This window comes from Ipomoea nil, unplaced genomic scaffold (assembly GCF_001879475.1).
Source record: "Ipomoea nil cultivar Tokyo-kokei standard unplaced genomic scaffold, Asagao_1.1 scaffold1043, whole genome shotgun sequence".
In the NCBI taxonomy this organism is placed as follows: Eukaryota; Viridiplantae; Streptophyta; class Magnoliopsida; order Solanales; family Convolvulaceae; genus Ipomoea; species Ipomoea nil.
In genome coordinates this window covers 13046396-13118484 of record NW_017617471.1, presented here as the reverse complement: position 1 = coordinate 13118484, position 72089 = coordinate 13046396, and the positions used below count along the sequence as shown (strand labels likewise).

General features: G+C 35.1%; 2 protein-coding genes and 1 long non-coding RNA gene across 3 annotated transcripts; 1 reads left to right on the top strand and 2 right to left on the bottom strand.

Moving 5' to 3' along the window:
• Window positions 1-26136: 26136 nt before the first annotated feature.
• LOC109180932 lies at window positions 26137-44576 on the bottom strand. The gene is made up of 4 exons (XR_002054137.1): window positions 44566-44576; window positions 40426-40634; window positions 36694-36702; window positions 26137-26147 (listed from the first exon to the last, which is right to left on the bottom strand). It is a non-coding gene; the product is annotated as an uncharacterized LOC109180932 (long non-coding RNA).
• LOC109180931 (acyl-CoA-binding domain-containing protein 5-like) lies at window positions 40289-44433 on the top strand. The gene is made up of 8 exons (XM_019330651.1): window positions 40289-40595; window positions 41561-42091; window positions 42179-42244; window positions 42374-42540; window positions 42639-42777; window positions 42941-43450; window positions 43715-43819; window positions 43908-44433. Exons 1-8 carry the CDS (start codon window positions 40455-40457, stop codon window positions 44208-44210), a joined length of 1962 nt encoding a protein of 653 aa, XP_019186196.1. The 5' UTR covers window positions 40289-40454; the 3' UTR covers window positions 44211-44433.
• Window positions 44577-66041: 21465 nt separating the features above from the next.
• On the bottom strand, window positions 66042-68724 carry LOC109182143 (pentatricopeptide repeat-containing protein At4g01990, mitochondrial-like). The gene is made up of 2 exons (XM_019332216.1): window positions 68312-68724; window positions 66042-67481 (listed from the first exon to the last, which is right to left on the bottom strand). The coding sequence occupies exons 1-2, from the start codon at window positions 68618-68620 to the stop codon at window positions 66333-66335; spliced, it is 1458 nt and encodes a 485-aa protein (XP_019187761.1). The 5' UTR covers window positions 68621-68724; the 3' UTR covers window positions 66042-66332.
• Window positions 68725-72089: the final 3365 nt, after the last annotated feature.

Sequence of the window (72089 nt, the reverse complement as noted above, 5' to 3'; positions counted from 1 at the left end):
TAGAAACTTACAATTTAAAGAATTATAACTAATACAAATTACAAACTAACCAGCTACAACAAAGTTCCAGTGCATTTAATTGTTTCCCGTGCGTGGTTGTACGGTTTTAACGTGCACTACTGTAAATTATTGAATTTCCGACCACCTGAAAGTGATCTTAAATCAAGTCGAAAGTAAAAAGTGGTATAAAGGTTTTCCTGATACCAAAAGTGGTCGGAACAAGACTTTCGACTTGATTTAAGATCACTTTCAGGTGGTCGGAAATTCCATAATTTCCAGCAGTGGTGCATCAGTTTTGTACTTCAAGTGCGTGAGTCTTGTGCTTAATGTGCGTGAGGTTTGTGCTTAATGTGAGTTGTTGTTGAAAACTTAAGTGAGTGAGTTTTGTGCTTAAGTGCGTGAGTTTTGTGTTTACGGTGCGTGAGTTTTATGCTTAACATGCTTGAGTTTTGTGCTTAACGTGCGTGGATTTATGCTTAATGTGAGTAGTTACGTTGTTGAAACTTAAAAGTTGTTTGAGTTCTGTGCTTATGGTGCGTGCGGCTTGTGCTTAACATGCTTGAGTTTTGTGCTTAACGTGCATGAATTTGTGTTCTGAAGGTGTTTTGTTTGTGTGCTTAATGTGCGTGTGTTGTGTACTTAAAGTGCGTCAGTTAATGCTTAATGTGTGCACAACCGCAAGGGAAGCCCCCTCCCGCACCTGATCCCTTCCATATATATATATATATATATATATATATATATATATATATATATATATATATATATATATATATATATATTCCATGGAGATGAATAATGTGGGAATAAAATGGTAATTTAAATTCCAATTTTTGATTTGTAGGAATAGAATTACTAGGAGTTTCAATTTCAATGTTTGGTATACATGAGATTTGAAATTCCCTCCAACCAAACGAAGAAATTTGCTTGCCTTCGGAATTATATGTGAATTAAGTGGGAATGAAATTTTAATTTCCTCTAACCAAACGCTCGGTGAGTGTGAGACTCTATAAAAGGTGTTGAGATTACCTTATATTTGAAAGAAATTTAAACTAATATATTCTTAGGTTACAACTTTAAATAGAAAGTAATAATAAAAAGATTTTTTTTTTAAGAGAGATATAAAAATAATGTGAGCTTGGCAGTGGTGGTGCTAATTTGAAGTGCAAATTTACAGAGATTTTTATTTGGATAATTTTTTTGAATGCTACTGACTCTATTACAATGTAGTGTCTGGCTGTCTGTTCATAACTACTTTCTCAATCTATTGAGGCACAAAAAGCCAATAACGCCTCCACTTTATTTGAATAATAGTGTTACTGTTGTTCAATTTCAAGTTGAAAAAGCAACGCCACTTACGCTTTGTTTCGGTTAGGTATTTTGACTCATATATACGTATTGTCTGTTGAATAAATGAGAGGGAAATTTTGGTAAATGATCACATTAACCTTATGTTCCTGGAGGTTTGATGGAATGGGGCGCTGGAATCTGGATGCCCAAATTGGTTAAAGAAATCATAGTTCAAAAAATTAATTAGACAATTTTAAAATAAGAGGACCAAATCAGTATAATCAATACAATCAAAGAATTATTTTAGTTATTTACGCAAATTAAAAATATTGAATAGTAAAAACATATTTATTGGTGAAAAGTATTTTCACGTCAGGTGATAAAAAAAAATACAGTAAAAAAATAGAGGGAATCTAGCCAGATTTTTTTTTTTGAACACAAGAAAGAACTTTTCATTACTGATTAAACAAGTGCGTAATACAAACTGGAGGACTACCAGTCCCAACCCCTGAGACAGACTTAGAAACGGTTGCCCGAGCAAGCTCATGAGCCACGTGATTCGCTGACCTCTTGACATGGGATACACTTACATTCCCAATGTCCATAGCAATCGATCGACATTGCTTTACCACTAACCCGACATACGAAAAATTAGAAAAACATGAATTAAAAGCAGTACAGAAATTTAAACAATCAGATTCTAAAATAATAGAAGAATACGGTTGTGTCTTGAGCCTTGTCAAGGCTTCTTTTGCCCCAAGCACCTCGGCCATAAATGGATCCTCTTCACTCATTAATTGCACGCTTTTCGCTGCAATAAACTGCCCCGTATGGTCTCGAAGCATCATCCCGTAGCCAGCAACACTTCCCGAAATAGCCGCATCAACATTGCATTTCAGCGTGTTCCTTGGTGGTGGAAGCCATTCGACTATAGCTGTAGCCAAATCAATTGTTCCACCAGTTCTCCCGTAGGCTTCCTCCCACGTGCAATGCAATCTCTTCATCTGTTCGATACCCGTAGCTTTTGACGGAACCTTATTGTGCCATACAACGTCGTTGCGTGTTAGCCAGATGGTCCATAATACTGCTGCCAATTTCAGCGCTATAGTCCCTGTAGGATTGTCGATACTATCTGACATTACCTGCGTAAAGGTTCGCCCCTGGCGTACATCTACATGATCCCACATACATTGTGCAAACTCACAATCACAAAAGAGATGTTCCATTGTTTCCGTGTGAAAACCACATAGTGGGCATCCTCCGCCAATCCACACCCTCCTTGTTTGTAGATTCTCACGAACAGGTAGAATGCCACGTGCACAACGCCATAGGAAGTTCTTTACCTTAGGCGGTATAGACAAAGCCCACAAAGCCTTCCATGCATGAAAATTACCTGAGTTACTTGCCGAAATCTGACTTTCCATAAGCAGCCTATAGCCATGTTTTACGGTGTAGCAGCCACGGATATCCCCTACCCAACGCCAGCAATCGCGGAGCTGATTGTTCACTGGAGTCGCAAGGATTTTAGGGATGTCCTCGGGTAGAAAAATATCATGGACAACATCTTCATCCCATCGCCCATCCATATTCAAAAGACCCTGCACCCGAGCCTCACGCAAGTATTCAACACACGGGGTAGTTAGCTGTATATTGGAGGGGCCGGCAAGCCAATTCCAACCCCAGATCTTTGTGTCTTTGCCATCCCCCACTCGCCGGGCAATGCCCAGTTGTAACACTTTTCTGCCAGCTAGGATGCTCCGCCAAATGAAACTAGGATTCCCTCCCAACTGCACCTCCATGAAGTCCGACATAGGAAAATATTTTGCTTTCAAAGTTCTACCCACTAAGGAGTCGGGCTGAATTAACAATCTCCACCCCTGTTTGGCTAATAACGCGATGTTAAACTCATGCAATTTTTTGAAGCCAAGTCCACCTTTCATCTTCGGTGAACACATTCTCTCCCAGCTCAGCCAATGTATCCCGCGATGACCTGTATTCCCACCACCCCACCAGAAGCGGTTGAACATTTTTTCTAAGGTGTCACAAACTCTCAGCGGTAACAAAAAAAACCGACATAGTAAAAATAGGTAGGGACTGTGCAATGCTCTTGAGAAGTACTTCTTTACCTGCACGGGATAGTAATTTGTTTTGCCAGGCTCCCATTCTGGTTCATACATTTTCCTCAATGTATTTAAAAACCGCCGTTTTACTCCGTCCCAGTGCCGACGGGAGTCCTAGATAGCGTCCCAAATCCAACGCCTCAGGGACCCCGATGAGATTAGACACCTGGTTCCTGACTGTAATACTCGTGTTGTGGCTACACACCGCAATTGACTTCTCATAATTGATTAACTGCCCCGAGGTCATACTATAGATATCTAAACAATCTTTGATTTTCACCGCCTCTCGCTCATTGGCCTTGAAAAATAGTAAGCTGTCATCAGCAAAAAACAGGAGGGTAATGGCCGGTGCTCCCCGCGCCACCCTCACCCCGTGAGTATCCCCCCGAGCCTCCGCCTGTTGCAAGAGGATAGATAATCCCTCAGCGCATATGATAAATAGGTATGGCGATAACAGGTCCCCTTGCCGGATACCCCGTGTAGGGCGAACCTGCCCCGCGATCTCTCCATTAACAAGAATGGAATAATTCACCGAAGTAACACATAGCATGAGCAAATCTACCCATTCTCTCTGAAAACCCAATGCCACCAACATTCCCTTCAAAAATGGCCACTCCATTTTATCGTACGCCTTAGCCATATCTAGCTTTAGCGCCGCCATTCCCTGACAACCCCCAATTTTTCTTCGTAGGCAGTGCCCAATCTCACCAGCAAGGATAATGTTATCCGTGAGAAGCCGGTTAGGGATGAAAGCACTCTGGAATTGGGAAACAACATCGTCTAGACAACCTTTGAGCCTGTTGGCAAGCATTTTGGCGAGTACTTTATACACAACCTTACACAACGCTATCGGACGTAAATCCGCCCCTCTTTCCGGGACAGGTTTCTTAGGGATAAGAACGATATTAGAATCATTCAACCCCATCGGGAACTGTTTCTATTCCACGCAACTGATGATGAACACTGACAAGTCGTGTCCAAGCACCGGCCAGAAATGCTGGAAAAATGCCGGTGACAAACCGTCCGGGCCAGGAGCCTTTTCCGGTTGCATGTCAAAAAGGGCCGCTTTAACATCAGCCCCCGTAAACGGTCGAGACAACGAGACTTGCATCTCTGCTGTCACCCGTCCACGAACTCGATTAAAAATATTAGCACTGCAGGTGCCGGAACAGAAAATTTGCTCAAAATACCTGATTATCGCTGTCTGCATAGCCATGCCCTCCGCCCAATCTCTGTTATGATCTTTTATACGAGAAAGGAGATTCTGTCTACGGCGGGCCGATGCCGACTTATGAAAGTATTTGGTGTTTGCATCCCCGTGCTTCAGCCAGAGCTGCTTTGATCTTTGCCTCCAAAACAATTCCTCGGCTTTCAGAGTTAATTCCAGGTCCCTCTCGGCTTTCAAAAATAAATCCACCGCAGCAGGTCTTCGATCTTCCTTTAACATGGCCAGTGTCCGACGAAGTTGATTACTTCGAGCTCCAAAATTTCGGTGATGTTCGCCGCCCCACTTTCCAAGCCGTTCACTACACACAACTAAACGATCCGGGAAGCTCAGCCCAACTGACATGCGCCAGGCTGCGTCGACCACTTGCGTACAAACTGCCTCCAACAGCCAGGCTGATTCGAACCGAAACGTTCGAATGGCCGCCCTTGTAGGTTCAGCATGAGTATCAACCAAGATTGCACAATGGTCGGAAGATAAAGTGTATATATGTCTGACCAAAACTCCCTCGTGCAAATCCCTCCAGCACATCGTTGCCACGGCCCTGTCCAACCTCTCCTCAACCCAATCATCAGTGCCTCGGCCCTTTACCCATGTGTACCGACCTCCCGTCATCCCCAGATCAATCAACTCGTAGTCATTCAATGCATCATTGAAACCTTCTATAAGGGCCGAAGGATGAGGATGCACCCCTCGTTTCTCCGATAGGCAGGCTATATCGTTGAAGTCTCCCACAACAACTCAAGGAAGATGTGAGGATTCCTTAAGCTGCCTTAAGAGATCCCAGGTGATATGTCGCCTACTCCTGTCGGATTCCCCGTAGAATCCCGTTAACCTCCACACCGGTTGATTCGGAAGCGTGATTTCCATATCGATGTGGTTGTTCGAGAAACTCTTTAGAGTCGCCACATTCTTGTCCCTCCACAGAAAAGCAAGTCCCCCTCCATAGCCAACCCGTTCTACACACAACTTTCCCTCGAAACCCAACTTCACCCGTACCTCCTCTAACTTAGTCTCCGTAGCTTTTGTCTCCATTAAGAAGACGAATTGGGGTCGCTGTCTGGACACGATGCCCAATAATTCACGAACTTTCCGGGTGCCACCCAACCCCCGGCAGTTCCAGCTTAGACAACTCATTGATCCCGGCGAGCTTGGTCCACCAGACTCGCCAAATCATTGTGATGTTCGCTGTCCACCATCCGCACATCGGACCTGTTCACATCGGCTGACTGTGCATAGTCTTCACGTCTGCGCTTCAGGTCACCCTGCACACCTTCGACATCCTCCAACACCACAATCTCTGCCGGGTAAGGGCCGAGCGAACAGATCGGCGACGTTGTTTCCTGAGGAGATGATGCCGACAACAGCCATTTCGCCCCGATCGGCTTAACCTGTCTTCTAGGACCTGCCCGAAGCCAAGCACCGAACAGAAACTCTTCTGGAAGGATGCCCTTCTCATACGCGGTTCTGCAATACTTGTCTGAGTGTCCAAGCAGACCGCAACAATAACAGAATGTGCTAAGTCTCTCATATTTGAAGATGATCCATTGTGTTGTACCATCACGCCGAATCAATTTCATACGCCTCTTGAGGGGGGACGAAACCTTCAGACCGACGCGAATCCGGTAGAAACTTTTCCAGGCCCCTCCGAAGTTATACGAGTCAGATGTAATAAAGGAGCCGATATAATCACCAATTTTGCTTATGAATTCCGGGGATGCGTACATAGCAGGTAGGCCGTGAATCTGAATCCAGAATGGAATCGTATCCAGAAGAACATCCTCTGGCCGACTCCCCACCGGTACTGATTCGCACACCAAGTGATGGTTCTCGAAGGACCAAGGCCCCTTCGTCAATTATTCGCTAGAGATCTCTCGGGTGGGGGAATTGGAAGCAGAATAAATCATCCGCCAACGAAAATGCAAACATACCCATGACCGGCCGCCGCACCTCCGCTAAAACGTGTTGCATGTGCTCAAAACGGATCGGACGATCAGTTAGGAGTCTCCAGACGATATTGTTCTGAATCGTCGCATCTGGGATTGCCTTCGCCTCCGATGCTTCCAGCCCTCCGCCATCTTCCTCGGCGATCGCAAGATCGGCACAACATTTCTCTAACTGATGAATATCCATGCGGAAATATCGTGATAGACGGGGATTCCAAAACAAAAGAATGATACAGATCGTAATTAGACCTCTCGCCATTGAAACAGATGAAATAGAGCCCTAGATGTCTAGGGAGATCACTCTCACAGACCACGATCAGGAGAGATGTCCACTTTCAGAACGATGATCGGAAACACGATCAGGAGAAGCAGTTATTGCGGAGCATTGTCACCCGGAGTAATAATAGGTAATCTAGCCGGATTTGTTTTTTAAAACCTAAATAAGGTTAAATTGGCAAATTATGCTCTGGAAACGTGTTCACCGTGAATGGTGAACACAAGGCCAAACGACGTCGTTTTTAGGCAAAAAAAAAAAAAAAAAAAAAAATTCGCGGATGTGGAGTTAACGGCGCGCGTTGATCAAATTATGAATTTTCTGTTATGAGATTATGTATTTTCATAAAATTCATAATCTCATAACAGAAAATTCATAATCGCATAACAGAAAATTCATAATCGCATAACAGAAAATTCATAATCGCATAACAGAAAATTCATAATCTCATAACAGAAAATTCATAATCTCATAACAGAAAATTCATAATCTTATAACTGAAAATTCATAATCTCATGGTTCCAAAGTGAATGTGTAGGCATGGTTCCAAAGTGAATGTGCAGGCATGGATTCATAATTTATGAATGTCCGTGATTTCGGACGGGAATGTGTAGGCATGGTTCCAAAGTGAATGTGCAGGCATGAATTCATAATTTATGAATGTCCGAAATCATTGTTCTCCTCAAATTAAAGTGAAACCGCAAAATGTGAAAATGAAGAAGAAAAGTCACGCAATTAATTAAGAAAAAAAAAAAAGATAACGGTGTACTAACACCGTTGAAACCGTGTTCACCATGAATGGTGAACACGGTTCCATGGCATAACGCTCCGGTTAAATTACTCCGTATTATTAATTTTACTAACAGGTAATATTTTCTATTAAAACTTTTATTTTTGCCTTGATAAAAATAAGTGGAAAACTTATTTTGCAAATTAAATAGTCACACAGTTGTGGCTATTCTAATAAAGAAATTATAATCACTTTGAAAAAATTACATTTTTGTCATTCAGTTATACCGATTTAGTCCATGTATTATATGCATGACCTTTAACCCTAAATTATGTGTAAAGGGATGATTTTAGTCTTTTTGGATCTATTTCTGTCACTAATATGTCACTTAATAAAGTGACGAATTTGGTCCTTCAGAGACTAAACTTGCCACTTTGTGCATAACTTAGAGATTAAATATAATCATAACGAATATAAATCAGGAATTAAGTTTGTATCACGGGTATATCTGGATGACCAAAAATACAATTTCCCCTTTCACATTTGGTGTCACAATTATTAAATCATTTCTCCATTTAGCCCATAAATAAATAAATAAATAAATAAATAAATAAATAAATAAATAAATATATATATATATATATATATATATATATATATATATTTGGTCGTATTTGGTCTACGATCTTCATCTTTTTGCCATATTTTCTCATTTTCGATAGAGAAAAAAGGTAAGAATATTGTGTTACATTTTTAATTCAAAACTATATGTTTTTACTATCTAAGAATGAATGCCTTCAAACTGATATGATTTTGAACAAGAAATGTGACTTATTTTGGGACTATTTAATTTTATATGAAAGATTTCGTCATACAAATTAAATGTGGTACACCAATAACCTTGCGGTCTAGTGGCATGAAGTGACTTTCCTTAATGGGAGGTCGTCATGAGTTCGATCACCAGTTGAGTATTGACTCTTTGTGTTTCAGTAGATTGAGAAGCAGTTATGAACATATATTACATTGTAACAGAGGCAGTAGTATTTAAAAAAAAAAATTAAATGTGGTAAAAAAATAAAAAAGTGTGCACTAAACATAACAAAAACAATGCTTAGGGATTAAATGTGAAAATTGTCTAATAGCCAAAGGATCAAAACTGAAAGAGAAAAATGTAAATAAATAATCAAACTGTTACTAAAAATTCAAAGAGAACATCGGATCCTAAGTATGTAGACATGAAGTTTGTACTAGTTTTAATTTGATCACAATTATGTGTAGATGTTGAGCTACCAACAAGCATTATAAGATATAGTAGGCATTACATCAATCTGTCTACATTGTTTCCCTCGATTGGATACATGTCTTTCAATTTTCTTTTCTCTTTTTTTCTTTTCACTTTATTTTCTGTCTGATTAAAAAGATATAATTAAGAAAAGAGGGGGAAATAGTGAGATTGGTAGAAAATCAATCACATCAAATGGCGAGATGCTTTGAATTTGAATTCAGATTTCAGGGTTTCAATCTTTCGTTTCAAATGCAGCATGCGATGCGATTATCACAACATGTTTTCAAGAAAATACTACATGTAGTTCCATTTCATACTCCCTATTTTTACTCCCACACTTAAAATATTGATATAGACATTTTTACAGGGGTCCACATGAAGAAAAATAACCTATCAGAGCCCGCCACTTCATGGAGTAAATTTGAGGGAGTAAGATTTGGGAGTACATGTAGTAGAACTTTGTTTTCAATCTAATTTTAATTGTGTATGTAGGGCCGGGTTTTTTTTTTGGCTCTGTTTTTATAAATAAATGAGGTCCTACCAAAAATATAAGTGCAATCTTTAAAATAAATACTGTAAAATATATAAATTTTTATATTTTAAATAAGTATGAACGGTGTAACACCAGCTGAATGCAAAAATCACAATTCCTACTGTAAAATATATGATTTTTATTTCGAATAAGTATGAATGATGTAAATATTATGCCATCTAAAAATTAAGATCCTGTATTGTTGCCCATCTTGCACGCCCCAAAATCCGGTCGTGTGTGTGTGTGTGTGTGTGTGTGTATATGTATATATATATATATATATATATATATATATATATATATATATATATATATATATATATATATATATATATGCTTATTATCCAGTGAGAACACACCAAAGGAGAAAAACTAAGAACCAATCTCAGTATTACATTTGTAAAAATCCAACGAATGAGATCAGATTAAAAAAATGTGATGGCATTTTCATAATTATCATCAACTCTAATTTGCAAACATGAACACGTAAATATGCATTTTGTTAATTTCAAAAACATATGCATTTTATTGTGTTAAAAAAAATGCATTTTGTAACAACTAAATATGCATTCCTAGATAATTTTTTTTTTTAAATCAATGAAAAAACTAAATTCTAAATCTAAATCATAAATCTTAAACCCTAAATAGTTAAAATGAACCTCTAAACCAAATAAAACAAAAAACTTAATCATAAATTCTAAAATCCAAACCCTAATAAGTGTAATGCACTTTCACATTTTTTGCAAGTGTAATATTTTAATACTAATTGTGCATTTTGTTAATATTAAATATGCATTTTGTAACAACTAAATGTGCATTGTTGAAAAATTCTGAGAAGTGCATATTTTAGTTTTCAAGTTTGCAATACCCTGTTTAGAAGATAAAACAATGGTTAAAATGGCAAGATGAATAAAAAGGATAAGGGAATCTAAGATTACCTAAGAGATGGAAGGTCATCACATTCCTTTCAAAATGGGTAAAAATATGATGTGGAGGTGAAGTTGTATTACCTTGTGAAAATGAGATAACTTGAACCAAACATGGAAATGTTATATAACTAAGCAAATATAACATTTATTGTCCTAAAAACTTGAACCAAATACCCCCTAAGGTTTAAAGTTATGCACATGATATAAACCTAAAGTTATGCACATGATATAAACCTAAAATTTCATTTAGGGTGTGTTTAGAAACCAGGAAAATGATTCCCAAAAAGAATTTTCATTTTCAGTGTTTGGTTTATTCCAAAAAATTATCCTGGTGTGTTTGATGTATTTTCTGAAAAATGAGCACAATTATATAATTAAACATTTTAATTGTTTTGTTTAGAAGATAACAACATTTATAATAATAATAATAATAATAATAATAATAATAATAATAATAATAATAATAATAATAATAATAATAATAATAATAATAAGTGGTGGTGGTAGTGATGGTATTATTAGTGGTGGTGGTGGTGGTGGTGGTGGTGATGGTGGTGATAGTAGTGCAGTGATGGTGGTTGTGGTTGTGGTGGTGGTAGCGATAGCGGTGGTGTGGTGGAACTTGAAAAATGACTTCCCCAAAAAGATCCCCAAAAAAGATGGAAAGTTATTTTCAAAGAAAATGAGAGTATTTTCCTTTGACCAAACACTCACTTTCCTTTGACTCACATTTTCCACTATTTACTAAACACGGGAAATCTGGAAAATGATTTTCATAAATTATTTTATAGGTTTCCAAACACACCCTTAAAATTTTTTTTTTTTTTAATTTTAAATTTCACTCAATGCTGATCAGCGTCGTAGAATTTACAAAGAAATGAATATTTGGATACAATTCAATCAATGAGCCACTATCTAAATGAATATAATGAACAATATGCACTCGAAGAGACAAACATATGCACTTGAAGAAAGAAAATAATGCACCATTTAGAGAAGCTAACAAAATAAATATGCACTAGAAGAATAAAAAATGTGCACTTGAAGAAGGAAAATAATACACCCAAAGACAAACACAGTTGAACTTACTTACACAAAATTATCATAATGACACCGCGAATTTTTTTGAAATTTTTTTCATTCTGGACTCGATTTGGACTAGATCAATGACTGAGATTTAACCCTTTTTTTTCCTAAGAGCTCCTTTGCATTTCATCTATTGTCTGTGTGTGTGTGTGTGTGTGTGAGAGAGAGAGAGAGAGATAGATTAATCATTCATCCAAAAGGTTGAACCCCAATCCTAGAAAGACACTAATCATAATAATGCAGGTGGTGTGTATATGATTGAGATTAATTAGGGATTTTTTTTGAAGGGGATTAATTAGGATTTATTCCTCCCAAAATTCATAATTGAGAAAATTTTGTTTTTTTGTAATAGTCTAGTATTTGTTATAGCAAAAATACATGTGCTGAGGACAGGGATGCAGTGGCACAAATTCTGAGAGTAGTCTAGGCCCCTAACTTTGAAAAATATCTGGGGTTACCAGCTTTTGTGGGGAGGAATAAAAAGGCGGCCTATGCTTACCTTTCCAATGAGTGTTTTTTTGTTGCCTATATCTGTTTGTGCAGCAATTGAACGAACAATGAACCGCTATTGGTGGGGATCAGGGACTGACCGTGGTATTCACTGGAAAGCATGGGATAAGTTATGTATTCCCTAAAAGTATGGAGGCCTGGGTTTTAAGAATCTGAGAGCATTTAATTTGGCAATGTTGGATAAGCAGGCATGTCGCTTACTTACTAACACTGACTCTTTGGTGTCTCGTGTATATAAGGCTAGGTACTATCCTAAACTTCCCTTTTCTTAATCATGTTTAGGAAGTAACTAGCTAGTGGCGTGAGACTGCGTATTGGGAATGGTAATACAACCCTAATATGGGAACACCCCTGGCTCCAGGATGACTTAGACCATATGATCCAAACAGAGATGCCACAACAACTATCTGGGGCTAAAGTCGCGGGATTAATAGATCAGACTACGGGCACATGGGATCCTCATATTTTATCAGATATTTTCCAGTCAAGTGACATACCTAGAATTTTAAAAATTCTGATCTCCTTGGGATATGAGGACATATGGTATTGGCCTGGTGACCTGATTGGATGCTACTCGGTCAAGAGTGGCTACAGACTCATGGTGGGAACTTATGAAACCGGTATTGATTTTGATAAGTGGCTCACCTTGTGGAAACTAAAAATCCCTCCAAAGTGGAAGATGCTTTATGGAGAGCAATAAGTGATATCCTCCCGACTACCAACAATTTGCTTATAAAGAGGGTGGATGTTGATCCGATGTATGTCATGTGTGGGATCATGTATGAGGATACTATGCACTCATTAGTGTTGTGTGATTATGCACAATCCATTTGGAATCAATCTAACCTTCCACTTCCCCACATTGTGACAAATGTTTCCCCGTATGGTTTAGAGCAATCTTAAATGTTCTAGACACTGATGGAATTTATATTATTTGCAGCTGCAATTTTATACAATATTTGGAGAGCCCGAAACGAAGCGGTCTGGGATGCATGCCTACTGATGCCAAAGAAAATAATCGCTACGGCCGTAACTACCATGAAGGCGTGGCTGCAAATCCACTATTCTGCCGGTTCACTGCTACTGACCACCCACAGTGCCAACGTGTTGCATCCGCCACCCATGCAACTGCTTCCTCCCATCGCCAACACTGCCGACGTGCTGCATCCGCCATCATCCACGCAACCACTTCCTCCCATAGCCGGAATAGCAGCAGCACAACCAAGACAATGCTACGTCGACGCTGGATACCGCCCGGAGTCGAAGACGGTCACGATTGGGGAAATTTTGTTCGAAGACCACGGTGGATACATATCGGCTTACAGTGCGCCACTGCAGGACTGCTTCTCACCACCTATGGCCGAGGCGCTTGTATGCAAAGAAGCTTTGTCGTGGCTCAAAGCACGTGGGGAACACTCAGTTAAGCTACACACGGACTATCAGACGCTCTAGGTCTACTTGTCTTCAACCACTGTCCAGGCTCGATCCTATCTTGGTTACACTCTTGATGATTGCAGAGATTATACGGCTATGTTTGATTACTGTATAGTTACTTTATTCCTATATCGCAGAATTATTTAGCGCATACGTTAGCATCAGCTGCTTTTAATTATACTATGGCTATATACTGGGACGCTGTCCCGCCTGACTCTATTTCAAGTCATTTATAAATGCAACCACACTGGTTCCTTTCAAAAAAGTATTAGAAATACTATATACATACAATAGATTTGATCGAGATAGTGTTGACAAGAAGAGTGTATAATTGGAGTTGAATTAAAACTTGTTTGTGTCGGTATCCAAGTTTACAATCTATTTGTTAGTTTATGACTAATTTGTGTGTAGTAGAGTTTTGGTTGAATCCGATTAGTTAAGTGTCATATAGGTCACTCAACTGCACACCAAACTGCAATTAGGTCATCGAACTAAAAAAAAAATGTAATTGGATCCCTAAACACTACAAACTCATACAATTAGACTCAAAATGACCTGTTTACCTGAAATTATGTTGACGTGGCGGTTACAATTTTAAAAATAATTAATTAAAATTATTTTAAAAAAATTAAAACTACCGGAGACGGGTTTTAGTTTTTTTTTTTTTTTTTTTTTTTTTTTTTTTTGTATATATAAATACTTTTAATTAATTATTTTATTTAAAATTATTTTAGAAAATTAGTTTTAAAATCGGTAACCGCCACGTCAGCATAATTTCAGGTAAACATGTCATTTTAGATCTAATTGCATGAGTTTGTGTTATTCAGAGACTTAATTATAACTTCTTTTTTTTTTTTTTTTTAGTTCAATGGTCTAATTATAGTTTGGTGTTCAATTAAGTGACTTATTTGACCCTTATTCCTAAAATAAAATATTTTGAACTTATAAATACAAGTAATAACTAGAATCCTACTTTCTTCTTTTTAAGGATCTACGTACTCACATAAGATTTTCTTTTACAAACTAAAATTTATTTATTCCTTCTACATTATTTTGTATTTGATTCGATTACCAATGTTTAACTGAATTTATTTATAATTCAATTTTTCATATCTCTTTTGACTTCTAAAACGAATTTCACCAATAGTGGTAGCAACATATACTGTTGGCTTCTAGTGATGTTGACATTCTTCCGTTTATCAACTTAATTTAAGGGTGGTTTGTAAAATAGGAAAATGACTTGTACAAAATGTTTTCTGAAAAATGAATCACTTTTCAGAAAATATTTTTCTTTTCCGTGATTGATTGCATTCTGGAAAACTATCTTAGTGTGTTTGGTTATTTTTTAAAAAATAAATAAAATTGTATAATTAAACATTTTAAGTATTTTATTTAGAATATAAAAATATTTATAATAATATTAATATAATTTTATTTATTAAAAATTATTAAAAAAAAAAAAAAACATCACTGGTTTCCGGCGGAATCTAGAGTTTCCGCCGAAAACCTTGTTGTGTGTTTGGCGAAAGTGATTTTCGCCAAAATGACCTTATTTTCATCGGTCAACGGAAAATGTTTTTCATTGACTGGATTTTCAATGTACATCCAATTACTGAACATCTGAAAAATGTTTTGCATAAATCATTTTCCAAGTTTCCAAACACACCATAAGTTTAGGAATATTCTATATTTTAGATAGTGTGTTATTGACTTGTTTGGCCATTAGCAGTTAACAGACTTGTCAACAATTATCTAAGTGTTAGTTGGTTTTACCAGCGAATAATATTAATTGTTTGTAGTATTTAATTACTTATTAGTGATTTAATATATTATTTTTATTTATTAATGTACTACTTTTCTCTTGTTTCATGTAACTTGATGGGTCTAAGAAGAGTTAATTACAGAAATTGTCATTTGACTATTGCGAAATTATTAATTTGGTTATTGACTAATTTTTTTTTCCTAATTAAGTCTCTTAATTTTAAAAATCTTAACTAATTTTGTCCTCCGTTTGTTTAGCCGTCAGACGTCCGTTTACTCGGAACCAAATACGTAATTTGACTAATTTTGCTATAGCCAAGGCCTCAAGGGACTATTTCAGTAATTCACTCTTCGATTTAATAAGAGAAGAAATTGTTCATGTGATGACCGAAATGGTCCCTTGACTAGAGTAAATTATCAATTTAGTCTCAAGTAAACGGATGTCTGATGACTAAACAGACGGAGATCAAATTGATTAAGGCCCTGTTTGATAAAAAATTGGCCTATAGGCCAATTTTGGCTTATTTGACGACTATTAATTATTTGATTTAGTTAAAATATCAATATAAATGTTTGGTTAATTAGTTTTTTGCAATTCCAAAAGGTTAAAATTCAAAAAGCTACTCCAAACAACTTTTTCAATTAACTTTTTGATAAAAGAAATTATACCAAACAGCTATTAGCTAGCAGCTAATTTACCAAACACTTTTCTAAAATCAGCTAATGTTATCAACTATTTATACCCTCTAATTAACACAATCAGCTAACAGCTAATAGCCATTTTACCAAACAGGGCCTAAGATTTTTAAAGTTAAGAAATTTAATTAGGTAAAATATAGTGAATAACCAAATTGATAATTTGGTTATAAGTCAAGAGACGATTCCGATAATTAACTTGTCTAAGAAATAATTATGCAGGGTTGGGTGATTAAAATTTAGGTTAATATAATGTGATGATGAGGGAAGACTGAAGAAGAAATGGAAAAAGAGAAAAGAAGGGTGAGTGAGTCAAATCAGTCAGTCATTCAGTCACGTGAAAGAATGCATGCAGGGGAGAAGATTAGGGTTTGGGTAAGTTCTCCCCCGTGTTTATCGCGTGCAATCCTTTCTCTGCTCTGCTGCTGACTGCTGTCTGTCTGTCACTCACCAGTCAACTTACCCTCTCTCTAATATATATTCTTTCTTTAATTAATACCGAGTATCTCTTTTTAATTATTATTTTGTCTCATTTTATTTGTTGGATTTAATTATTGAGGTTGGGATGAATTTAATTTACAATTTTTTTTTAATATTAAATTTAATATTCGTATATATAAAATTAATTCCGTCTTATTTTATGTGTTTAGTTCAGTTATTAAAAGTAATTATTAAACACAAAAAATTAAATTTTAAAATAATAAGAAAGCACTAAAGAAAATAATCAAAGAATAATGAATTGATTACACCAATTGATTACATGTGTGTGGGCATCTAGCTTACCTCCTCTAAACATATTCTTTACACATCTTATTTTATGTATATAATTCTAAATTTTGAATTTTGTGATATTAATTGATTTATTTATGTTTGTGTGTAAGATTTTTAAATGTATATACAGAGTATTATATTTCATATTACAAATTTTATTAAATATAAAATTTTACAATTTAAAAAGTAGAAAAACAACTTTATAAATAAGCGAGGAACCTTTCAAAAAAAAAAAAAAAAAAAAAGGAAAGAAGCGAGGAATGAAACACAAATTCAAATTATATTAAAATGGGATAAAAATAGATAAAATATTCTTATATAGATTTCTCATAAATAATTTTACACCATGGTCTTGTTTGGTAAATAATTTTTTGGCATACCTTTTACAGGGCGTTTGGTTGGAAGGAATTACAATTTCATTCCCACATAATTTCAAAGGCAAACAAATTTCTTCGTTTGGTTTGAGGAAATTTCAATTCTGCGAAATTGAAATTACCTCATTTTCATGTAATTAGAATATCATGCTCTCGTTAGTATTTCAATTACATGGATTTTAGGAAGGAAAAAAAAAATAACTTTGAGACAAAATTACCCTTCTTTTTTAAAACTTAAAATTATGTTTGATTTCTCTCTTCCGATTATAGTGTATCTTCTTCTTCTACTCTCAACACTGAACGTCAATCAATAGGCCAACCTCAATCAAATATGTTTTCACAAAACTTCCTTATCTATTTTATTGCTTTCGTTATGCAATTCTATAGTTTATTTACCACGTGTTACGTAAATTTTCAAAGCAAAATTTGAATTTGGTCATTTAAGATTTTTAATAATAATAATAATAATAATAATAATAATAATAATAATAATAATAATAATAAGAGTTAATCAACGATTTGGTCCCTCAATTATTAGCGAACGGTCAATGTAGTCCCTCAATCACTTATTCATCGATTTGATCTCCAAAAATAATTATTTTTAGTCGATTTAGTCCCTCAGGCCATCTTCCGTCGACGACCGGAGGGACTAAATCGACTAAAAAAAATTGTTTTCGGGGACCAAATCGATGAATAAGCGATTAAGGGACTACATTGACAGTTCGCTAATAATTGAGGGACCAAATCGTTGATTAACTCTAATAATAATAATAATAATAATAATAATAATAATAATAATAATAATGATGATGGTGGTGGTGGTGGTGGTGGTGGTGGTGGTGGTGGTGGTGGTGGTGGTGGTGGTGATTATTATTATTATTATTATTATTATTATTATTATTATTATTATTATTATTATTATTATTATTATTATTATGAACATTTTGAATTTTATACTACTTATTCTCTTTCAATTCTCATGTATACCAAATATTGTAATTGAAATTCTCAGTAATTTTATTTCTACAAACCAAACACTGGAATTTAATAACTACTTTATTCATCCACCATTGAATTTGCAATTCCTTTCCCACCTAATTCTCCTCTAACCAAACGCCCCGTTAAGGGGGTGTTTGGTTCAAATTATACAACATAACCAAGAGAATGTAACAGTCCAACGCTTACATTCCATTGTTTGGTTGATGTTATCTTACTTTCCCAAAGGAATATGACATTCCCTAAAGAATGCAAGATACCATCCACATAGGATTTTGAATGGAATGTGATTCCTCACAATTCTTATCTAAGATTGCTATGGATATTTACACCTTTTGTCATTTTAATTCTAATTATTATAAAATATATACTTTATATTAGCTTATTATATGTACTATATTTACTTGATTTTGTAGTTATATATTGTATTTTATTATTTTATTACGTCATGTAAGCTTATAAAATGATTTTGTTTTTGAAGTTCAGAATTTTAGTTAATTATTTTTAAATAAGGTAATTATATATGATACCATTATATATACATATATATATACATATATATATATATATATATATATATATATATATATATATATAGAGAGAGAGAGAGAGAGATAATTTCACTAGAGGTCCATTGTCTTTAGTGGCAATTTCAAATTTAGTATCAGACTATCGTTTTTGCCATTTTACATCTCAGATTATTATTTTTTGGACACTTTTTTCTTTTTATGACTTTTCCTATTTTTTAGTAAGGGCATTTTTGTCTCTTCATATTTTTCTTTTGTTATTTTTCCGGTTTCAACCAGTTTAATTGGTTTATAACTTTAGGTAACCTCTAATTTTTAGTAATCATATTTTTCAACCAATTTTTAGTAAAGTCCTAAACCAATTAAACCAGTTGAAACTGGGGAAAATAACAAAAGAAAAATATGAAGAGACAAAAATACCCCTACTAAAATTAGAAAAAGTCATAAGAAGGACTAAAGTGTCCAAAAAAAACGATAGTCTGGGATGTAAAGTGGCAAAAACGATAGTCTTGGACTAAATTTGGAATTGTCACCAAAGACACATGGGACCTTGGCTGGAATTAACTATATGTGTGTGTGCGCGCGCGCGTTACCTATGTTACAACACTAATAAATATACTATAATTTGATTGGAAATATATTTTCTACCTATAAATACAATGGATGCATGAGTTTGGAAATCATAATTTTTCATTTTGCATTGTTTCCCTCTTCTTCCCATCCTCTCTGTGGAATCATATCTTGGTGTTGCACTCATGAAAACGTAAGTATTTTTTTACACCTTTCAAGATTATTATTATTATTTTGCAATTGTCGCTTGAAGTGTTTTTAATGCCGCTGGATCCAACGGATTGGGCGTTGATGGAGACCCTGGTAACATTGGCTACAAAGCTGATTTTGTAATTTTCCGGCGGCAAGGAAGGGCTAGCGTTTTTCCTATCAGAAATCAAACTCCTCTTCTTCTCACATGCAACAAAGCGCTTTGCTGAACCGGAAAGTGATTCATTTTTAAATTTTTTTCTCTTTATTATTCCTCTGAGATAATTACAAGATGTATACGAAAACGAAACAAAATCCTAGTTTCAACACCAAAAACACAGAAGTTAAGGATAGAGATCAAGGACTAAGTCACAGATCTAAACTACCAAGTATTATTTATTTTTTTTTTTAAAAAATGTGAATCGATATAAAGTAGCCAGATTTGTTCAAAGATAAAAGAAATTTAAAGGTCAAAATAACCGAATAAGCTAACTACAATTAATACAAAATTATATAAACAAAAATCCGCATTCAGATCTAGAGAGATTTCATAGACAAAGTTGAAGATAAAAAGTAAAAAATCATCAATTTCACAGTGAAATTGATATTTTTGACATTTTATCTTCAACTTTGTCTTTGAAATTTCTATTGAAGTCTAGACTTCAACAAAAATTCACCAAAACCGAGCAAAATCGAATTTCAGATCGAAGCAGCTAAAGGCACGAACTCTATTTAAAATAGAAAAAAAAAAATAAACATATTGATTTTTGGGAAAAAAAAACCCAGAAAAAAAAATCAAACTTTAATTTAAAATTGAAAAACAAAATTGCCCCTAAATACCTAGAAAGTATTATAGTAATTTTATGTTAATCTCCATTTACATTCTGTCATGAAATTATTATGATAACGACGGTGATTTTGATAATTTTGTAGGATTTTCTGAAACTTAGAGTTAGTATGTTGACTTCGAGGTTTGTACATGCTATTCAAGTTTCTATGATTTTTCCATCATACTTTGCCTTTGTCTAGAGAGAGTAGGAATGTGACGGTGAGGAATTCAGAAATATAATATTTTTTCTGTGGATATATTTGTGGCAATTTTATTAAATTATACTCCCTCCGTCCGATTTTGTTTGTCTGGTTCGGTTAACGAGACTTGACTGAAGCTATTTTTACTTCAATTTTCATAATATTAAGTTTATTTTTAGTATATAAAATTTATATATTTAGAAACTACAATAAAAATACTACATAATATTAAACATAAAAAAATCAAATTTAAAAATAATTTAAAATTACTAAAGAAAATAAGCAATGAAGAAAGAGTTACCAATGAATAGTAAACCGGACAGCAAAATGGGACAGAGAGAGTAATTAATAAAATATGAAATATAATTAAGGAAATGAAATTATCAAATTAACAAAATATAAACATTTACAAATTTTTGTAAATACATACATATATACACTTATGCACTATACTAACCATACAAAATTTAAACGCTACTTTTTTAATTTCTAAATGTAATTTTTAAATTATAAATCTATCAATATAACTTATAATTAGTGAAATTATATTATAGAATTTTCCTATATACATATTAATAAATATTATGTGTATATACAATGTATTATATAATCTTATAAGGAAATGTGTCCGATTAGAGTTTAAATTTACCCATACAAAATTTAAAATTTGAATTTTTAAAATTAATTTCTAAGTATAATTCTCTTAGTTATTATTTATATTTTCAGAATTATAATATATATGAATTACAATTAGGAATATAATAAATCTACTTAATTATGTGAATTTTTTTTTTTATAAATTTATGTAAATATGTACGATATTATATTAAACATACAAAATTTAAATTTAAATATTGTACGTTATGAAAATAGATATTTGACCAAATATATAAACATCCAACTATATATATTATTATATTGTCTATTTTAATATTTTTTTCATTTTTTAAATTTAAATTCATAATAACAAAAAAAAAAATCATGAAACACACAGATACAACACTAAAAATTCTTATTATCATAACATAACATAGTCCGTGTATCGCACGGGGATTATACTAGTTAAAATTATATAAATATTATGTATTTAAGACGAAATTAACCACCATTATATCAAGAGAATAGATACCTTGTGGGCAAGAGAATAGATAGTTAGATACCTTGATCCATAATTGGAGCTAACATTGATTTAGCCGTTCACTCAAACGTACGTATAATTAATTTGAATTTAAAAAAAAATAATATTTACACTAAAATAAATGCATACATTTTTTGATATATATCTTCCTTTCTTTTGGCCATGTGTAAGATGTTATTAGACTAAAATATATTACATGCATCATATAATATGTGATAATAGGATCATACTAACCTCCAGCCATTAGTTTTTGTATTAAGCGATCCGGACTGCTGCAGAGTTTTGTCTTTCACTTCTACTCAGCTCTCTCTAGATGGTGTATGTGGTATGTAATGTGAGCAATGAGAGGACTAGTGACCTTATATAACCACTGGCCATCATTGTGTTTGTATGTCTTTAGGTCTCCTAAATCCTAACCAGACTCCTAATCATAATGTATGGTAGTCTAGCTATTAGGTTATTAGTGTTGCACCACATATCAAATACTGAATATTATCATAACTTATCCTAATGTTATAATAATAATGATAAGGGAAAACGTTATATTCTCTCACTTGGTGCAAACACCACCACTCAATAACATAAAAACACCAACCATAATGATATGTTCTCATTAGCGCGAGTAGTATCCATTATGATCAAATGCAATCTGTCATTGAGCACTTAATTAGGAAACAAAACCTAATGAAACAAACGCTATGTTTATTCCAAATCCATGAAGTACATTTTCTGATCAATATAAAGCAAATGAAGGTGTACACACTTAATTGAGAAAATGTCTGAATGCCAAAAATTTTTATTGAAAGTGAATGTATATACAAATCACAAAGTGGATGAAAGTCTCATTTTCTGAACCAGATTCTTGAATTTAACTGAAGGCATGCATTTAGTCAAGGGATCTGCTAACATCAACTCAGTATGAATGTGTTTAATGAATATAACTTTATTTTTAACACGCTCCCTAGCTAATTGCTAAGAACTTGATGTCGATGTGCTTAGTTCGACTTCCACTTTTGTCGTTCTTAGCTAGGGAGACTACAACTGAGTTGTCAAAATAGACTTTCAATGGCTTAGATATAGAATCCATAATTCTAAGCCCAGAGATAAAATTCTTTAGCCAAACACGCTGTGAAGTAGCCTCGAAACAGGAAACGAACTCGGCTTCCATGGTAGAAGTAGCTATTTAGGACTGTTTAACACTTTTCCATGAGATAGCCCAACCGGCCATAATAAAGACGCACCCTGAAGTTGATTTTCGAGAATCAACATAGCCAGCGAAGTCCGCGTCTGAATAACCGACAACATCTAAATTGTCCGTCTGCCTAAACCCAAGCTTGTAACCTCTGGTTCCTTTGAGATACCTTATAACCCTCTTTACAGCTCTCCAATGGTCTTGCCCCAGATTGTGCTGGTAACGACCGGGCATTCCAACCGCAAAAGCAATGTCTGGCCTTGTACAGATCTGAATATATCCAAGACATCCAACAAGGGATGTTATCCGTGGATTCTTTATCCAAGTCATTTTCCGGACATTGGTCCAAACTGAATTTATCCCCCTTAGCTATGGGAGCAACGTTAGGTTAACAATTTTGCATCTGAAATCTCTCTAAAACTTTGTTTATATAGATTTCTTGAGATAAACCCAGTATACCCCGCGACCTATCTCTATGAATTTTAAAGACAATCACATAAGAGGCATCACCCATATCATTCATATCAAAGTTCTTAGAAAGAAATTGTTTCACATCACGAAGCATCCTCTTATCATTGGAGGCAAGTAATATGTCATCCACATATAAAACAAGAAAGCAAATTTTACCCCTACTCACCTTCTGGTATATACAATTATCTGAGGGATTTTCAACAAAACCAAATGAAGAAATTACCCCATCGAACTTGATATACCATTAACGGGAGGCTTGTTTTAAATCGTATATGGATTTCTTAAGCTTACATACTAAATGCTCACCACCCCTAGAAGAGAAACCTTCAGGTTGTTTCATATAAACCTCCTCTTCTAGATCACCATTAAGGAAAGCGGTTTTCACATCCATTTGTTGCAACTCAAGATTAAAATGTGCAACTAATGCCAGAATGATCCGAAGTGAATCTTTCTTTGATATGAAGGTCTCCTTGTAATCGATTCCTTATTTTTGAGTAAATCCCTTTGACAACAAGCCGGACCTTAAATCTCTCAATGTTGCCTAATGAGTTTCTTTTAGTCTTAAAAACTCATTTACAGCCAATGGCCTTGGCCCCATTAGGCAACTCAACAAGATCCTAAACTCCATTATCCTTCATGGAATTCATTTCATCCTTCATGGCTTCCAACCATAAGTCAAACTGTGCACAATTTGTGGCTCGAGAGAATGTTTCAGGATCATTTTCGGCCCCTATGTCAGATTCAGATTCTTGTAGATACGAAACATAATAACTAGGAACTGCTGATCGCCTTATCCGAGTAGACCGTCTTAAGGTTGGACCCCCACCGTCTTGCACAGGCTGCGGGTCAACTACCTCTTCAGGAACTGGTGGCAGTTCTTGACTTGGTTCAGTCTACATCGGCTCAGAATTTTGCTGTATATCCTGAGTTGGTTCAACCATTGGTTCGAAATCTAGTTCAGGCGGTTGCTGTAAGTCCTGAACTGGTTCTTCCAAAGTCTGATCCTCAAAAGTTTGTGGAACCTCAACAGTAGGTGGTATATCTGAAGGCGGAACTAAAGGAGCACTGCGGATAAGTACAACCCCACCAGATGACGTAGAAGATTGAGAGTCAATATGATCGAAGGAAGGAACTAAGTCCTTAAACTGATCACTCCCACTAATCGAGTCATCTTCAAGAAATTTAACATTCCTTGATTCCATTATCCTAGTAGTATGAGATGGACAATAGAACCTATAAACCTTAGAAGATTGTGCATACCCCATAAAGAAAGCACTAATCGTCCTTGGGTCAAGTTTCTTCTCGTGTGGGTTATATATCCTCACCTCAGACGTACATCCCCAAACACGCATACGTTGCAAACTCGGTTTCCAACCTTTGAATAACTCAAACGGTGTCTTAGGGACAGCCTTGGTTGGAACACAATTTAATATATACGTTTCCGTCTTAAGTGCTTCATCCCACAACGACTTTGGAAGCTTAGAGTTGCTAAGCATACTCCGCACCATATCCAGAAGGGTCCGTTTTCTTCTTTCAGCTACACCTTTTTGGTCCGGAGAACCAGGCATGGTGTATTGGGCAACAATCCCATGCTCTTGAAGAAACTTAGCAAATGGACCAGGTGCTTGTCCATTCTCAGTATATCTACCATAGTATTCACCACCCCTATCAGACCTAACTATGTGTATTTTCTTGTTACATTGGTTTTCAACTTCAGCTTTAAATGATTTAAAGACATCCAATGCTTCATTTTTATGATGAAGTAAATACACATAGGAAAATGTTGAGAAGTCATCAATAAAGGTGATGAAATATTTCTGACCAGGTATTGTCATATCAGGACAACATATGTCAGTATGAATAATTTCCAACAACGTTAATTTCTATTGACACCTTTCTTTGACTTGTTTGTTTGCTTACCCTTAATGCAGTCAATGCAAGTCTCAAAGTCAGTATAGTCTAGAGTAGAAATTACTCCATCCTTTACCAACCTTTTAATACGCTCAAGGGAGATGTGACCTAATCTCCGATGCCACAACATTGAGGGATTGTCGTTAATACTGCACCGTTTGGTGCCATTTTGAACATGTAAAGAATTGTAAACTGAATCATTCTTTAATTTAAGACGGAAAAGACCATCAGACAATGTACCAGTACCAACACAAGTAGAATAACGCAATAACTTGAAATCATTGGTATTAAATTCAAATCTGAATGGTGGAAACGGAATGGATGTGAAAACCGCTTTCCTTAATGGTGATCTAGATGAGGAGGTTTATATGAAACAACCTGAAGGTTTCTCTTCTAGGGGTGGTGAGCATTTAGTATGTAAGCTTTGATACCAACTGTTAGACTAAAACATATCACATACATCATATAATATGTGAAAACAGGATCATACTAACCTCCATCCATTAGTTCTTGTATTAAGCGATCCAGACTACTGCAGAGTTTTGTCTCTCACTTCTACTCAGCTCTCTCTAGATGGTGTATGAGATATGTAATGTGAGTAGTGAGAGGACTAGTGACCTTATATAACCACTGGCCATCATTGTGGTTGTATGGCTTTAGGTCTCCTAAATCCTAACCAGACTCCTAATCATAATGTATGGTAGTCTAGCTATTAGGTTATTAGTGTTGCACCACATATCAAATACTGAATATTATCATAACTTACCCTAATGTTATAATAATAAAAATTAGGGAAAACGTTACATGAGAAGCTTTCATGTTTGCAAATATATGCATCCACTTACTTTAATTTATGGAAATGTTCACAATCGCTAGGTGAAGATATACTTTGAGATGCATTCACTTATGGTATATATTTAGCATTATTCAAATTTATAATTTCAAAACTTTCATATATACTTTGATTTAAGAAAATTTTCATATTCGCTACTTGGATGTGCGCTTTGGATAAAACTCATATTATGGCCCTCCCAAGAAAGAACCTCATGAGATAAATCAATCTAGATTGTTCATAGGTTATAGCTAACCATCTCAAATGAAGAAAGCCAATAAACAGCTTCACGAAAAGTCAATTTTGAAATCTTGTAATTACAAAGTCCACTAGCCACCAACTAGTCTAAGGTTGCACCAAATTTCATATATACTAACAAACCTATATATTACCACAATATCACCTTCATCCCAACCCTACCAAAAAAAAAAAAAAAAATGCTCGCATGCCGGGCCAGTTTTTGCCCCATGCATAATGCCCAACAGTATAGGGCCTCAATTTTAGAAAGCTCAATATTCATTTTTGACCTAGCTGCTTAATAAATTAAAAAAATAATAATAAGAAAAGAAAATATGCAATTAAGCCCATATTCTTTTACACGTCTTTCTATCTTGCCTAAAACTCATCAGTTTTTCTCCCGACGAATCATGCAACACCATTGAAAATGGCAAGATTCTTCCTTCGATTCCTCCATTAATTTTACAACTTACTCCAAATTTCTTTGATTACCAAAGTTGCAATTTAATTTTCACTTCTCTCTCCTAATTAATTGAGCATAATTATACTTTTGGGAATGCCTCATTTATTTATCAGAATGGGTCACAAAAATTCAAAAGATGTCCCTACCCGCATGGACTTAGTTTAATGGTTCAGTAGGCAGTATTTATGAGAATATAAAAAAAAAAACAAAAAAAAACAAAAAAAGAGTTAATTTCACCAGAGGTCCCTTGTCTTTGGTGGCAATTTCAAATTTAGTCCCAGACTATCGTTTTTGCCATTTAACATCCCAGACTATTGTTTTTTGGACACTTTTAGTTATTTTCATGACTTTTCCTATTTTTTGTAAGGACCTTTTTGTCTCTTCATATTTTTCTTTTGTTATTTTTTCGATTTCAACCGGTTTAATTGGTTTAGAACTTTAGGAAACCTCTGATTTTTAGTAATCATATTTTTCAATCGATTTTTAGTAAAGTCTTAAACCAATTAAATCGGTTGAAACTAGAAAAATAACAAAAAAAAAAATTATAAAAAGACAAAAATACCCTTACTAAAAATATGAAAAGTCATAAAAATGATTAAAAATGTTCAAAAACAATAATCTGAGATGTTAAATAACAAAAAAAGATAATCTAAAACTAAATTTAAAATTGCTACAGAAAAGAAGGGATCTCTAGTGAAATTAACTCAAACAAAAAATTATGCTGAATTGGTTTCATCTGCTCCCAATTTAATTATGTGATACAATTTACGAGAATCTTTTGCTTGGCAGGACAGTACTATTACCCCGTCAGTTACATGTCATATATTATTAATAAAAAAGTTGAGTTAACACCAAAAATAAAAATAAAAAAGTTGAGTTATCATAATTTACATCCTTTCAAATGCTCTGTTATGTCAGAATGTGGGGGTCCTTAAGGTTGAGTTCAACCTTTTGGAAGAATATTATTAATAAAAAAAAACGTTACTTTATTGGCAATTTAGGAGTAAATGTAGGGATGCATGTAAGACATTAATTAATTTATTATAAGTCAACAACCAAAAATACAATTCTCACTTTTAATTAAAGAAAAATAACAATTTTAATCTATTAATTATACTTATATTGTAGATTTAGTCCATGAATTATTACCATATACAAATTTTTCCTTTAATTATGTGTAAAGTGACAGTTTTAATCCACTACTAACAAATTATGTTAATATTAACAATGCATTTTAAATTTTCAAGTTATTAAACGACACATTTTTTATTTTTTAATATCATTTTGTATTAATTAATCGTGAGGTTGTCAGACTCATTTTTTTTTACCATTGGAGTGTAGCTAAAACCTCAAAATTGTTTTAGTTTGCAAGTTCACTAAACATTATTGATTGAAATAAATATTATGAATTTAATAATTTTTTACTTCCATATCAATAAGTTGAAGTGAGTATTCAATCCATAAGCACTTTCAATTCATATGCCATTTTTTTTTTTTTTTGAAAACCAATTCATATGCCATTTTAATTTTCTTAAAAACAAAAATAAAAAGAAAGAAAAGAACAATGGTACTACCATACTGCCAATTACATTTTCAATTTTCCATTTACAACAAGACATCAAAAAAGAAGAAGCATATTAGTATATCATATGACCAAAGGAGGATATTTTGAAAAAAAAAAAAAAAAAAGGACTAAAAGTGGACTGACACCTATAAATTTAGGGCCAAAAATATAATTAACTCGATAAATTTATATTTTAATCACCAAATTAATTACATTTAACCTAGAAGCTAAAAACAAGTAGATGCATATTTATAAAATTTTAAAAAATTAGTAATTCTTCATTACGAATGAAGAGAAAAGGTATATGTAAAGATTTAATGGAGGGAAGTTGAGAAAACTCTATAAGATGACCAATATGTCTTTCAATAATTTAAAAATTCATGTCTAATGTTAATTTTAAGGGTGAATCAACGATTTGGTCCCTCACTTATTCGCGACTTGTCAATGTTGCCCCTGAATCACGTATTCATCGATTTAGTCCCTGAAAATAATTGTTTTTCGTCAAATCAGTCCCTATGGCCATATTCCGTCAAGTCTCAGGCGAGAGCTCCGATTTGCCCTGGGCATTTTGGTCTTTTCACGCCTTCTTCTTCATTAAGACCAAGCTTCGCCGGAGGGAGCTCCATCTCTTCTCTACTCGTCGAAATGAGCTCATCCGCAGTAGTGATTCACCATTGAGAAGCTTCCATGTTCGTATTTTTCCTTGTTAGCGCCGGCTTCCTTCGTCCTTGCCGTTCAAACTCAACCGACGAGCTCACTGGGGAAATTTTCAAATTCTCAACGGGTCCGGGTCCGGGCCCACTACTTCCCCCGGACTTGCGGGTTTTCCGTTTGGCAGTACGGACGGCCTTGGTGCCTCCGCCATTGGAGTTCGCGACCTGGAAGCGGCAATGCGGCAAAGGCGACGCGAACGAGATGGAACGAGAGAAGCTATTGTTCCCGCCGAACGGAGTAACAGAAGCAAAGAAAGAAGAATGAAGGGAATCCCTCTGACGCCGCACCCTTATACCGAGGAAGCTCGATGTGCCGCCGCAGAACACGCACGATGCTTCCATTTCCCCAGTCTTTAGCGCACACCCGACCCCCCTCACCGGGTATTTAAGCTTTCTCCGGCCACAACTTTCAAAAAAAAAAAAAAAAAACTAGAGGAAGAAAAAGAAGAGTTGGAATACTGCGGATGAGCTCATCATTTCAACAAGCAGAGAAGAGATGGAGCTCCCTCCGGCGAGCTTGAGCTTCTCCGGCGAAGCTTGGTCTTAATGAAGAAGAAGGCGTGAAAAGACCAAAATGCCCAGGGCAAATCGGAGCTCTCGCCTGAGACTTGACGGAATACGGCCATAGGGACTGATTTGACGAAAAACAATTATTTTTGGGGACTAAATCGATGAATACGTGATTCAGGAGCAACATTAACAAGTCGCGAATAAGTGAGGGACCAAATCGTTGATTCACCCTAATTTTAATTGAATATTTAGCGGTGGATTAAAATTGCCACTTTACATATAATTAAAGGAAAAATTTTGTATAAGGTAATAATTAATTGGTTGAATCTACAATATCACAAAAATTAATGCACTAAAATTACCAATTTTCTCTTTAATTAATATTTTTTTAGTTTTTCCTTATAATAAATATTTAATATTTGTTATTTAAGGTATTATAATATATGTGTGGGGCAGGGGGTGATAATCTCATCCATTGATTTACGATGACTCTAAATTAAGAATAAAAATACGGTGTCATAATTATTGCAAACTTTGAATATACATTAATTAAAACTTGAAATTGCATTTGTTGAAATGTTAAAATGCATGCAACTAACTCGAGTGACTTTTATTCTTTCAAAAGGCTGAATTCCAACCCGGCCCTACAGAGCATTTGGGAGGATGTAAATCATGGTGACTCAATTGAACATGCTCACTGCGTACAAGGAGCCCCCCTCACTGCCGCTGGTGAGACTCGATCCCTGATCATTTTTCTACAATTTTACCTCTATAACCAGTTGAGCTACCCATACAGGCACTCGAGTGACTTTTATAGATCTTGAATGCATTGTCACACATTATTATCGGATGCATCTTAACATTTTTCTCAATGCATGTTTGAAGATGGTAATAACTAAGAAATTGCCTCAGCATTTTTCTCCAAACTTAAAGCCATTAATCATCTCAAATCGATAAATAATATTATTTTACAATTTTACGGAAAGCATTCTTCTCATTTAGAAGGATAGTTATGCTGTGCATCCGTATGCATCATGCATGGTGCATCCGGATGCAAAAGCGACGTCGTTTTGACGTCTAACTTTAAAAAAAAAAATCAGAATTGCATAACTACATATCCATAATTTCATCACATCCATAATTTCATAACTATACATCCAGAATTACATAAGTACACATCCATAATTTCATAACTATAAATCTAGAATTGCATAATTATAAATCCAGAATTGCATAACTACACATCCATAACTTCATAACTATACATCCAGAATTGCATAACTACACATCCATAACTTCATAACTATACATCCAGAATTGCATAACTACACATCCATAACTTCATAACTACACATCCAGAATTGCATAACTATACATCCAGAATTGCATAGCTATACATCCAGAATTTCATAACTAAAAATCCAAAATGAATGAACTAAAAAATGAATAACATAATGTTATTGCTGGGAATCAAAACTGTTTTTTTTTTTCTAAGTAAGACGCGCGTTTTGATGCAAAACAACGTCGTTTTTGCATTCGTATGCACCATGCATGGTGCATACGAATGCACAACATAATTTGCCCATTTAGACAAAACCTTATAATACATATATTAAATTCATTATAATTTAAGAACTAAAAATACAATTCTCCTTTTCAGTAATATATATATATTTTTTTTTTAACATTTTTTTAGTGCTACTAACTCTATTACGATAATCCATAATACATATACATATATACATCGAGGCTACAGAATAAAACATCATAGTGATGTTTAATAAAAGTAAAAGAATGATAATTAAATTCTCCTCGAATAAAAATTTTGATTTTTTCTTTCTTATAATATACTTTCAATTCTGTCATCCTCTGCACCTCATACAAATTAAATGCCATACTTTATCTTACGATGATTTTTTAAAATTTATTGTAAACCACAATAAAAATATACCCCTATTTTTTTTTCAGTTTTATAAAAACTTTGATTCTGATTCTTAATTGTACACATCTAAAGAACAATAGTAGTAATTCTTATTTTATTTTACCACTAAAAAGTCACTTTAATTCTACAAAAACTCATTTTAATTTTTAATCATTAAAAATCTATACTATATATAAAAACAAAATTCTGAAATTTTAACTTCCCGCCCAATTTCGAAAAAATCTCTCCTCCTAATAAAATATATTGATTTCTACATTCCCATTCGTACAATAATTCTGCATTAAAATTCTATTCTCATATTATTATAAAATACTGTAATACAATCTATACTATATATAAAAACAAAATCCTGAAATTTTAACTTCCCGCCCAATTTCTAAAAAATCTCTCCTCCTAATAAAATATATTGATTTCTACTTTCCCATTCGTACAATAATTCTGCGTTAAAATTCTATTCTCATATTATTATAAAATACTGTAATAGAATCTATACTATATATAAAAACAAAATCCTGAATTTTTAACTTCACGCCCAATTCCTAAAAAATCTCTCCTCCTAATAAAATAATATTAATTTCTACTTTCCCATTCGTACAATAGTTCTGCGTTAAAATTCTATTCTCATATTATTATAAAATACTGTAATACAATCTATTCTATATATAAAAACAAAATCCTGAAATTTTAACTTCCCGCCCAATTCCTAAAAAATCTCTCATCCTAATAAAATATATTGATTTCTACTTTCCCATTCGTACAATAATTCTGCGTTAAAATTCTATTCTGATATTATTATAAAATACTGTAATTCAATCTATACTATATATAAAAACAAAATCCTGAAATTTTAACTTCCCGCCCAATTTCTAAAAAATCTCTCCTCCTAATAAAATATATTGATTTCTACTTTCCCATTCGTACAATAATTCTGCTTTAAAATTATATTCTCATATTATTATAAAATACTGTAATATAATCTATACTATATATAAAAACAAAATCCTGAATTTTTAACTTCCCGCCAAATTCCTAAAAAATCTCTCCTCCTAATAAAATATATTGATTTCTACTTTCTCATTCGTATAATAATTCTGCGTTAAAATTCTATTCTCATATTATTATAAAATACTGTAATACAATCTATACTATATATAAAAACAAAATCCTGAAATTTTAACTTCTCGCCAAATTCCTAAAAAATCTCTCCTCCTAATAAAATATATTGATTTCTACTTTCTCATTCGTACAATAATTCTGCGTTAAAATTCTATTCTCATATTATTATAAAATACTGTAATACAATCTATACTATATATAAAAACAAAATCCTGAAATTTTAACTTCCAGCCGAATTCCTAAAAAAATCTCTCCTCCTAAAAACTTTTGACTTTTGACACTAAGTTGTAAAGTGTCAAAAGTTCGGCAAGGCATAACTTTTGACTCCGTTGTCCGTTTTAGACAAATGTTTTTTTGAAATCGCGTATTTTTTCGAGATCTATGCACCGCAAACTGCCGTAGGCGGTTTGGCCCACCAATTTCTAAAAAAAAAAAAATACTTTATTAAAGAGTTTCTAAGAAAAAACTATGAGAACCTTATGTTTTATTAATGAATTTTTAATATTTTTAATTAAACAATTGTCCCGTGCATTATTTAATAATCTTTCTTTATAATTGGTCAAATTATTTAATTATGGTAAATTTGGGAATAATTAATGATGGTAATAGAAATCCTAGAAGAATATAGAATTGAACAATATTTAATTATTGTTATATTATTATTGTGACTCACGGAATACAAGAGTTAATGTCATTTTTGGTCCTAGACTTATTGGGGCATTGACACTTTTCATCCTCCATAATAAAAATTGCCACTTAGTAGCCACTGTTATTGATCGTTGGACAGTGTTGATCCTCCGTCAATGACGCCGTTTGTTGACCGTGAATTAGAAGGGTTTTTCTGTCTTTTTATGTTCTAATCCTTGTATTTCTCCATCCATTGGTCACTACTACATCCATTTCTTCAAACTGAGGTTATCCGCTTCAGTCCTTTCTAACATTAAGAAACCATCTTCACCCAACTAACAATCACGAATTTTACATTTGACATCAATCTCAAGATAATAGAAACAAGTGCAGTTGGAATAAAAAGGCTGTTAGTCCATGCCTGTGGAAATTTTGTCGAGCATACTACATAACTAGCAAAGTCAGGAATATCACCCAACCCCTCCCTTAACCTTTCTGCATCAACTATAATAGGTATGCCCCTACTCTTTGCCTCCTGCACTACAATCAAAGCAGTCTCATGCAGCCTTCCATCTAAGTAGACAATATTTACTCCAAGCGCTGAAGACAATTTTGATTTGGGTATGTAGACCCTCAGATATCATGGGTGGATATCCTGGAGTGAAAATGCACGTGCGAGTTTTTTTTTTGGTTGTCAACAATGACATATGTGAATGGTGAGTTTCCTCCTTTGGAAACCACCATAAAAGATGTATCAACACCATCCCTTTCAAGCTCATCAAGTATTCTTTCGTCATGCGAGTCATCAGCAACCATAGATATGATCCTTGGATTAAGAACAAGACAAATTTTATCATCCGGGTTTTATCAAAACATTGTCAGTGTTACCACCTCCTTGAACCTCAAAGCTGGTGCTCCGAATTTTATCATCCGGGTTGGGAAATGAAGCTACAGCAGCCAGGAAGTCAACACCGGCCATTCCAACACCTCAGACAATGTGATTTTTTGGGAGCGGTGGATTCCACATTTTCAGCTTGAAACTTCAATGAATTTCAGGTAGAATAACAGTGTTTTTGAGGTTGTGCACCAAGTAGTTGTGGTCAGAGAGAGAGAGAGAGAGAGAGAGAGAGAGATGGGAAGGATATTTATGGTCAATATGGAAGGGAGGACTTACAGGTGCAAATTCTACATCACGCCATCTACAACTACAACTGCTATTTACCATAGGAGGGTTCGCCGACCTGCTGCCCTCTCTGCTTCGCCGGAACCAAAAACCACCGGTTAAGGCCCCAACCTCGCCGAATCTGTTGCTGCACCGTCAGATCTGCCTTACTGGTCCGTCGCCGGAAGGAGTTACTGCCTCGTATGCTCGTCGCCGTACCCACAACTCGCCGGAGAAGAACCTCGCTGCTACTCACTACCGACGGTTACTACTTAGCCGCCAAGTCTCGCCATCTCGCCTCACAAGAATATTTAATTATGGTTATATTATTATTGTGCCTCACGACCATTATATACTAACAGTACTTGAAAAGAAACTAATAATAATAATAATATAATAATAATAATATAAGTGGTAATAATAATATCTAAAAGTAATTAAGTGTTAATAATAATAGTAAGAATATTAACGTAAGAGTTGTAACATAGAATAAATCGTAATAATTAATAACTATAGTCTATGATTAAATTTGGAATTGTCAGGAAAGATAAACGACCTCTGGTGAAATTAACTCTTAAATAATTATATATCGATTTAAATATTCTTAATATATTACAACAATTCCATTCCGTGCATCGCACGGGTGAAAATACTAGTTAAATATTAAAAGCAAAGAGGCAGCCCCAAAGTATAGTATTAAGAGCATCTACATCAGAGGAGAAATAGGGGAGAATTCACTACTTTTGAGGCCAAAATGCCATGGTGGCAGAGAGAGAACCAAGAGAGAGAAGGGGTGGGGAGCATCTGCAAAGGTTGGGATATTACTCTGTCCAAGAAAAAGAATTAATCATGGAGAAGAGAGAACCAATAGAGAAATGACATTCTTATTTTTTATATATATTTTTTATAAAATCAGTTTTGATTTTTATTTTTCCTCCCCTCCCACATTATTCTCTTTCCTACTCACTCTTACATTCTCCCCCTAATATCCCCAACTGATAAGGATGCTCTAATAGAGTATAAAACAGTCCAAAGTCCAAGGGAAAAATAATTTAAGAGAATTGTTAATTTTAAGAAAAGTTGGAAACTTTTGTTTAAGGGAAACAGCGCCAATTCCAATTCCCAAAAACTGAAAGGAATTTGCGCAGCACAAAGACCCACACACTTGAAACAAAGACCTTGAGAACATACATTTCTTTCTTGAATCTTGATCCACTTCAATTCTTCACTTCACTTCACTATTTTGGTCTGCGGGCAAATTAAAAACCCTTCGCCCCATCAATCCCAACATATATATTATCTTCATTAAAACAAATCAAATTAAACTAACACACACTCAAATACCAATGCTTGCACTTGCATATATAAACATACACATGGGCGTTTAGTTCACGAAATGTTAGATTATCTCAAGGAATATTATATTACAGGGAATGTTAGATTTCTATATTTGGTTTAAAACTAAGATATGTAAATAAGATAACAGTAATAAGACAAATTGATTAAAATGTCCAAAGTCCAAAATTAGTAATAAAACAATAGAATGTGAGATTATCTAAGAAATTGAGCGTTTGGTTCAGGTTATATTTGCTTGGTAATATAAGATTCTCATGTTTGGTTCAGATTATATAACTTTCCCAGGGAATGTCAGATTACCTCCACATTAAGTTTTGAGTTATTGGAAGGGAATGTGAGATACCCTCCAATTTCTTAGGTAATCTCACATTCTCTTGTCTTATTACTAATGTAGGATTTTGGACGTTTTAATCAATTTATCTTATTATCGTTGACTTATTTACATATCTTAATTTTAAACCAAACACAGGAATCTAACATTCCTAATAATCTAACATTCCCTTCAATCTAACATATCCTAAGATAATCTAACATTCCGTGAACCAAACTCACCTGGGGGCGTTTGGTTTACGGAATCTTGGATTACCCAGGTAATAGGATTACCTCCAAGAAGGTAATGTGAGATTTTGGGAATGTAAGATTACCTGATGTGTTTGGTTTAGATTGTGTAATATAATATTACCTTATTTGGTTAAGACTTATTTTTTAGGTTATATGGATCAATTTACTATAATGTCCTTAATGATATATATATATATATATATATATATATATATATATATATATATATATATATATATATATATATATATATATATATTTATTTATTTATTTATTTATTTATTTATTATTATTATTATATAAGGATTAGTTAACAAGGGCAAAGTTGGAATAATTCAAGGTAATCTAAGATTACCTAAAAAAATGGGGGTAATCACATTACCTTGAAACATTACCGCCACATCAACTTTCAAGTAATCAATGTTGCAAAACACGCTAGGCGCCCCCTAGGCGCCGATTTTTTATTTTTTATTTTATTTATTTTTTTAATTAAAAATAAAATTAAAAATTAAAAATTTTTAAAATTTAGTAATACAACATAAGGTTTCCATAGTTATTTCTTAGAAATTATTTACGAAAGTGGTTGTAAAAGTGTTCAAAATATTGTTTAAACCATCTAAATACAAAAAAAAACTAAAATTAAGAGCTAAAGAAGCATTTTTTTGAGAAATAGTGGACCAAATCGCCTTCGGCTGTTTGCGGTGTATAAATCTCGAAAAAATACGCGATTTGAAAAAAAAATTGTCCAAATCGGACAACCGAGGCAAAAGTTATGCCTTCCGAAAGTTTTTCGACATTTTCAAAAAAAAAATTAATAATAAAAAAATTAAAAGCGCTGGTTCAGGCGCTGGTTCAGCCGGCTAGGCGGCCGGCCGCGGAGATGGCCGATTTCGGCCTTCTTCGCGGCGGCGCAATGGCGCCGATTAATCGGCGCCTAGGCGCGATTTTTGCAACATTGCAAGTAATATAACATTACCAGGTAATCTTATAACTTGAATCAAACAAGGTAATATAACATTACCAGACTCAGATTACCTAGGTAATCTAAGATGACCCGAACCAAACGCCCCCTTGGTATCTTACATTCCCTTCCAATATCTAAAAACTTAATGTGGAAGTTATTTTACATTCCCAGGAAAAATTACATAACTTGAACCAAACATAGGAATCTTATATTCTCAAACAAATATAACCTTAGGTAGTTATCTCATATAACTTGAACCAAACCCCCTATTTCATTTAGGTTTGTTTTGAAATCTGAAAAGTTTTCCAGAAAATTATTTTTAAAAATAATTTATTTATTTTTAAATATTTTAATACTTTAATGTTTAGTTGAAGGTCAAAAGTGTTTTTTTGTCTGAAAGTTAAAAATTGTATTTTTTTTCTATTTGGTTCATTTTTTTATAAAATGAACACATTATTTGTTATATAATAATAATAATAATAATAATAATAATAATAATAATAATAAGTGGTGTTGGTGTTGGTGTTAGGGTTGGTGGCGTGGTGTCCTTGTGATGGTAGTGATGGTGTTAGTAGTGGCGATGGTGGTTGTGGTGTTAGTATTAGTGGTGGTGGTAGTGTAGTGATGGTGATGGTGGTGTTAGCAGTGGTGGTGGTATTGGTTTTAGTGGTGGTGGTGATAGTGGTGTGGTGGTGATAATAATAATTTGAAAACTATCTTGCAAGAAATGATTGAAAAGAGAGTGACGAAAAAATAAATTACCTAAAAATACCTTATGACTAAAAATTTAGGAAGTCATTTTCCTCTAAAATTTCTTTTATATAATAATGATTCTATGTAATTGACTACACCACCTTTGATAAAATTACTAAAATGTTTCACCAAGAATAATATATACGCATGGATCTAAAATTTTAAAAAATTTATATTTGGTTAAACTAAACAATAAATATATACCCATTTTGTTCAAATGAAAACCAGTCATTCATTCATTCACTGTAACAGTATTTGCTCTATACTTTTTTTAAACATATTTCAGCCAAAGAATCTAGGTCTCACTATCGAGATTCAAACATATGACTACTTATATGGAATAGTAACTAAGATTTCATCACACTACATGGTATTATTAAGATTTATGTATTTAAAAACTAAAATAAAAGTACCATTAAATACAAAATTTTGAATATAAAAATTAAAATAAAAAGAAAATAAAAAATTCAATGAAAAAGAAAGAATTAGTTTAACAAATACTACGTAAATAATAAACAAGATACAGATGGAGTAAATAAAATGGTTAAAATAATGGACTGACTTGTGTTTTCCCCGAAAGAGCCTCCCTTCATTTTGCACAAACCAATATAATGCTAGCTCCTATGACTGACATGAGTTAGTAAAAGTGAGCAGATCGAGTGGAACAAAACAGCAATTAGACATAGGCCCTGTTTGGTAAAATGACTGTTAGTCAATAGCTGTTTGTTGTTAACTGATTGTGTTAATTAAAGGGTATAAATAGTTGATAACATTAGATAATTGTAGAAAAGTGTTTGGTAAATTAGCTGTTAGCTGATAGTTGTTTGGTATAATTTCTTTTCTCAAAAAGTTAATTGAAAAAGTTGCTTGGAGTAGCTTTTTGAATTTTAGCCTTTTGGAGTTGTAAAAAGCTAATTAACCAAACATTTCTATTGATATTTTAACTAAATCAAACAATTAATAGTGATCAAATAAGCTAAAATTAGCCTATAGACCAATTTTTTACCAAACACGGCCATAGACACCGATAAATTAAAATAGTATTTTACTGCCTAGCTAATTATTCATTTTCATTGCTCATCATGGGACATGGGCTACGTGTTTGGTCATGATTGGAAGATGCAGTGTAGGAGTTCGAATCTTATTAGAATTCATATATGAGAAAAAGATACAAGGAAGTTTGAGAGATCTGCATTAAATTCCTTGCACATGAAGACTTGGATCTGACCAATGAATTGATAGTGCGATTTGCGATTTACCTCTGCAATAATTTTAGGGGCGAGGTCTTTGGAGATTTAGGATTAATCCAGCAAAACTGATATATATATATATATATATATATATATATATATATAAAAGTTCAAATGCGGCGAGACCCTCCCGTGCGATAGTTTTCATAATACACCAACAGTGTTAACAATATGCACCAATAGTGTAAGAGAAACACACAACACAGTGTTAACAATATGCACCAATAGTGTAAGAGAAACACACAACAATGAAATGTAAAAATACACCAAAAAATACACAATACACCCAAAAAAATACACCATAGACCTTCCTACAGTGTATTTTCGAACATTGTAGGGTGCTTTTAGTCCTACCTAATGGTATGTTGTTAGTGATGCGTACCTAATTTGAATTGTGTGTGTTTTTGTAGTGCATTTCATAACATTGATGGTGTATATTTTGCTTAACTATTGATGTATTCTGAAAACCGCCGCACAACCGCCCTGGAGGGTTTCGTCGCACCGGAACTCGCTGCTCCATTCTCTCTTTCAGGTAACGCCGGCGACGGGTTGTTGCTGCTCATCAAGCTCCATTCGACGACGAAAGAGTCACGACGCTGCAGTTAAGATCAACGATGGCGGGCTTTGGTGTTTGGCGCTGCAACGAGGCAAATTGGAGGCATAGGCGTCGCGGTGAGGACGGCTGCAAAGTTGGCTCTGTGAAATTTTGACTATTAAAATTTTTCGGTAAAATTTTGACAGCAATTTGGCTGAAGTGACCAAAATTAATAAAAATTGCATAGTCAAGGTACTAAATTAACACTTTTGAAAGTCGATGGATTGACAGGATCCCTATAATCACCGGAGCAAAATTGAAATTTACTAAAAAAAAAAAAACATAATATTGTGGTTGATTGTTTGTAGAGATGATGAAAGAAGAATACTAGTCTACTCCGAATAGTAAGGGAGTGAATACTAGTAGTGAAGTGGCAGCAGCCAGTAAGGAAAAGGAAAGGGAAATAGCATACAGCGCAGCAGTGCAGTGGTAGTGTTGTTTTCACCAATCTAAGCTGATGGGGGCTTCTCACTTCTCACTTGTTGGTGTCACAGTGATTTAGACTTGAAAGCGCCCATCTTTTCATGTCCATTTGACACTGATCTTTGATATGTCACTTGCCTTCTTCACTTCCACCCTCCTCTTTTCTATCTTTTCTACCCCTCCCCCTACCCCCCTCCCCCACTTATTTTCTTTTCTTTTTTAAATCATCATTTTCAGTTTTCAACTCTTCTCTATTATATTATTCCTTCATGTCCGCCTGTCAAGCATTCTGCACTTAACTTTGATTATATTAACCTTTAAGCCCCCCTCAACACTACATTATATTACATACACTCCCTCATAGAAGAAACTCAGAAACTAAAAGAAAACAAAAACCAAAATGGGTTCTTTGGGTGGTGGTGAAATTGCAAATAGCAATAAGAAGGCTTTGTGGGTATATCCAAAAGTGATGGGTGCTAATCCTTCTGAAAGATGGGGACATTCTGCTTGTTATTGTAATGGTTTAGTGTATATCTTTGGGGTAAGTAATTCAATTCCAATCTTTTCTTAATCTTTCTTTCTTTTAGATGTGTAAATTATATATATATTTTTCTGTTCATTTTTATTTTTGGGAAGGAGCAAGCTGCACTTTCTGCCATAGTCATTGTGTATTCCTCTTTTTGGTTATATTCTTAATTCTTGCCAGCCCTCTCATGGTAGGTGGAGATATATATTATATATGCTAGTCTTTCCATCCCCACCTTTAGAGGGAAACTATATATATATATATATCATGCTGTAATAAATAAGATGCATGATATTCACAACAATTTGAGACAAAAATGAGCATGGTTTTGAACATGGATGTACAATATATCACTTTTTACCATGCATAGTATTATTATGGTTGATGGAACTGAAATGGTGTTCATTTGGCACCTAGCATATCATATTATATGTATATGTATATGGTTTGGCATTTTATATTTTTCTGTGTGCATTTTTATTTATTTATTTTTTTTGTATTTTTTGCTATCAATGCTGCTACAAGAACATGATTGATTAAAGGGAAATTTAAAGCAGTCTTATTTTATTTTAATTTTTTCCTTATTTTTCTTTCACTTTTATCTTTGTTTTGCTTTTTCTACCTCATTTTTTGCCTTTTCTTGAATACCCCAAAAAAAAAAGAGAGTAAGAAATTCCTGAAGTAAGTTTATGCTTCAATCTAAAGTGTTAAGAGTACACATTGAAAATATAAAGAGAATATATGAGTTTATAAGTTCATTAGTTAGTTTAAGTAATAATCAGATTCAATCTTTTAGGGCATGTTTGGTAAATGACGGATCTGTCTCCCATAACGGCTAACTAGTCCGCTAACTGCTGATTGTCAAACAAGACTTTAGTGTGGTTTGACTCATTTGTATTATAGCCCAATCTTAGATTATAACATAAGCAACTGAACTGTGAAGTATGTTTAAGGTTGACATTGTGGTGTTTCGTGTTTAGGGATGTCGTGGGGGTTTGCATTTTAGTGATGTTCTGGTGCTAAATCTGGAGACAATGGGTTGGAACATACTGGTGACGACAGGGCAGGGTCCCGGGCCACGCGACAGCCACGGGGCTGTTGTGGTTGGGCATAAGATGATAGTGTTTGGAGGCACAAATGGTTGTAAGAAGGTGAATGATCTCCATGTCTTAGATCTTAGGACACTGGAATGGACTCAACCCGAATGCCAAGGGATCCCGCCTTTGCCCCGCGAAAGTCACACTGCAACGCTTGTTGGGGACAGCAGGGTTGTGGTGTTTGGGGGCAGTGGACAAGGAGAGGCCAATTATCTTAACGATTTGCACGTCTTGGACCTTAAAACCATGAGGTGGACATCCCCGGAAGTCCGAGGTAGTTATATGCCTGCCCCGAGGGACAGCCATAGCGCTGTTGCTTTGGAAAACAAGCTGTTCGTGTATGGTGGAGACTGCGGTGATAGGTATCAGGGTGAAGTCGATGTGCTCGATATCGATACTTTCACTTGGTCAAGGGTACCCTTTCTTTCTATTCATACATATTTTCCCAAAATCTCTGAGTGAAAGAACATAGGAACTAATAGTCTTTAGTTGTCTTGACAGCTTGATGTTCATGGACCTTTGCCCGGTGTTCGAGCAGGTCATGCTTCCGTGAATTTTGGTTCTAAGGTAAGTAATTTATCTGTCTAGATTCCTTAAATGTGAAATATTTAGTGTGTAAGTCGAACCGACTCTTAGTAATTAAGCACGAATTCTGGTGTCTTAGCTTGTTGGTTCTGCAATTTTCGTGCTTTGCAGATTTATGTGATCGGAGGGGTGGGGGATAAGCAATACTACAATGATGTTTGGGTCCTCGACGTGGTTTCGTGTACATGGACTCAAATCGAAGTGTGTGGGCAAAAGCCACAAGGCCGGTTTTCTCACACAGCCATAGTCTCTCACTCGGATATTGCAATCTATGGAGGGTGAGGGCTACTTTCACTTGCTTTAATTAACGTTGTTTTACTGCTCGAATGACATTTTTGTTCTTTTCTCTTTGTCGGCTAACTCGGTGGTATTGCAGATGTGGAGAGGACGAGCGGCCTCTCAACGAGCTGCTCATCTTGCAGCTCGGGGCAGAACATGCCAATGGGAATAGTAGCCTGTCTGTGTCTAGGGCTTCCGAAAACTTGCTCGATTATGAATTGAAAAGGTTTCGAAAGGTAAGAAAAAATAGTTTGGTCTTTCCTAGCTACAAATTGCATTGCTGGATTTGGCCCTTTACTGGCCTCTGCCCGACAATTCCCGATTTTTAAAATCTTAAATCTTTCTAATACATTTAATATGCAAGACGAGAAAATGATGATTGAATTCTGCTATTTGTAGCTGGAAGATCTATTTAAGAGCAGCAAGGAGAATATGTCTGCAACAGATGCTCAAGGACTCGACTTAGAATCGAAGTCCTCTCTTTGTAACGGTTCAGAAACATTGCACCGGAAGAGGAGAAGAATGTGTAACACACAGACCTACGAGATTGACTTGGAGGCGGATGATCATTCTCTGTCTCTTTCTCAACGCTCGTCTTCATCCCAATCGGACCAAGAACTGAGCACCGTTAGGCTTGGCCCTAGTTCTGCCACTGCTGTAGAACAGTTCCCGTTGTTGAGAAAACAAAGCTTCTCACCTAACACTAGCCAGTCTAACCTTGTCCCGAGAGTCGAGACGAATCCCAAAACCATCGTTCCTATAGCTGCAAAGGATTTGCATTTGTTCGGTGGAGAGCATCATAGTAAGCTACCCTCAGAACAGCATGTTCACCGGCCTCATTCATTTAGCCGCGTGTTGTGCCCTGTAACAGAGAGCAAGCCCTTCGAGACGGGGCAATACCAAAACATGGTAAGATACAAATTAGATATGTCCTTTCTTGTTGCATTGTGTTGGGCGGAGGCCAGTAATGGGCCAAGTCCAGCAATTGGTGGTTAGAGGATTGTTGAGCAGAGACCAGTAAAAGGTCAAGTCCAATACCCTGTCTCTCGAAAATAAAGTTGCTCCTTTAATTTGGCGCAACTATCTATAGCTTTTGGCGTAGTGGTAAACTCTTGATCCTGACACATTGTCACCGTCATTAAGCTAATCCATTTCTACATGCTAACACTACAGATTGGAGCTGAGATTCACGGCAAGGTTGATGGGGCCTTTGATTCGGGCTATCTAATGACTGCGATGGTGAATGGGAAGGTTTTCAGAGGTGTTCTTTTCGCTCCGGTAAGCCTCTATGAGCCATCTCATTTTGCTAGCTCTTGTAAACTTCAAGCAAGCTTGATGAACTAATATGCAAGTGCAATTGAATTAGGGACCCGATCTCATGGCCCGGGGATCCATTCTTGCTCAAAATCCTTCACAACATCACACCCAAATCAATGTAAACAGCAGCACACAACATGTGAAAAACACAAATTGCAGAAGGCAACCTCAGCAGGCTGCAGGACAAGAAATTTATCAGAGGTTTCGGACAGTTCCAGGTAGAAGACTGAGCACACATGTTAAATCATCACCTCCATTGGCATTGCCAAAAGATCATCACAGCCATAGGAGTAGTGACATTCAAGGTGTTGTTCTTACACTGGGAGGTCCAGGATGTGGCCATGCTAAATAATTCATTATTTTTCCTTGATTTGTACATCTCACATAGCCTAAAGCTTTCTCTTTAGTTTTGCCTTTTCTTTTTTTCTCTTCTTCTTTTGCTGATTGAGGTAGGTTAGGTAAGTTGGTTTTGCATGCAACCTTTGACTTAGCAACAACATTATTATATTCTTGGTTTGTAGTATCTCTCTAAGAATGTGACAACCAAAAAAAAAGGTTTGTTAGCTACTTCACAATTTTACTTAGCCGGGCTAAGGACTAATGCTTGCCATCTAAATAGAAATAACCAATGTTTCTTTGTGTAAATAGTAGTGAAACTAATTGCAGTCTATTGCTAGCCTTTCACGAAATCCATATAAATATGATACTAAATTTTTAAAATTTGTTTTGTTGTTTTTTTTTTTTTTTTTTTAAATTTAATTTATGAAATATGTTGAGAATTATTCATTTTAACCCGCACGATGGTTAGCTCAGTTGATTTAAGATCGAGTTCTAATAATTGTAGTGTAGTAATTACATATAATTTGTTGGGGTATTGGGGAGCTTTTTTGTAGGCACTAGGTTCTTTCATTTCTAATGGATTGTTGAATTATTGTGATTTGTCATATTCACAAATCTTGTTGGGTAAGAATATGGATTGTTGAATTATTGTGATTTGTCATATTCACAAATCTTGTTGGGTAAGAATATGAGATTCTGGGGACAAGAAAATTTATTTTTTGTGGGCAAGAGTGATTCATTTTTAATTTATTGTGTGATATAAAAAAAAATTATACCATTAAAGTTCATATAAAGTATTAACATTATTTATAAATAATTTTATCAAATTTATTTTTATTCATTAATTATACATATAGACACATTTACTTTATTTTGGACATTAATTTTTGCACAGCACACCATATTTTTTAATCGGTGTTAAAAAAGAGAGGATATTTTTCTTTTTAGTACTGCTGATTTGATTACAATGTAATATCAGTACATAACTACTTTATCAACCTACTGATCCTTATTGAAACTCAAAATCCATGATCTCCTATTTGAGAGGGTCATTTCATGCCACTGGATCACCAAGTCATTGCGAAATGTTATTTTACTTGTTAACATAAACCATTATAAATAATTTTATAATTCTTTCACTATCATTGTTCTATTTAATAAAAAAAAATATTAAAATTAAGAAACAAAACAGGAAATTACACTTTTAAAAATTATTGTTGAATCTAAGATTTGATTAAAGGGAGCAGGAGATGATGACGTGTGGAAAGAAGGAAAGACAAGACAAGTGAGTGATTGAGTGAGTGAAATGGAAAAGGAAATGGTACATCAACAGATCAAATCAAATCTGAGTTGGGAAAAGGTTGACAGATCGGACGGCTGACAATGGCCCCTCTTCTTCAAAGGACAACACCCCGCGGGGGGCACGGGGGCTTTTCCTTTTCTTTTCCACCCAAACCCCAACGTAACGTCGTCATTCACTCCACTCTCTGTCTCCACCAGTCCCATCAATCATCATGCTATACTATCCATCATCTCTTTTTGACTCCAATCCTATCCTCTAACCTCATCAGACCATTCCCAGTTTTATTATTATTATTCATTAATCTTTTAGAAATCATTTAATTCGGAATGTAAAATTATTGAGTTAATATTATTCCTCAAAAAATAACCAGAATACTATCTTGTGTGTTTATTTTTATTGTGAGGATGTAACATTAATATATTTAGTTGATATTATATTTTAGGTGAAATGGATTTCGGTGCGATTGGCTATCTGAGGTGAGGTTATGGGGTGAGATGAGAGTCATTGATCTTGTCAAGATCAATGTTTAGGTTCCGGTGCGGTTGGGTATTCCAGTTCCACCCGCGGGGTACACCAGTGAGATTATGGCGGGGGTTGTTTTTCCGTGGTTCCACTCTTTGGTTTGTGATATTTTGGCATCTCTTTGTTGGATTGTTGAGCTTTTGGGTGTCTCCTTGATGTTTCGTATGTCTAGAACGATGTTATAAGTATCTATGTTAGGATTTGGTGTCTTGAATTGTGCTTATGGTCCACTTTGTGATTCGTTGGATTAATGTGAGTCTTTGAGATTCGTTGGAGCCGTTTTGGTTTACTCGTTTGATGAACATGCTAGATATGATGTCGTTGATGCTAGTATGCGTTGTTTGTCCATTCCTTTGAGGATTGGCAACTTGTGTTGCCAATCATGTTGAAATTGGATTGAAGTCCATTGTTGTTGTTGAGTATTGTTGCATGTCTATCATTGAAACCTCTTGATTGATTTCTATGATGTGATCTTGTACATTTGTTGTACCCGTTATTGATACTTGATTGGGCTATTGATGAGCCTCAATCCTCTTGGTGATGACTATGTGTAACTATGAATGAGATTGGTGGTATTGTTACTGAGCTTTGCTCATGAGATCGGCGGTATGTTACTATGATAATTAATGGTACCCTCGTGTACTGAGAGTTCGGTGGTATAATGTTTGGCGGCAGTTTGGCAGGGGACGACGGTCCTAGGCGAAATAAGATTGGACTCAGAAGTACCAGGTGACACTCGGAGGTAGAGGTTGGAACTGAAATAAGGCCGGGGGTAGCCATAAGGTTGGAACTTACAACTTGATATTTGTCATTGTGTGATTTGTTGTATTCATTGCTTATGAACCTGTCTATTGGGAACTCTAGCTTGATTATGGTAGGTTGCGTCTATTGTTGAGTATGTTGCTTGTTGTCCTTATTGACTTGTTGATTGTTGTTGATTGTTGGTCTTTGTTGAGAGTGTTATGTTGAGTCTATTGATGTTCCCTCTCTTGATTTTAAAATGATATATACTATATTCCTCTGTCTCAAATGATTTTATAATATCTATATATTATGTACTTAACGCGTATTGGTGGGTTACCAGCATCTTTCGCTGACGGGTGTTATCCCTATGTTTTTACAGGTTTTGAGTAGCTTATGGAGAGCGCGCTAGTGGACCTTAGATAGTGTAGCTCTTAATGTTTCCCTTGTTTAGACTTATGGCCTGTGTACCTTATCTCATATGACTTTGCTTTTGAGATTTTGGTTTAGACTTAGCCTGTGCACCTATGTTGAGATAGGTGTGGCATAGCACCTCCGTATTTATACTTTGCTTCCACCTATTTTGAATGAATGATTAGCTTGCTTTTCCCTTTAATTAAGCTTTTAAATTTTGGTAAAAATCGGGGGTGTTACACGGGCAGCCGGCGGGTAGTGGCCTGCCCGCCGGGCACCCGCTGGAACCAAGGTTGCCCACTGGCGGGTAGCCGGCGGGTGGTCCACCACCCACCGCCCACACGCTGGAAATTATTGGTGTCGCGGGTTATATTTCCCCGTTTGTTGTTTTCCCGTGTCCCGTTGTACCCCGTTTGATGTTTATGAGTCTCGTATGATGTTTTGAGTACTGTTCTAGGAATCTGTGTGTAGTGTGTGTGTCGTTTGTTAATGTGTCTTGATTGTTATTGTTGATTACATGATTGATTGATTGAATGATGATGGGTATCGTGGTCATTGCGCAATGATCGGTGTGACTGATGATGATGAGATTGTGATTGGTGGAGATGAATTATTGGCGAAAAACACGAGTGCTCGGTTATCGTGCTAAAGGCACAGACCACCCCTTAGACTTGCTGGCTAAAGGCTTGGGTCAGGGTATAAGCGTCGCGGTGTCATGTTAGTGCTATATGCGCCGACCCCTTGGTATTGGTGCTAGAGACACGGGTCATGCGAATGACACTTCGGTGCTACCATGTTGGTGGACTTGTTGGTGGTTACGGAGTACTGGGGCATGTAGTTGCTCCGGAGGAATAAGGTAGGAGGTATAAGGGTGGCCTGGAGGTACAGGTTGGAACTGATATAAGGATGGAGAGGAGTAAAAAGGTTGGAACTTGGTATAAGGTTGGAGGATGGATTGTGTGTTTGATGATTACTTGCTGATTGATTGTCTTTGAATCCCATTGTTGCCTCTATTTGTTATATATGAGCTTACTTGTCTATTATGCCTTGCCTTGTGTTCTTAAGGTGCATACTAGTCTTTATGATTGTTCTATAGTGTCAAGTCTGTTGTTGTTTCTTGAGTATTGATCTTGGTTTAAAAGCTTGAGTTTCTTAGGTCATATATGTATTCCGGTTTCAAAATGATTTTCTTATATCTATCTATATAGTACTTAACGCGTTGGAGTGGGTTACCAGCATTATTCGCTGACGGTTGTTACATCGTTTGTTTTTCAGGTGCAGATCAGTAGCTTCGGAGCGCGTTAGACGATGAACTCGTGGATTTAGCTTAGTATTAGTTAGATGGCCTGTGAGTCGTGTATTGTATTGTGAATAGTAGTTATGATTTATGCCTTGTTCAGTTAGTTTAGCCTGTGCATCTAGGTTCTCAAACCTAGATGTGGCATAACACCCCGACTCTTACGGATTATTTATGCGCTGTTTGGGATAATTAATGGTAGTTTGCATTATTTATATAAGCTTTAAATTGTTTAAAAATTAGGGGTGTTACATAAAATCTCCAACTAAGACTAAATATCTCTATCGTTTTCCTTTATGCCGGAAGCATAGGAAATTTATCGCTTTTAAGAATTTGCAAAAACTAGATCTAGTATAGAAATCTCGTCACTCCTGAAAAATAAATTTTTTTATCCTGAAGACATTTCGCCCGGAAGGCAAAAACCCTCAGTAAAATTATAGGTGCACCGAATAAATCAAAATGCTGGGGAAGCGAAACAACCAAATTCAAATACCTTTGGGAAATGACATATATTTGGTTGATAGGAAAATTGCCATGAGTATGGAAGATATTTATAAATAATGTTGTTGATAACATATTTGCGTCTATTGCCCACAATATTTAAATCTAGATCCAGAAAATTAAAACAGCAGTATAACGTCCGAAACATGCTAACTATTTTGATAGCAATTGAGGCATACGAATTCAAACTCGCTAAAGAAATATATACACCAGAAGATGTCATGAAAAGAGAGTTGAGAAAGATAAAAGAGGTTTTACGCAGAGACCCAATAGTGGTCTTAATAAAAGGATATCCTTCCATGACATTATGTAACACTATTTAATAAACTAGCAGTAAATAATATAAGTTAGATATGTAACTAATAGACGTAGTTACCGCATGTTTATATGGGTAACTGTCTAGCTGATTACTTATTCATATTTTAAAAATCACTGATAGATTTTTTTTTTTTTTCAAAATGTGATGAACGAATATCACAAAGTGTAAAATCACTGACTATGATTCTTCTTATAACTTAACATAGTCAATAACCTGACTATGTGTTTCCTTCCCGAAGAAGAAAGTGTGGATAATGAAAGTGTATTATCGTAATCTATGTTCATATTAGAACATGTATAAAAGTTGCCTAGAAGTGGTATGTGTGATTACTCAAGTATTATTTCCTCCTATAAGCCTACCTGAAAATGTCTTGAATATATTGTATATCCTTCAGTATATTAATTGTTGTACAATATCTCGAAGTAGATAAGGACTTATTTAAACCTAAAAAATGTAATTTAGGACTAGAAGTCCATTGCTTCAAAACATCATTTTGAACACCTTTCTGGAACCAAAAATTCTTCAATCGCATTATGTCTTATACTATATTCGCGATGAGTTGACTAGCAATATTTGTTGATTCTCGTATAAAATGACGTTAACTATATCCATTAGTATCCTTAAGGTAGGCGTATTTTTATATGACATTTAGTAAGCTATTTGAATTGGTTGGCATTGCTTTACTGTCTATAGTACTCTCGCTTCGGTATAGTGACTAATAAGTTGGGAATGAGATGAGAAAAGTAGCAGTAGCAAGCCAAGGTAAATTTTTTTGCAAATATTGTCATTGATGCTTCTTTTGTGCCAATTGAATGGACAAAAGTGATCATACTTGGTACAATTCAAAATGAATATAATTTTTTTACCCACATAAACTCCAGAAGAGTGGTAAAATATCTATTCAGAAGATTCGCACCACTGACAAAATTAGCAAAATGTTCACTAAGTCCCTACCTACGAGAAATATACCCATAAGATTGATATGCGTAGGTTAGGAAAATTATTGTTGTTTTCAGGGGGAGCAACTAAAACTAAGTGCAAAAGTATAAATGATTTATTGGTCCAGATGATCATGAGAAATGTTATAAATCCTACTCTTATAAATCTTGAAAGATTGAACCCGGAAGGTTCACGGTTGTACTCTGTTTCCCTTAACTAAGTTTTTCCCACAAGGTTTTCTTAGTAAGGTTTTTAATGAGGCAACCAATGTAACATATGATCTCATAAATATCATGTACTCTTTTCATCAGCTAGATTTTTTTTCTCACATGGTTTTCCTAGTGAGATTTTTAACTAGGCATGAATATTTTTTTTTTTTAAATATAATACCCATATACCTTGTATTTTTCTTGTCTAGGTTTTTTCCCCATACGGTTTTCCTAGCAAGAATATTTGTAACGTTTGTAATAGACGCATTTACTCATCATTATGTATATCATTTATTATACCCTTTGTATTGTATTATTTGTATATATATGTATGTACCCTTAAATAATGGTGGAGAGATGAATAAGATCATGCTCTTGCTTTGCCTCTTACTTTCGCTTTCTGCAATTGTTCTTTGATCTATTGTATACAAGCTAATGTGCGTTCTTATTACAACACAAACCTTATTGATTTACATTAAAGCTTAATATTTATTGAAATTGGCACATTCATATTTCATACTATATTATACTACAATCTACTGCCAAAGGAAAACCGGCACTATTCACATTTGACACTCTTGACTTCCCTACAGTTGATCACATTGATTTGGTGTGTCATCATTTGCAACCAATAATGGGATATTTTACATGTCCCCTATGACCTACTGCTTCTTGAAATTAGAATAATAGCCAAAGAGGAGCAAATTTACAATTAGTCCTGAAACTCGTCAATTTGTTTTCCAAATCCCTTTTTTTTCATAATTAACTTAGCATGCCGCATGGAAATACCGTTTTGTTTCTCCAATGACACAGACGATGTCTCAAGCTCTGAATATGTAGAGATAACTTGAAATTTGTACCATTCACCAGTTCATCACCAACACCGCCTGAGAAATTGATCCTTCCCCCTAACAGATCGTTCTAGTTGCATTCCAAACAATAGCGGAAGTCCAACAGGTAGCCACTAGCCATGTAGTTTCAAGATTTAAAAAAAAAAAAAAATATTATGTTTAGTAGGATTCTTATGGTTTAGTTTTAAAAATTGCGCTTATACTTTTGGTAGTGCCTCATTTATTTACGAAAATGGGGCCACAAAAATCAGCCGAGCTACTCAATGATAGTATAGGTTGAGAATCTATTGTTCTAAGGCTTGAACCTATCACCTCCCACTTAGTAGGGGAATAACCGGATACCATTGGACCACATGATCCATGGTCTCATTTCTCTACTATTTATATCTTCTTTACTGCATCTTAATGTTGCAATCATATTGGAAATTGGTATGATTAGTTTTATGAATTAATTATGATTAGCTTTCAAAAAAATTATGATTATATTAATTTCAATTTATCTCAGAATTAACTTACTAATTTCATATTTATTCTGATTACTTCTACTACAGGCCATCTCTAACCCATTACACTAAATTCTGCACCAAATTTTACACCAAAAGTAATATTTTCAGCATATTCTTACATCAAATTTTATTCATCTCCAACACATTACACCAAATTCTATTTCTACACTAAAATAATTTGTTTTCTCATAAATTAAAACTTTAATTTTTTAATATAAATTTAATTGTAATGCAAATAATATTTTTATTCCACAATAATATAACATATAACAACTATTACATTTAATTTTCAAAATTATCATATCGTTCCCACAGATGCTCAATGCATTACAATTATGTTTTGTTTAATTTCGGATGTATTCAGTTTAATTTTATGAAAATTATGTTTTATGTACTTTAATTTTTAATTAATCTATATATAATATTAGGCTTGTTTTAATCGTCTTGATGAGATCTTTCAAATGATATAATTTATTTTTAATTATTCAAATTTTATGTTTATGTATTTAACAAAATATAAAAATTCATAAAAATAAAATAAGGATACAAAATGAATTTAAAAAAAAAAAAAAAAAAAAAAAAAAAAAAAAAAAAGACAAAGGGCAAACTTGACATTTAGGCTTTACACCATTTTGCCGTTTCATCTACAGTGCAGCGCCAAATATTGCGCTGCACTGTAGACCAACGCCAAAATGGCGGAGGTTTTGGCGCCTTCCTTTGTGACACCCTGCAAATCCAAACTCTAATCAATGATTAATTAGAGAATTAATCCTAGTCTCCTTGTTAATTTATTCTTAAAAATCCTGAAAATTCAATAGTCGGAGGACTAGAATTTGACTAGTCATTCAAGGTCAAAGGGTTGTACCTTATGCTTTTTGGGTTGTTCCCTTGTTTCCTTATTCTTCCAACTTTAGTAAAGGTAGAGATGTCTTTCTACCTAAGTTTTGAGGTTCAAGCTAACCTAGCATCATCCCTTCATTTCATTCACCTACAATCTAAACACAAAATCTAACTTCTCTCTAAAAAGATGTAGCTTCTTCTCCAAGCTAAAATTTGGGCATCCTAAATCTTGCAAGTTGTCTTCCAAGATTCCTACTTTCCTTATCTTGAGCATATGGGAGGGTAAGATCCTTGTTCTTTTGGTGTTTTAACCTCTTTTTTAGATGTCTTTTTCTAAAAATAGAATCTTTGTTGTCTTTTGGTTTGTTTGTGAAGTTGGTGTGGAAGAAGAGCTTTAGGAGAGGCTTTATAAGGGTGAGAAAGAGAAGTTTTAGGCTACAAAGGTAACCCATGCTTTACAAAACCCATTTTCTTACTTATATGATGATTTCTTAGCTTCTACTTGTGATTCTTGTATTGAAATGTGAGATTTGATGCATTGACTTGGGGTAATGCATGTTTAGAGCTTGTTCTTAGGGTTCTTGTATGCCATTGCTTGGCTATTTCTTGGATTCAAGTCATATTGTTGTTTTGTGTGAGATTTTGGGTGTTTTGGACTTGAATTTGGACTTGTTGTTGAAAATCCCTGAAGAGATTATTTTGGAGTACACGTGTACCTGCGGGCGGAACGGCGGGCAGAGGCCTACCCGCCGCCCCACCCGTGGGGAACGAAGCCTCGTGGGTTGTTGTACCCGCAGGCGGAATCGCGGGTGGTTTTCCACCCGTGGTCCCACCCGCGGGGAACACTTGTGATGTCGGACGGGGATTTGTTCCCCGTGATTTTGACTCGGTATTGATGTTTTGACATCCCGATGTTGTTTTATTGGGCTATTTGTGAGTCTTCTTGATGTTTCGTATGTCTAGAACGGTATGTTAGGAATCCATGTAGGATTTGGTGTCTTGAATCGTGCTAAGGGTCCGACTTTGTGATTCGTTGGGCTATTATGAGTCTTGAATGTTCTATGGAACTACTTTTGGTTTACCCGTTTGATAAGCATGCTAGTTTGATGTTGAAATTCTAGTATGTGTGGTTTGTTCTTTCTTGTTGGGATTGGCAACTTGTATTGAGCATCGTTTGGTGTCGGATTGTGATCCTTCGTTGTTGAGTATGGTTTCATGTCCTTGTTGTGATCCATTGATTGATTCCTATGATGTGAACGTATGTAATCGTTGTACCCTTTGATTGATACTTGATTAAGGTTATTGTGGAACCTTAGTCTTCTTGGTAATGATGAGGTCCTCGTGTGGCCATGATTGAGATTGGTGGTTTGTTACTTGAGCTTTGCTCACGAGATTGGCGGTTTTGTGATATGATATTTAATGGTACCCTCGTGTATTGAGAGATCGGTGGAAATGTTGGCGGTGTAGGCGCGGGGGGGGGGGGGGGGGGGGTGGCGTTGGAGGCAAAAGGTTGGACTCAGAAGTACAGGGTGGCACTAGGAGGTAAATGTTGGAACCGAAATAAGGCCGGGGGTAGCCATAAGGTTGGAATTTGGAACTGTGATTCTTGTGACATGTAGTTGTCACGGTGGCATGTAGTTGCCAATGTGTGATTGTGTACTCTTTGCTATTGAGCACGTCTTGATGTATTCTACTTTGTGATCAGTAGAATACATCTTGAGTTGTTTTGTCTTTCATGATGCTTGTCTTGTTAATGTCGTAAGGATGTTGATTTCCTTTCCTTTTGAGAGTGTAAATGAGCCCTTGAAGTTGACTTCTCTCTATGGCTTTTGAAATGATATATACTGTATTCCGTTTCGAAAATGGTTTTAACTTATACTTATCTATATATGTTATTTAACGCGTATTGATGTGTTACCAGCAATATTCGCTGACCGGGTGTCATCCCCATGTTATGTTTTCCTTGTTCTACAGGTTTTGAGTAGGGACCCGAGAGCGCTAGACTTGGAGCGTTAGATAGCTTTGTCCTTTGTCTAGACGTTGTGTTTTTGGATGGCTGAGCGGCCTGTGTGCCTTGACTCTTTATACTTTTTTAATGGTTTAGTTTTCCCGATGTGCATCTTTAGTATGTAAGATGTGGCATAAAGCTCCCGTATAAACTTGCTTCCGCTTAATGATTATGGTTGATTAGACTGTTTATCTCTTGCATTTAAGTTTTAAAAATATGATAAAATCGGGGGTGTTACATCCTTAGTTAAGGATCTACGCCAAATTCTCCGCCAAAATAGTGTTTGGCATCTTCCTTGGAGAAGGCCTGATGGGAGTTATAACTTATAAGTTTGAATTTTAAATTAAAAATTTAAATATCATGAATGTTAATGAATTTCTAATCCTCTATAAATCCTTGTGTTGGGCAGATGTTAAAACCTTTGACACCTAAAATCTTCTAATTTTCTTTCCTACCGAACTCTCTATTATGAATTATTTATATTAGATTTTGATGATACTAAATGTATCAGGAATTTAGGTCACAAACTCTTTTACAATTTTTAAGCTTAGGAATTTTTCGTTGTAACATCCGCAAAGTCATACGTAGGGGCGAACTATACCACCAAGAAAGTAAAACTACTAGATAGGATATTAGTTTAATCCATGAAGTAGAGTAGTAGACTAACAGGATAGTTGTAAGTGCGAATAGTCAACTTTATAAATATAACAATAATATTATTAAAATTAGAGAAAAGGGTCAAACAGACTTCTAAACATTTCGTGAAAAGTCAATTAGCCGTACGAACTTTTAAAAAGATCAATTGAACACATGAACACTCGATTTTTAGTCAGTTGACCCCATTAACCGGTAACTTCTCCGGTAAAAGCCGGTAATTGCCTCCATGGCGCGCCACATAAGCATTGGAATGGGTACTTGGCTGCCATATAAGCATAAATAAAAAAAATAAAATTAAAGAAATAAAAAAAAATTAAAATCACGGTTCAACCTGCGTCTTCTTCCTCTGATCTGCGTCTTCTTCACTGTCTCTTCTTCTTCTTCTTCTTCTTCTTCTTCTTCTTTGTACTCCATATGGGTCATCATAATCATCTGAAATTCCAGACGACCATCCCACCTATGTTCAGATAAATTCTATTTTATTTCATAATTACAGCATCCCTAAAAAATAAATACAATGAGTATAGACATCAACCATCACCCAGCATACCATAACCCACTCCTCTTTGGGTGTTAGTCTGCTGTCTACACAGCTACACAACAAAGGTAGAAGCTGTGGTAGTGGGTGGATGGATGGAACAAATAATGGCAAGAAAAGCATACTCGCAGATTGGTAACAGGCCATGAATACATATTTATTAATAAGGCTGAAAAGTGTACCTCATACTTAAGAGCTAGTGAATTAGATAAATAATATTTCAAATAGGCAAGAAGAGGCAGTGAAGAAGAAGAAGAAGAAGAAGAAGAAGAAGAAGAAGAAGCAATTAAGAAGACGCAGAACAGAGGAAGAAGACGCAGGTTGAACCGTGATTTTAATTTTTTTTATTTCTTTAATTTAATTTTTTTTTTATTTATGCTTATGTGACAGCCATGTATCCACTCCAACGCTTATGTGGCGCGCCATGGAGGCATTTACCGACTTTTACCGGAGAAGTTATCGGTTAAAGGGGTCAAGTGACTAAAAATCATATGTTTAGATGTTCAATTGACCTTTTTAAAAGTTCGTGGGACTAATTGACTTTTCGCGAAATGTTTAGGGGCCTATTTGATCCTTTTCTCTTAAAATTATATACCACATAAAATTTTATGTGATACCACATAAATAATTAGAATATTTTTTATTACACAAAAAAAATCACATATTATAAAATAATATATTAGAATTATATATAAGATAAAACGTTTCTAATTAATTATTTATGCGACATCATATAAAAAATTAATTTATGTGACATATAATTCCATTTATATTGTTTTTATGTTTGCAATTTTGGTAGTATATGATTTAATTTTTGTATAATTAATTAATGAAATTAATTTATGATGTTTACTTTCTTATATTAATATTTTAATAAATATTTCAAATGTGTTAATAACCAAAATCGTTCTTCTAGAATTGAATAATTCAAAAATTAGTTATCGACTATCAATTTTTTTCAAAAAAGATCTCAATTATTAAACTCTTATTCATAAAGTCTTCCAATAATTACTTTATTGGGTAAGAATTGAATAGTTAAAGAGCTTATTAAGTAGGAGCAAACCACTTGGCCAGTCCCCTACCACTTCGTGTGCTGACCGTTAGGACGGAGGATTAATCTTCTGGCTATCGGCTGGTGGGATACCTTTGGGCAACCAAAAAAAAAAAGGGAGCTTATTAAGTAAGAATTAGATAGTTGAAGATTTAATTTGATAAATTAATAGTCAAAGACTTATTTGTATAAACAAAATTAATGCTAAAAAATCATATTGAGATCTTTTAAATGCCGTAATTTATGATGATATTTAATGGGTGCATAATTAGAAATGAGCTTACTTTCTACTTGAGCCTTAGTTGTTTACTAATAGGCTTTGCAGCATTGTATTGTGAAACTGAATCTGTTGCGAAGCGGTAGTCCGGAGTGAAGCTACGAGCTGTCGAGGGAACTTCGGATCAGTCCAGTTGGTGTCTGCGTAGTTACGGTAGTTTCAACGAAAGAAACAGGCGGTTGACAAGTTGGTTTGTTGCAGGTTTAGGGAGCGTTGGTTTGATATTAAGGTGTTCTGGTTTTTGGATTTTGGTGTATAGCGGTTTGCCACGTGCGGCTGTAGAACGATAAAAATCGGGGATGATGCCACAAGGCTGGTATTTTCCTTGATAAGTCGAAGAGCTCACATAGGATCCAGTGAGAGAAAACTTGCGTTATGAGGCGCAAGACTTTGATTTCTAATCTTATACATTGTCTGCCTTCAAAGCAAAATAAAGAGGCTATTTATACTATTCTGACAACCTTATTTTCAGCCAGAGAAGAAATAACTAAAATCTGGGCTAAAGATTAGCTATTATCTCAAGAGACTAGGGAGCAATTTGTTAAGCTAGAAAAATTTAATTTTGAATTCAATTTTTATTTGTAAGTCTCATTCCCATTATTTGGCCAGCTTCTTTGAAACTCAATCCTGGACCGCAACCAAATTGACATATGTTGCTTCACTTCCCTCGCTAAGTTCCCATAGCTCGGTCTTCTTGTTGTTTAACTTATTTATGAGACCATTTAAAGCTTCTTGCAACCTCTTTGCCCTTACCTGTGACATAGGACCGTCCATGACTCGCAACGGGTCTTGCATATCATTAGTTTGTCCTCCGTTGTCCTCAACATCTTCCCCCTCCGTAGTAGTATTCGTCCCCGAATCAACTTCGTCCGCATTAAAACGAGTTAAGTTAGCAACATTGAAGGTGGCACTAATATTATACTCCCTTGGTAACTCCAAGGTATAGGCATTATCATTAACTCGTGCCAACACTTTAAAAGGTCCATCCCCACGAGGAAGCAGTTTGGATTTCCTTTGAGTTGGAAATCTTCCCTTGCGCATGTGTACCCAAACTAAGTCCCCGAGCTTGAAGATCACTTGCTTTCGACCTTTATTGACTTGCTTGGCCACTTGCTCGTTCCTTTTAGCAATTTGCTGGTTGACCTTCGCATGCATTGATTTAACCATCTCAGCTTTCTTAGCGCCATCTGTGTTCAAATACTCTTTTACAGGTAATGGCAACAAATCAAGCGGAGTTAAAGGGTTAAAACCATATACTACTTCAAAAGGGAAAAAACTTGTAGTACTATGCACATGCCTATTGTATGCAAACTCGGCAATTGGAATGAAATCTCCCCATGTTCTCACATTTTTTTTTTACTAACACTCTTAACAATGTGCCCAAAGTTCGGTTTACCACTTCTGTCTGTCCATCCGTTTGAGGATGACAAGTAGTTGAAAACAACAGTTTGGTGCCTAATATACCCCAGAGTGTTTTCCAAAAGTAACTCAAAAACTTGACATCCCTATCAGACACAATGGTCTTAGGCATGCCGTGCAACCTTACTATCTCCTTGAAGAATAAGTTTGTTACGTTACTTGCGTCATCTGTTTTATGGCAGGGAATGAAGTGTGCCATTTTAGAAAAACGGTCAACTACAACAAATATAGAATCATGCCCTTGCTTAGTTCTAGGCAATCCCAGAACAAAGTCCATCGAGATGTCGAGCCAAAGGTGCTCAGCCACGGGTAAAGGAAGATATAATCCATAAGGCATGCTTGTAGACTTAGCTTGCCTACAAATAATGCAACGCTCACAAACTCTACCAACATCCCTTTTCATTTTGGGCCAATAAAAATGTTCACACAAAATGTCATAAGTCTTGTGTATCCCATAATGTCCCATTAAGCTCCCTCCGTGGGCTTCTTTGACTAGAATTTCTCGCAATGAATAATGCGGAATGCATAATCTATCAGCCTTGTACAAGGACCCCTCATGCAAATAAAATTTCCCATGTGACCCCCTCTGACATGCAGCAAAAACACTACTAAAATCACTAGCATGCACATATAATCCTTTTAAGTGCTCAAAACCCAGAAATCATGCATGCAATGCAGTCAGCAAAGTATACCTACGAGACAACGCATCAGCTACAACATTCTCATTACCATGCTTATATTGGATCACATATGGAAATGATTCAATGTACTCCACCCATTTTGCATGGCGTTTATTGAGTTTTCCGTATCCTCGTAAATATTTTAGGGACTCATGATCTGTATGAATCACAAATTCTTTAGGCCTTAAGTAGTGCTCCCAATGTTCTAGTGCCCTAACAAGAGCATAGAACTCTTTATCATAGGTTGGATAGTTCAGACTTTCCCCATTTAATTTTTCACTGAAGTAAGCAACTGGCTTACCTCCTTGCATTAGGACATCACCTATACCCACCCTGAAAGCATCGCAATCTAACTCAAAGGCTGCTTCAAAATTAGGCAAAGCAAGTACGAGAACAGTGCTTAATTTTTCTTTTAGAAGGTTGAATGCACGTTCTTGCTTTTTCCCCCACTGAAATCCCACATTTTTTTAATCACCTCAGTTAGTGGAGCAGCAATAGTACTAAAGTCTTTCACAAATCGACCATAGAAACTAGCTAAACCGTGAAAACTCCGTACTTCACTAACATTTCTTGGTGTGGGCCATTCTTGGATAGCCTTGACTTTGGCACTATCCACTTCAATTCCATTGGCATTCACAATATAGCCAAGAAAATGAACGGAATTTGTGCAAAATTCACACTTCTTAAGGTTAACATATAATTGATGTTTCCTCAAGAGTGTAAATACTTTTCGTAGGTGCCCAATATGTTCTTCGAGACTTTTGCTATAGATTAGTATATCATCAAAATATACCACTACGATTTTCCCTATGAAGTCTCGGAGCACATGATTCATAAGTCTCATGAATGTACTAGCTAGGTGCATTAGTGAGTCCGAATAGCATAACAAGCCATTCGTATAGACCTTGTTTGGTCTTGAATGCCGTTTTCCATTCGTCCCCCTCACGTATTCTAATTTGGTGATAACCAGATCTTAGATCAATCTTAAAAAACATACATGCACCATGCAATTCATCTAACATATCATCTAGACGGGGAATGGGAAAATGGTATCTAACAGTTATTTTGTTGATTGCACGGCAATCAACACACATTCTCCACGATCCATCTTTTTTGGGCACAAGTAACACTGGTACTGCACAAGGACTGAGACTTTCCCTCACATTTCCTTTAGACAATAACTCCTCGACCTGTTTTTGTATTTCTTTAGTTTCATCAGGACTGCATCTATAGGCGGGATGATTGGGAATTGGTGCCCTGGCACCAAGTCTATTTGGTGTTCAATCCCCCTTATTGGCGGTAGTCCAGTGGGCATCTTCGTGGGAAAGATGTCCTCAAAGTCCTGTATCAAAGAAGACACTGCCTCAGGCAAGTGCTTGAGGTTAGTAGTCTCGGGACTAAGTCCGTTATATAACATTATTAAAATTGACCTCCTAGCTTTTATAGCCTGTTCAACCTCTCTTTTTTTGCAAAAGAAATTTTTTTTACTACCCTCATCATCTTGTGTACTCAATTCATTTTTTTCTTTTTGTTTTTCTCTCTTGTTTTTTCTCTCTATTTCTTTTTCATTCAATTTCTTTTCATCTTCATAAATTTGTTGTGGCGACAAAGGTACAAGCGTGATTTTCTATAATTCTGTCCATTGTGTATAAAAGAGTACCTATTAGTCTATTACTATGTCCTTCATGAATAGTTTTTTTGTCAAATTGCCAAGGCCTTCCCAGAAGTATATGCGCAGCTTGCATCGGCACTATGTCGCATAAAACTTCATCTATATATTTCCCTATAGAAAATGGTACCAAAACCTGTTTATTCACTTTGATTTCACCTACTTTGTTGAGCCATTGTAATGAATAGAGCGTAGGATGTTCCCTTACGGTTAATCTCAATTTCGTAACTAGCTCGATACTAGCAACATTTGCACAACTCCCTCCGTCAATTATCACCTTACACACCTTGCCATGAATATGGCATCGAGTATGAAAAATGTTTTCTCTTTGTTCTTCATCGGTTCTTGCTTGCAAATTAAGTAATCTCCTTACCATTAATGTTTCTCCTTCCACTAGATGCTCAATAACGTTATCATCTTCACTTATCGCAGCATTCTCCCCTCTCAAATCATCTTGTTCATTGCCATGTTCAGAGTCTGTTTCTATTTCCCCAGTTGGACGCATTATCATGGCCTTATTGTTTGGACATTCTCTTGCAATGTGTCCCCTTCCCATGCATTTGAAGCATTTAATTCCACTTGGTCTGCTTGTAGAAGCTTTCGTCTTCCCTTTGTCATTACCCTCCTCGACTTCCTTTCCTTTATTAGTTTCAACTCTAGGCTTGCGTTCACTTTTTTCCTCATTTTCCTCTTTGCCTACTTTCCAGTTAGAAGTATGTGCACGTCTTTTTTTCCTTTTGAGCTTCTTTTCAATTTGTATTGCCTTTTGTACTAGCTCCTCATAATCAACAAAATCATACATCTCAATCTAGTCCTGAATATCCCAATTTAATCCCTTGATGAACCTGGATATCGTTGTTTCAGGATCTTCCTCAAGCCCTATTTTGGTCATAATCTTTTCAGTTTCATGATCATATTCAGCCACCGTCATTCTACATTGGATAAGATCTTGTAGTTGTTGGTGTGATTCTTGGTGGAACCAATTGTGCACGAACTTTTTCCTCATTACTATCTTCATCTCCCTCCAAGTTTCGATCGATCTGTCCCCACTTCTTCTTCTGCTGAGAACTACCTTATCCCACCATAATATCGCATAGTCGGTGAATTCTAGAGCTGCTAAGTTTACTTTCTTCCTCTTAGAGTAATTATGACAAGCAAACACTCTCTACTTTCTTCTCCCATTCTAGGTAAGCATCAGGGTCACTCTTTCCCGAAAACGATGGCATAGACATCTTAACATTTCCCAATTCATCATCTAACCTCCTCCTATCTCTATACTCCCTTCTATATTCTCTGTCCCTCATTCTTCTCCTTCTATCATTTTCTTCTTCCCCATCTTGCTCACTCTCACTTTCCTCAACCCTTTCTTCTTCATCCTCACACCTTCTCACATTACCTCTCCCATTTTGATTTTGTCGTTGAACTTCCTTAATTCTCTCAATTCGTTCACTCAACCCCTCAATCACATTACTAAACTTAGAGAATTGTCCTTTCATGGCTCTCATCATGAGGCGCATGTCAAGACTCAACTCTTGCTCATCTATCTCACTTGGACCCGACATAATGTACCCTGCACGGTTGCACAAAAATAAAATAGGACCTCACGTCACTCCCTCACTCACGTTTTTTAATGGGGTGGTCACTCGTTCTTTTACCACTCGTGTATTAAAAAAAAAACACTCTAATAATCTAACCAAATTATACCCTCTTATTAGAAAACAAAGTTCTCTCGTCCGAGTCCTAATCGAGTTCTAACAACTAAGATCAAGAATTTCCAACCGAGTGACTAGGTGAGTATATTCTGGGTTTTATTTGGTAATAATTTGTTCACAATTTTTTTTTTTGTTTTTGTTTGTTTTTGTTTGTTTTTTTTGTTTTTTTTTTTTTTTTTTTTTTTTTTTTTGCTATGGGGTTATATCACCAGGTAATTGGGTAGGTAATACAATTTGGGTAAGTTCAAAGGAGATAATAATTCTAGATAAACAAATAATCCAAGTAACACGAAACAAAAAATTGCTCTTGCCGTACTTTTTTTTTGTTGCTATTCTATTCTTCTCCTTTTTTTTTTTTTTTTTTTTTGTCCTTTCAGGAAATAACAGTAGACAAAACACTAGCTTTACACATTGAATAAAAGTTCATAGTACACATGCTAAAGTGCTAAAGTTTGTTTAGATTTCAGCAAGTTTGTAGCAATGCATGTAGTTCATAAAAACAACCAATTCTAGATGTCTCAAGGTGAAATGAAGATCTTACGTGTACCAATTGGATAACTTGGCTTTGATACCAAAATGTTGCTAACCAGCAGTCCGGAGTGAAGCTACGAGCTGCCGAGGAAACTTCGGATCAGTCCAGTTGGTGTCTGCGTAGTTACGGTAGTTTCAACGAAAGAAACAGGCGGTTGACAGGTTGGTTTGTTGCATGTTTAGGGAGTGTTGGTTTGGAAATAAGGTGTTCTTGTTTTTGGATTTTGGTGTATGCCGATTTGCCACGTTCGGCTGTAGAACGATAAAAACCGGGGATGATGCCACAAGGCTGGTATTTTCCTTGATAAGTCGAAGAACTTACATAGAACCCAGTGAGAGAAAACTTGAGTTATGAGGCGCAAGACTTTGATTTATAATCTTATACATTGTCTGCCTTCAAAGCAAAATAAAGAGGCTATTTATACTAATATGATAGCCTTATTTTCAGCCAACTAAAGAGAAGAAATAAGTAAAAACTAGGCTAAAGATTAGCTACTATCTCAAGAGACTAGGGAGCAATTTGTTAAACTAGAAAAATTGAATTTTGAATTCAATTTTTATTTGTAAGTATCATTCTCATTATTTGGCCAGCTTCTTTGAAACTCAATCCTGGACCGCAACCAAATTGACATATGTTGCTTCACTTCCCTCCCTAAGTTCCCATAGCTCGGTCTTCTTGTTGTTTAACTTATTTATGAGACCATTTAAAGCTTCTTGCAACCTCTTTCCCCTTACCCGTGAGATAGGATCGTCCATGACTCGCAACGGGTCTTGCATATCATTAGTTTGTCCTCCGTTGTCTTCAACAGAATCTCTTGAATTCCTTCGGTGAACCTGTTTTAGGTATATTAATATTATATTGTAAAAATGAACATGTGGTATTACATGAATGAGCCTATTTTAGTATTGTAAAATTGAACCATTAATATTGTGAAAAGAATTAATTTCTCTTTTGGTCCCACGATTTTTGATGTTCTATCATTTTTGGTGCACAACTTTTAAAATTTTTAATTTTGGTGTCTACCTTTGTTATTTTTATCAGTTTTGGTCCTTTCCGCCAAATTGATAGCAAAATGTTACCAGATTTTATATTTTTAGGGGTAAAATCGTCATCCCAAGGAAACATCTTCAATATCTAAACAAAATAATTGTAAAATCATATCTATAAGTGTATTTGATCAATGAGAATAATAGGGAAGACAGTCAGAAACTAAACATAGATCTATGGAATTTATAGCGTCAACGATTGACAAACTCTTCTTTTTCTCTTAATATGATTTTCTTTTGTTTAGATATTAAAGATCTTTTCTTGGGATGACGATTTTGCCACTAATTTCACTGTCAATTTGGCCGGAAAGACCAAAAGTGATAAAAATAACAAAATTAGGCACCAAATTGAAAAAATTTAAAGTTGTGCACCAAAAGTGATAAGACATCAAAAGTCATGAGACCAAAAGTGAAATTAATTCTTGTGAAGATGAACTTGTAGGTTTCCATTGATAGACTTATTTAAGATTTATCATTATAAGGTAGTTACAACCAACATGGTTGGCGTGGTGGTTCAGCACCTTGTCCCTTAAGCATGAGGTTGGGGATTTGATCCCCACCCATGTGGATGGAGCAAACCATTTGGCTAGTCCCCTACCACTTAGTGTGCTGATCGTAGGGACGGGGGATTAGTCTTTTGGCTATTGGCTGGAGGAATACCTTTGGCCACCAAAAAAATTATAAGGTAGTTACACTGCACCTCAGAAAATGAACTTGTTTTTGCTTAATAAACCTATTTGATGTCTATCAATAAAATGATGTATTTGCATTAGTATTTTGAAAATAAATATGTATTATATTTTAAAGGAAACTACAGTAGTGGCTTAACGTAATTGTATATTAATTTAAAACATTGAAAAAAATCTAAAATCTAAAATTATAATATGTGTCAATCCAAATTATATCCTTAATTTTTGTCCATTTTTGTTTGTTAATAAAGATGTACAATTTACTTTAAATGTTGTATATTTCATTTTATTTGACAAAATTATCCTTATTACATTTTTGTTTGCCAAAACTACACTTACATTGTTATAACTCTATTATCATTTAATAACTTCATCACTATTACCATACATCTACTTTTGCATGTCTTTTTCCTATTCTTTGATGATCATTTTATTAAAATTATCAAATAATAATTAATTTAATTGTAGATTATATTTTAATTAAATATTAATGTTAAATCATGTGTATATAATACATACGTTATTTATGTATATACACCACTTGTTAGCTTAGTATTATAGATTAATTTTTAATTTTTTTTATAAATATAAATTTTACGAAAATTGTGTACATTAATATTAAACAAAAAATATAAATTCTTTCTCTTTTTTTTTTTTTTTATATATTATTCAAATTCAAATATGATAATTAAAATTTATCAATTGAAGGAATTGTGAAATATAATTTGAACTAATTTTTTTTTATTTTTGTTTAACAATATTTTAATATTGAACATGAATTTTTACACATTGCGCATACAAAATACTAGCTAGTATCAATATAAGTATCATATAAAAATCTTAGTTATAATTTTCTTAATGATACATTTTTTTATACGTTAATATTATTTGTACAAAAAAAAATAAGTTTAAAAAAATTAATTTTGTTTCACTTGCAAAATGGACCATGATCTGGGATTTAACTAATGATATAACAATCGATATTAAACCTTCACTATATAATAATTTCCCTTTCCACTCTGTCATCCATACTATACTATGTACATGCCTTTGATTTTCATGTTCAAATCTTGCGTCCAATTATTTATTTTCTCAAGCATCTATTCCTACATCTTTCATAGAAATTTGCTACAAACCATCAGGTGAATTCTAACCATCAATATCATTCATACAAATTCTTGTTTAAACCAAACAGAAATGAGAATGACAATTCATTCATAACATTACAAATGATGAGAGATCATGAGAGTAGCCAGGTGCACATGAATCTCATATTTTGATGCAAAATGCGTACAAACATCTAGACTGTAGCATAGTTTGTGTTTAGTCTCCATCTTAACCTTCTGTTTGGAATGGATAACAGTGATGCCATCAGACCACAAGGTACCTGGCCTCCATCTTTCACTCATGGAGACCTATGCTTGTGCTTTCTGGTCTACAATGTTAAAGGAAAGCATACAATCATATAGGGTCGAGTCAGGACAACTAACCCTTTTCAAGCTCTCATAGTACTTCTCGGTTGCATCAGCTTCTCTGTTTTCCTCAAAATATTTAAGAAAACCCTCGACTGTTTCATTTGGAAGAACCCACTTCTTTTTCGACTTAGCTGCCTGGCTTGCACCCATCTCCAAATACTTGAGAGCCAAATCGAATTGAGAATTTTTTACGTAGAAGCTAGTGAGTAGCTCCAGTGTCCTCAAACCGGGTTGAGCACCTCTTTTCAGAACACTGTTATACAGCAACTCAGCTTCCCCAATCATGTCTCGCCTTAGGTATGAGTCCAGAAGCACATTAGAGATCCTCATATCATACAACTTATTCTCTGATTCCCACTCACGAAAATATTTTTCAAGGTTCTCGAAATCCCCCAATTTGGAGAGAGCCAAGAGCATGATGAGATAGCTTTTATTACTTGGTTTCGGGAATGCTGACTTTAAAGATTCCCACACCCGATAAACGCCTGACGGATTAGAAATCTGGCCATACAATGTAATTAGGGTACGGAGTTCCTCTCGACCATTTTTCATTTCCTCCATCTTTTCAAGCACAGACTGGGCCTTGTCAAGAAGCCCTGCTTTGAATAAAATGGTTGCTAGATTTCCATAAGTGAAAGAGTCGGTTTTTATATTATCAGCTTTCATCTTCTCAAGGACACCCTCAGCTGCATCTATATCCTTCAGCATGCCATAGCTGTTTATCAACTGATTGCAAGTATATGAATCTCGATCAATTTTATTTTCTTCCATTTCTTGCACGAGTGCAACAACTTTCTCGGGCTGACCAGTCTGTAAATAAAGAGATATCATATTGTTATAATTTAGAGTAGATATAGCATTCACTTCCTTCATCTTCTCGAAAAGTTCAGAAGCCTTTTCCAAATGTTTCTTCGCACAGTAGCAGTTTAGAAGTGCACCATACGTTCTAGTAGTTTTCTCAGAATCTTGCAGGCCGTTGAAGTACTCTTCTGCAGAATCCAAGTTCTTGGACTTGGCAAGAAGCTCTATCCGTACAGCACGGTCAGCATTATTTATAAGGGATGTTTTGCTCTCCATCCATTCAGACAGCTGGATTTCGAGAGTTTAGCAAATGGAAACAATTCAAATCAGACAAAATGAGAGAGCTCCTAAAGCGGTATAAAAAATAAGCAGGAAAACCGATTCAACAATGATGCAAAACACAAGAAGCATGGTGCATAGAAACTCTCAAAGAACAACATTATCATTAGTTAGACAGAAATGGCAAATATGATCATCATTTGTAAAAAGGATGGTTTGGATTATATAATGTTCACTTCTCCAATTCCTCTACGATGATCTTTATACAGCCTATAGCTGTGGCAATTGTTATACCATGGACGAGGTCCACCTTGCATTGTGAATCCCGGTCCAAAACAACCTTCATTTAATATTTGCCTCATTTAATAAATTATGTACCACAATTGATATGAATTTATTTATAGGTGCATAATATGTTAGGCAAATTATCGACTTATCGTGTGAACCATACCAAAAAATACATTTTTAATATACAGGCAAATTATTGTTTGAACCATAACAAAAAGTACATTACAAATAATATACTTTCAGTACTAAAATAATGTACTTTCTCCGAATACCATATACATTTTTAATATACTAAAAGTACATTATTTGTGTACTGAATGTACATTGTTTGATAATATGGTCCACACAATTCGCAAATAATTTGAATATCATTTAGGACCTCGTCTCACCATGGTCCAAGGTATAATTTGCCAGGGCTGTGGCTCATACATAATCGTAATTCGGGGGTAGGCCTAATCTCTCTCTGATAATGAAAAATCCAGAGATTCATACAAATTTTCTATTAGATAAACAGAAAACGGGTAGGCGATAAAGAGAAGGAAAGTAGAGACCTGGAGAGCCGCTTGGTAGTTCTTGTCGCGGCGAAATTGGTTGATTGGTGTAATGATACGCCATTTCTTGATGGGAATACCATTGTTGACGGCTTTATCGAGAGCCTCAACGATGTTGCCTTTGTTCTTAGCTGCGGTTGTGATATTCGCAATTCCATGTCCGCCCACAGTCCCTTCTTCATTTGGAGTAGAAATTGTCGCCGCAGCGGATTCCGCCGGCAACGCCTTCGCTTCTGCCGAAAGCCAACGGCGAGCGGCTGTTGTTCGGAGGAGGTAGGCACTGCTGGATCTGCTCGCCACTTGGCCCATTTCGCTCTTTGGTTCGTTGTGGCAATGGAGCAGAGTTTCAGATACTGGAGGTTTTAGTTAGGGTTTTAGAGGGCAGTATTTTACACCATTATAAGCCTCTGTCAAATTGTAATTGAGATAAATAAATAAAGGCAAGATACTCAAATATGTCATCCAATTTGACGCGGTTGAGGCTTCATTTGACAAGCTTACCTAAAACTAATTTGAAAATATGAAAAATGTTTTTCACAAAATGATTTTCAAAAAATTCTTCATTTTTCAAAAAATATATATTATAAGAGTGTTTGATTAGTGGCTGATAAGCTAAAAAAAAAAAATTTACTGATTTGACTCAGTTTAGTTGTTTGATTGATAAATAAGTTGATTTGGAGTGTTTGTTAAATGACTTATTGGTCAATCAGCCAAAATATAAAAAGCTGCTTACACTAGCGTTTTTATCAACTTGTTGCAAATTATTTGTAAAATAACTTTTCTATCCATGTAAATCCCTAATTTGAATTCACCTTCACCTCTGTCATTTGCATTCGCCTCTCTTCTCACCTTGCGAATGCCTCTACTAAGTGCTCAACTTTGTGACTGCTTTCTCCGATCCACGGTCTCACACCGATCGCTACTGTTCTCGTTAGTCCTCACTGTTTCTCTCATGCTTTCTCCTGTCACATATTTTCATGTAAAATTTACTTTGCACTTTCTGACGTTTGATGTTCACCTTAGTTGAACTGACATCTCTATCTCTGCATTGAAACCATTAGAATCTGTTGTGTTGGCTATTCTTAATTCTCGTGACTAAAGCATTCTGCTGGTTTTTGGGCTAACAGTTATTATTGACATCTAATATTTTTCATTGATATTATTATAGTAGATGTTTCTAAAAGCCATTGATTGTGGAAGCCATGGCAGTTCGGGAAGCCTTTACGTGGATCAAGAGGCGGAGTTTTTCTAACATTCTGCATGCTGGAATAAGACAGTTGGTTTTTTGTTCAAAGCTTATGAATAGCTCTTTATCATTCCTATGTTAGGGTAATTGCATATGCCTGTAAACTTGTTATTAGTTCTATTAAACTTTGTGAGATCTATTATATTCGTAGAGATAGTAACCATGTTGCTCATTCGCTTGCCAAAGCGATTGGGGTGTAATCATCACATTCAGAGTGGTTAGATGTATCTCCACTTTGGTTGAAAATTTTACATGACTAATATATCTGAGTTGGTTATTTTTAAAAAAAAAAAAAAAAAATCTAAACTTTTTAAAAAAAAAATTAATTAACAGAAAAAAAAATCTAAACTTTTTTAGAAAAGCTTTTTTTTTTTTTTTTAAAAGAAAGAAAAGGAATTAACATGTTTGAGTTACCTTGTAAATATAATAATTAAATTATTTAAAAAGTTATTTCAAACATTTGATTCGTTTAAAATTGTATATGAAAATTTTAAAAATTTATAATATGGTCTTACCACGTATAAACATAAACTTGCAAACTAGGGTATATGCATATATACGATCAGTGTTGAAAAAGACGCTAAGAGGCCCCTAGGCGTCCGATTTTTTATTTTTATTTTTATTTTTTTAGGAGGTTATTCGCAAAAAATAAATAAATAAATAAATAAATAAAATTAGGGTTCGACCGCCTAGACTGCCTAGGTGCCTGGCCGCGGAGGAGGCCGATTTCAGCATTCCTCGACGCGGTCGGGTGTTGCCTAGAGCATAGGCTTGATTTTTACAACCATGGATACGACACAATGCTACACCATCCAATAATTAATTATGAGTAAATTTCAATTTTAATAATTGATAATTGTGACATTTCCACATTTAGGGTGTGTTTGGTTCGCACATAGGAATCAGAATCGGAATGGGTATCAAATACTTGGTAATGGGTTTTGGTGAAAGTATTTAACATGTTTGGTAGTAGGGTGGAGTGAGAATTGTTACTAACAGTAGTGCTTGAGAATGAATAAGGGAATGAAACCTTATTTTAGAGTAAATACCCAAAATGGTTCCTCGACTATAGCTAAATTCACAAATTGGTCCTCGACTTTTAATTTCAACCAATTAAGTCCTTAACTTTGTAATTTTGACACGATTTGGTCCTCCATCAATTTGACCTTTTGTTGATCGTGATTCTCGTGTCCAACAAGAAGCACGATTCGGGTCGGGCCCATTACCGGCTCATGCACGTGGTCCCCATGCACAAGGACACCGACGACAAAGCCTACCGCTACGTTTACGAGCAAGAAGATCCGCAAGGGAAAGTCGGAATCAACCTCTCAAAAGACCGCCGGCGAAGCCCTCAAATCCAACATAACCATAATCGGCTCGCTCGTTCTCCCAGTGTTGGAGCAACTCCTCTTCCTCTTCACCCTAATCGGCCGAAAAATCTTCAATCCCATATGGAAACCCTACATTCCCAACTTCAAACAGGCCTTCGAACACTTCTACATCAACGCCGGCGGCCGTGCCGTCATCGACGATCTCCAGAAGAACCTGCAGCTCTCGTCGGAGCACGTGGGGGCCTCTAGGATGATGTTGCACCGATTCGGAAACACGTTGTCTTTTTCGCTCTGGTATGAACTCAACGTCTCAACTACATTGAATCCAATGGGAGGATGAAGAAAGGCGATCGAATTTGGTAGATTGCTTTCGACAGTGGATTCAAATTAATAGTGCGGTTTGGAAATGCATTCGGGACCTTAAAAACCGACGATGGACCATGAAATTACAAATATATCCTCAAAAATTACAGTCAACAAACGGTCAAATAGACAGAAGACTAAATTTTGTTAAAATTGCAAAGTTAAGGACTTAATTGGTTGAAATTGAAAGTCGATGATCAATTTGTGAATTTAGCTATAGTTGAGGGACCATTTTGGGCATTTACTCCTTATTTTATTTGGGTATGAGTTGTTCAATTGATGGGGCATTCGAAACTCATAGTAGTGTTCTAAAAACCTATCAACCAAACAACAACAATCACTTTCATATCCATTCCTATGGGCAAAACCCACCAACCAAACACACCCTTAATTTAGTCATCCTCTTTTAATTTTGCTTCATTATATCATATTGTCGTTCATTTGTTTGTTTCAATTAGTCATTTATTTAAATTTCTATCATTATATTTTACTGCTTAATTAATAAAAAGGGTTAACATGTAATTTCATTATTTAATTAATTAAGGGAAAATTGCATCTTTAGTCCCTGAGTTATACCCAAGTTCTGACTTAGTCCCTGAGTTATGACCGTATCCATTTTTAGCCCCTCAGTTATGAACGAAGCCACATTTGGTCCTCGACCGTTAAAACTGGCGGAAAAATTAAAAATATTTAAAATTTGAGAGATAAAGTAGGAAATTCACATTTTATTCTCATTCTTATATCAAAACCACTTTTACAACATTACTTTTCACTTCTTATCCTTTTATTTCAAGATTGTTCAATTCTAAAAACATTTCAATAACTTTAGTATGACTCG

What these genes read in the sequence shown, in the direction of transcription:
- LOC109180931 (XM_019330651.1), top strand. Translation starts at nt 40,455, where the DNA reads ATGGGTTCTTTGGGTGGTGGTGAAATTGCAAATAGCAATAAGAAGGCT. An exon ending in CGGGGCAATACCAAAACATG is followed by an intron (nt 43,451 to 43,714) that starts GTAAGATACAAA and finishes CTAACACTACAG; the next exon opens with ATTGGAGCTGAGATTCACGG. An exon ending in GAGGTGTTCTTTTCGCTCCG is followed by an intron (nt 43,820 to 43,907) that starts GTAAGCCTCTAT and finishes CAATTGAATTAG; the next exon opens with GGACCCGATCTCATGGCCCG.
- LOC109182143 (XM_019332216.1), bottom strand. Translation starts at nt 68,620, where the DNA reads ATGGGCCAAGTGGCGAGCAGATCCAGCAGTGCCTACCTCCTCCGAACA. An exon ending in ACTACCAAGCGGCTCTCCAG is followed by an intron (nt 67,482 to 68,311) that starts GTCTCTACTTTC and finishes CTCGAAATCCAG; the next exon opens with CTGTCTGAATGGATGGAGAG.